The sequence below is a fragment of the Aegilops tauschii genome, chromosome 4 (genome assembly GCF_002575655.3).
Source record: "Aegilops tauschii subsp. strangulata cultivar AL8/78 chromosome 4, Aet v6.0, whole genome shotgun sequence".
NCBI classification, from domain to species: Eukaryota; Viridiplantae; Streptophyta; class Magnoliopsida; order Poales; family Poaceae; genus Aegilops; species Aegilops tauschii.
In genome coordinates, this window is record NC_053038.3 from 216,013,319 (window position 1) to 216,085,260 (window position 71,942).

Genomic DNA, 71,942 nt, shown 5'->3' on the forward strand with positions numbered 1-71,942 from the left:
GCAAGCAGAACACACTCACCCGGTTGCGGCTGTGGCTCCGTTTCCCCCTCCGGCAGCCGCGCGGACCCATGGACGATCAGCCCTGACTCGGCCATATCATCCAAGTCCTCCTGCTGAAGCGAGGAACGGATCCAATCTCCCTGGATTCCACCCCGCGGCAGCCCTGAGTGCGATGAAGATCCCCGATTCGTCTTCTTGCCTTTCGCCGCCCCCGTCGCCTTCTTCGCGCACTCCAGCGCCGCTGTTTTCTCCTTCCCCATGGCGGCAGAGCGGAGGCGTCGAGAGTGGAGAAGTCGGATGGGGTGAAAGAGCGAGAGGAAGAAGAAGGAGAATGGGCACGCACAGTGCGGACGCCTCGGCCTCGCCACTTTTAAAGGCCCACTTCCGAGTGGCTGACGCGTGGGTCCGGGCGATCCTGTCAAATCCCACAACAGCCGTACACAGGATACGTGGCGAAAAAGGTGGCGCAGAAATCGAAACTTCCTGTTTATCCACTCCGCTTACCACGGCACGCTCCGCCTGGCGCGCTTTCACCAAAATTTCGAATCCCGTGAAATCCGGGATCCTCTGCAACCGATCACGCCAAAGATTTCGCGTCAAAGACAACACTTGGCGGGTGACATTATAAAAACCAATCGGCAATTCCTAAATCGATCAAGGCGACTGAAATGAAGCCGAAGTACCAACACTAGCCTCCGTTCAGAGATGAGTTCTTGAGAAAGGCAAGAGTCAAAGCAAGATCAACTTCAACCTTCTTTTCACTCGGACCTCAATCCATTCGGGGGATAATGATGAGGACATAGACCTAGGGTAGGGCGATAGGCCTGACCTATACGTCCTACCTAAGGTCCTTGTCCTAGAAGCAAAGAAGTTCAAGAGCAAATAGAGAGGGCTCAACAAAGGTGTCGAGTGCAATCCACTCGACCTACCATTCACTCGGAGATCTCTCCTTATTTAGGTCACTCGACCACTCAACCACTCGACGTGCAGAAGACCTAAAGCCACTCTGCGCAGCAACGATCGGACGTTTACTCATAGACTTAATGATCATTTATAGCACTTTATTATTGACGTTACCTATAATGCTCTCACTTTATGTACATTGAATCCTGTGTAACGGAGGGGAGTTGGGGTCCTGGCACACTCTATATAAGCCACCCCCTCCTCTGAGACAAGGGTTCGCACCCCCTGTAACACACACACATATAATCCAGTCGACCGCCTCCGGGCTCCGAGACGTAGGGCTGTTACTTCCTCCGAGAAGGGCCTGAACTCGTAAAACTCTTGCGTACAACTTCTCCATAGCTAAGATCTTGCCTCTACATCCCTACCCCCATTCTACTGTCAGACTTAGAACCACGACACTGGGCGCGCCCCCTGCCTCGTGGGCCCCCTGTTGGCCCTTCGGTGCCCATCTTCTGCTATATGAAGTCTTTCGCCCGAAGAAAAATCATAAGCAAGCTTTCGGGACGAGACTCCGCCGCCATGAGGCGGAGCCTTGGCAGAATCGATCTAGGGCTCCGGCAGAGCTGTTCTGTTGGGGACACTTCCCTCCGGGAGGGGAAAATCATCGCCATCATCATCGCCAACGCTCCTCTCATCGGGAGAGGGCAATCTCCATCAACATCTTCACCAGCACCATCTCCTCTCAAACCCTAGTACATCTCTTGTATCCAATTCTTGTCTCTAAGTCTGGGATTGGTACCTGTAGGTTGCTAGTAGTGTTGATTACTCCTTGTAGTTGATGCTAGTTGGTTTATTTGGTGGAAGATCATATGTTCAGATCCTATATGCATATTAATACTCCTCTGATTATGAACATGAATATGCTTTGTGAGTAGTTACGTTTGTTCCTGAGAACATGGGAGAAGTCTTGGTATTAGTAGTCATGTGAATTTGGTATTCGTTCGATATTTTGATGAGATGTATGTTGTCTCTCCTCTAGTGGTGTTATGTGAACGTCGACTACATGACACTTCACCATTATTTGGGCCTAGAGGAAGGCATTGGGAAGTAATATGTAGATGATGGGTTGCTAGAGTGACAGAAGCTTAAACCCTAGTTTATGCGTTGCTTCGTAAGGGGCTGATTTGGATCCATATGTTTCATGTTATGGTTAGGTTTACCATAATACTTTTGTTGTAGTTGCGGATGCTTGCAATAGAGGTTAATCATAAGTGGGATGCTTGTCCAAGTAAGGGCAGCACCCAAGCACCGGTCCACCCACATATCAAATTATCAAAATACCGAACGCGAATCATATGAATGTGATGAAAACTAGCTTGACGATAATTCCCATGTGTCCTCGGGAGCGATTTTCTCTATATAAGAGTTTGTTCGGGCTTGTCCTTTGCTACAAAAAGGATTGGGCCACCTTGCTGCACTTTATTTACTTTTGTTACTTGTTGCTCGTTACCAATTATCTTATCACAAAACTATCTGTTACCTATTATTTCAGTGCTTGCACGGAATACCTTGCTGAAAACCGCTTATCATTTCCTTCTGCTCCTCGTTGGGTTCGACACTCTTACTTATCGAAAGGACTATGATAGATCCTCTATGCTTGTGGGTCATTAGCCGGCGTGCATGCTCGGACGCCTATGGAAGCGGCGTGCGACCGCGAGACAGTGACAGAGCCCCTTCTAACCCGGTTAGAAATCGGAGCGCGTCACGGTCAACGCAGCTCTCACCGCCGCCTACGCCAGCAGAAGCGCTAGCGCACGTGCAGCTGCTCCTCGACTTCCCGCTGCTGCGGAGAAGCTCGACGAGTGGAGGGCCACCATCCGAAGCCTTGTCAGCTTCGCCAACAAAGACGAGCCGCTCCCAACGGGACCCTCACACCGGCGTCCCGTCGAGCCGGTGCATGCCGGTGGGGGGGGACCAGAGACGCTGCGACCATGGTGCACTCCCCCCCCCCCCCCCCGCGCGACCGCGACAGCAGCCACCGGCCCGTCGGGCCGACGTCGGTGACAACGTTTCCACAATGTCATCCGACCCGCGAACCCGCCACGACCAACATCAAGTCTTGTTTTGTACGAATACCTTTCGGGATGAAGAGCGCTGTTTCAACATTTGCCCGAGCAGTCCAGATTGGTTTTGAGCCCTAGCTACATAGAAATATGGAACTTATATGGATGACATAGTGGTCAAAACCAAGGACAGGGCCACACTCGTGCAAGTCTTAGAAGAAATATTCGCAAATCTGCGCAAGATCAACCTCAAGCTCAACCTAGAGAAGTGTGTGTTCGGTGTCCCCTCCGGAAAACTTCTTGGGTTCTTTGTGTCTCAACACGGAACCAAAGCAAATCCTAACAAGATGAAGGCGATCGAGCAGATTGAGGCACCGAAACGGGTCAAGGACGTCCGTAGGCTCGCTGGCTACGTTGCTGCCCTGAGCAGGTTCATCTCCAAATCTACTGAGCGCGCCCTCCCCTTTTTCAAAGTTTTGAAAAAGTCGGGTCCAGTAAAGTGGACTCCGGAGGCAGAGGCAGCACTACAAGATTTGAAGAGGTACCTCTCCTCCACGCCAATACTAGTCGCGCCTAAACCACAAGAGCCGTTGCTGTTGTACTTAGCAGCAATGAATCAAGTGGCCAGTGTTGCTCTGGTGGCGTAGAGGGAACTTGAGAGAGAAGCAGCAGTAGCAGCAACGCCAACGGATGGCGGGCCGGGGCCCTTCCCGGCAGAGCCTGACGCCGGCAAACCAGAACCCCCGGCAAGGCCCGGTCCCGGCGAGGCAGAGTCTGAGCGGATGGGAGAAGTAGGACAGAAGAAGAAGATGGTGCAGCACCCAGTGTATTTTGTCAGTTCCCTCTTGCAGGGGGCTAGGTCAAGATATTCTGGAATGCAGAAACTGCTTTTCGGCCTCCTCATGGCCTCGAGAAAGCTGCGTCACTATCTCCAAGCGCATGAGATCACCGTCGTCACCCGCCTCCCTTTGCAACGGATTTTGCACAACCTAGATGCGGCGGGGAGGATTGTGGAGTGGGCACTGGAGCTGTCGAGCTTTGGCCTCAGGTTTGTAAGTACTTCAACGATCAAGAGCCGAGCCTTGGCAGAGTTCATAGCAGAATGGACCGCAACGCCCGACAAGGATATTCAAGAGACCACCCTTCCCGGCAAGGAGACGAGCAGTGAGTGGATTATGTACTTTGACGGAGCTTTCTCACTCCAAGGTGCTGGTGCCGGCGTACTACTCGTCGCACCCACCGGAGAGCGCCTCAAGTACGTAATCCAGATGCACTTTCCTCGAGAAAAATCAACGAACAACACGGCGGAGTACGAGGGGTTGCTTGCCGGTCTCAGGATCGCGGCTGTAGCGACCCGACCTCAAACGGTCAAGTCTTTGTGCTTCAGTGTCATCCCTGGATCGGTAATGCTGACACACACAGTACTCGAAGGATTTATAATAGAGTAGCAATCACACACTTATTACATCGAATGTCTCCAAAAGAGAACTTATTACAATAAATATGGCTTAAGGCCATCTAACACGATAACAGCGGAAGGCTTGGAAGATAAAGTGAGTCCATCAACTCCAACGGCATAGCTGAGTGCATGACAACGACCTATCGCACCTTTACTTGTCATCTGAAAAGTCTGCAACATAATACGTTGCAGCCCGAAAACGGGTCAGCACATGGAATATGCTGGCAATATAACACAGTAGAGCAATGAACAGATAATGCTATCACTATATGCATATATGGCTGGTGGAGGCTCTAAGGTTATATAATTTTTGTGAAAAGCCAATTTTTCCCTACAACAATGGAATATATTTTATTTAACTATCATGGTAGTTGAAACATCATTGAGAAGGTTCCTCCAACTCAATCCCAATTAAAGGTAATTATCAACCCAACAAATTAAATTAGAGTGATGAGATACAGTAGGATAATCCAAGTACTAGATACTCAAGATGTCCATAACCGGGAACACGGCTAACCAAGATTAGTTTGTACACTCTGCAAAGGTTTGCGCACTTTTCCCCACAAGACTCGATCGCCTTCGTTGGATTTCTCACACTACATGGTGTTTGAGAAACGGATGACCGAGACACAGTCTTTCAGAAACATTAACTCTTTACTCTGGGTGGACAGTTACACCTACTTTCCCTCTACATCTGCTAGCCCACCACTGGAAGAGGTCATGCAACATACTAAACTATGCCAGAGCCCATAATAGCTTGTGGCTGCACACGGAAGTTTCTAGCATGAATAATCTTATGATCCCTTTGAGCCTAGGTGGCGGACCGTAGGATGATCACACGGGTACTCCGGGATATCCTAGGACAACACTGGATTCTCCAGGTGCCCAAACAAGCAATCCACCCAGATGTGTATTAAGGTTGCCACCTTAAGTTGAACCATTAATTAACAATCTCACATCTGTCATGGAATACACTCAAACCTAATCCCCGTCTACGAGCATAGCATAGCAATATAAGCATAACGTAGAAGTAACTCCCAAGGGTTTGATATTAAAACAGGTAATAGGTTCTACCTCATCATCTACTTCCCAAACCCACATGTTAAGAGATCCTACTCATGCAATGTGTGAGGATTGTAGCTAATGCATAAAAACTGGGTAATAAAGGGATATGATCAAAGTGTTACTTGCCTTGCTGACGATCCGCAAAACCTAGTGACTCGTAGTAGCACGCTTCGCACTCCGGGAATTCTATCGCAAACAAACAATAACATACATAAGCAATCAAGCAAATATGCACGGGTAAAACTCAAATAAGAAGATCTAACCAGAAAGTTCAACTTAAGAACTCCGGTTTGCAAAAAGAATCAAATCAAACGGAGCAACAAAACTCACACGGCGAAAGAAACAAGATCCGATTACTAATCTGGACTAAAGTCAAATTTTACAGTATCAAAATCTTGTTCAAGTTGGTTAAGAAAAAAGAGGGCTTCGAGGCGAAGATCTAGGCGCTTGAATCGCCTGATTCCGATAAACGAGCGAAAAGATAAACTAAAACGAAAATCGGATCAGAAATCGCGATAAAAAATAATCGCGAAAAACCCGAGAAAAAGAAAAACTGACGAACAAGCTAACGAACGAACGTTCGCTGTCTGTGACTAACGGACGAAAACCGTCCGTTAAAACGAACGTACGAACGGGCGTTCGCTAAATAATTAATCAAAACAACGAAACCGATCTATTAAAAAACAGATCTAGGGTTTACCTAAAAAACCGAACGAAAAAATAACGCGGCAACTCCGGCGAACTCCGGCGAGGCGGCGGCGGCGGGGCGGCGGCGGCGCGAGGCTCGAGGCGGCGCGGGGCTTGAGGCGGCTAGGGTTTCGAGGTGGCACGGGCTGGGGTGGGCTGCGGTGGGGTGGCGGCTTATAAAGGCTGGGCGGAGCGGAGTCCGGGTCGCCCACGGCGGCCCAAGTCGGTTTGATTTTTTTTTAAATAATTCTGACGGGCAGAAAAAGAAAGAAAAAGAATACTAAACGGACTCCAAACATCCCGAAATAAATTTTCCCCGTCCTCTAGAAATATGCCGGACAAGGTGAACATTTATTTGGGCCTATAATGCAATTTTGAAAAACGCGTATTTTTCCTATGCAAATAAAATAGCAATAAAATCCCAAATAAAATCATTGATTTGATTTTAATATTTTTCCTCCAATATTTCATTTATTTCGGAGAAGTCATATTATCTCCTCTCATATATTTTAATATGAAATATTTTCGGAGAGAAAAATAATTAAAACAAATGATCCTCGCTTCGATATTTGATAAAAAATCAAATATGAAAACGGTGAAATCCCCAACTCTCTCCGAGGGTCCTTGAGTTGCTTAGAATTTCGACGATTGCGAAACAAAATGCAATAAAATATGAGATGCATGAATGACCTACGTATAACATTCCAAATTGAAAATTTGGGATGTTACAAACCTACCCCCTTAAGATGAATCTCGCCCTCGAGATTCGGGTTGGCTAGAAAATAGGTGTGGGTGGTCTTTGCGAAGATCATCCTCTCGTTCCCAGGTGGCTTCATCCTCGGTATGGTGGCTCCACTTAACTTTGCAAAACTTGATGACCTTGCTGCGAGTAACTCGGCTGGCAAACTCAAGAATGTTGACGGGTTTCTCCTCATAGGTCAGATCACTGTCCAACTGAATCGCTTCCAGGGGCACTGTATCTCTCAGAGGTATATCGGCCATCTCAGCAAGGCACTTCTTCAATTGGGATACGTGAAACACATCATGAACTCCTGACAATCCTTCAGGTAACTCCAACTTGTAGGCAACCTCTCCCATACGTTCCAAAACTCGGTATGGTCCTACAAATCTCGGGGCTAACTTTCCCTTAACTCCAAAATGTTTCACCCCTCGGAGTGGTGATACACGAAGATATGCTCTGTCTCCGATCTCATAGGCTACCTCCTTGCGTTTCGAATCTGCATAACTCTTCTGCCTGGACTGAGCTACCTTCAGCCTGTCTCGAATCAACTTAACCTTCTCTTCAGACTCTTTGATCAAATCTGGTCCAAACAACTGTCGGTCTCCCACTTCATCCCACATCAACGGTGTTCTGCACCTTCGTCCATATAGGGCTTCGAACGGTGCCATCGTCAAACTGGCCTGGTAGCTATTGTTGTACGAGAACTCCGCGTAGGGCAAATTATCATCCCAACTAGATCCATAATCTAGCACACAAGCTCTCAACATGTCCTCTAGAATCTGATTGACTCTCTCGGTCTGTCCATCTGTCTGCGGGTGAAATGTTGTACTGAACTCTAGCCTAGTTCCCAAAGTCTGGTGCAGCTGGTGCCAAAACTTTGAGGTAAACTGTGTTCCTCTATTTGATACGATGGTCCTCGGAACTCCGTGCAGACATACGATGCTGGTCATGTATATTTTGGCCAACTTCGCACTTGTATAGGTGGTTTTCACTGGGATAAAGTGAGCCACTTTGGTCAAGCGATCAACTACTACCCAGATAGAATCATATCCTGATCGAGTCCTGGGCAATCCGGTGATGAAATCCATGCCAAGCTTATCCCACTTCCATTCGGGTATCGGCATAGGCTGCAGTAATCTTGCTGGCTTCTGATGTTCTGCCTTTACTCTCTGACATACATCACATATGGCTACATACTCAGCAATATCCTTCTTCATACCAGTCCACCAGAAACGCTCCTTCAAATCCAAATACATCTTGGTGTTTCCGGGGTGTATCGAGTATGGCGAGTGGTGAGCCTCCTGAAGTATCAACTTCCTGATCTCCGCATTATTGGGCACATAAACACGGTCCTCAACCCATAAGGTGTCGTGCTCATCCTCACGAAAACCTTTGGCCTTTCCTTTGCTCATTCTCTCTTTTATCTCGGCAATCTCTTTATCATCCTTCTGCGCTTCTCGAATCTTTCCCAACAATGTTGATTGAACCTCCAATGCTGCAACAAAACCTCTAGGGACTATCTCCAAACGTAGTTCCCTAAGATCCTCGGCTAACTCCTTTGGCAATCCTCCGCTTACGAGGGTATTGGCATAACTCTTCCGGCTCAAAGCGTCTGCTACAACATTGGCCTTTCCTGGATGATAGTGCAACTTCATATCATAATCCTTTATGAGCTCCAACCATCTCCTCTGCCTGAGGTTCAATTCCTTTTGGGTAAAAATGTACTTCAAACTCTTGTGATCCGTGTACACATCACAACGGTTTTCGATAAGATAATGTCTCCAAGTCTTGAGCGCATGCACTACGGCTGCTAACTCCAAATCATGAGTGGCATAATTCAACTCATGCGGTTGAAGCTGTTGGGATGCATACGAAACAGCTCTTCCATCATGCATAAGTACACCTCCAAGTCCTGAGCGTGAAGCATCGCAATACACTTGGAAGTCCTTGCATATATCCGGCAGAATCAGCACTGGGGTTGTAGTCAAACGTTTCTTCAACTCCTGAAAACTTGCCTCACATTCTTCCTTCCATTTGAATTTGGTATCCTTCTTCAACAATGCCGTCATTGGCTTCGCAATCTTGGAAAATTTCTCAATGAATCTCCAATAGTATTCCGCGAGTCCAAGAAAACTGCGGATCTCGCTAACTGAGGTGGGTGTCAACCACTCAGTGACTGACTGAACCTTGATGGGGTCTACTGCTATACCTTCTCCTGATATAACATGTCCAAGGAATCCAACTTCCTTCAACCAAAACTCACATTTGCTAAACTTGGCATACAACTGATGTTCCCTGAGTTTCTCGAGGACTAAACGCAAATGCTCCTTGTGCTCCTCCTCATTCTTCGAGTATACCATTATATCATCAATGAACACCACCACAAATTTATCCAAGAATTCCATGAACACCTTATTCATCATACTCATGAAATAGGCAGGGGCGTTAGTCAGTCCAAATGACATGACTGTATACTCATATAATCCGTACCTTGTGGTGAATGTTGTTTTTGGTATATCCTTCTCTCCAATCTTCAGCTGGTGATATCCTGATCGCAGATCGATCTTCGAAAACACTTTAGCTCCTTGCAGCTGGTCAAACAAATCATTGATCATCGGCAATGGGTACTTGTTCTTGATCGTCACCTCATTTAGTGCGCGATAATCAACAACCATCCTTAAGGATCCATCCTTCTTCTCAACTAGAAGCATTGGGGCTCCCCACGGTGATGAACTTCTTCGGATGTAACGTTTCTCTAATAACTCCTTAATCTACTTCTTAATCTCCTCCAGATCATTTGCGGGCATCCGGTATGGTCTCTTCGATATCGGTCCAGTGCCTGGCAACAGTTCTATCAAAAACTCGATGTCCCGATCTGGGGGCATGCCGGGTAATTCCTCTGGAAATACATCTGGATAATCCTTCACAACAGGTACTTCCTCCTGAACAACTCCTGAGAGGGAATTTACTTGGGTCCTCCTTGGCGCATGCCTGGAAACATACTTGATCCTTTTTCCCTCTGGGGTGATGAGCAGAATTGACTTACTAGCACAATCAATGCTTCCTCCATACTTTGACATCCAATCCATGCCTAATATCACATCCAATCCTTGTGACTCCAAAATTATTAGGTCTGGCAGGAAAACATGGCTACCAATGGTTAAGTGTATCTGGTCACACCATCAGCTGGCCATATACTCTACTCCAGGTGAACTTACTAACATAGGTGTCCTAAGGGCTTGGGTTGGCAACTTAAACTTATCGACAAATCCCCTTGATATGTATGAATACGATGCACCAGTATCGAAAAGAACAAGAGCGGTAAAAGACCTAACCAAAAACTTACCGATAACTGCATCAGGCTGCTCCTCAACCTCCTCCACGTTCACGTGGTTCACTTGTCCCCTATTGAAAGGGTTGGGCTTCTTCCCAGCGCTTCCATTACCATTGCCGTTCTTCAATTCCGGACAATCGTTGGCGTAGTGTCCAGTCTTCCCACACTTGAAACAAGTAATGTGACTTTGGTCCTTCTTGGCGGGTGTGGCTGGGTTAGAGCGGTTCTGATTGTTGCCTGCTCCATTCCCGTTTCCATTCCTGGGGCCACTGTGATTATGGGAACTTCCTCCATTGTGAGTGTGGCCTCCATGGTTATGGATAAGTCCTCCCGAGTTCGGGGTTAAACGAGGCTTCTGCTGAGCTCCAGAATTGTACTTTCCTTGCCCGTACTTCCTCTTGCGGCTCTCAATCTGTTGCTGCTTCCCTTCCATCACAAGCGCTTTGTCTACCAACTCCTGGTAGTTAGCAAATGTTGCCACCATCAACTGCATGCTCATCTCATCATTAAGCCCTTCCATAAACTTCTCCTGCTTCGCGGCATCAGTGGACACATCATCAGGGGCATAACGGGATAGCTTGCTAAACTCATCCACGTACTGAGCTACAGTACGGTTTCCCTGGCGTAAGTTGTGAAACTCACGCTTCTTCATGCTCATAGCTCCAGTTGAGACATGGGTTGTGCGGAATGCTTGCTGAAACTGGTCCCAAGTGATATTGGCTATGGGGAAAGTGGCTGTGTAATTCTCCCACCATGAGACTGCTGGTCCATCAAACTGATGTGCGGCAAAACATACCTTCTCTGCATCTGTGCAACCAGCGGTGGTCAACTCCCTTCCAATCCTGCGTAGCCAGTCATCCGCAACTATTGGCTCGATGCTACTGGAAAACACCGGCGGCTGTAACCTCAGAAAACGGGCTAAGTTGTCAACTGGGGGCGGGTTGTTGTTGTTGTTGTTGCCTTGGTTATGGACTAATATCTGCATCAAGGCATTCTGCAGCTGGATCAACTGGGTGATCTCCGGTGGGATGCTGGCAATGTAACACAGTAGAGCAATGAACAGATAAATGCTATCACTACATGCATATATGGCTGGTGGAGGCTCTATGGTTATAATGTTTTTGCGAAAAGCCAATTTTTCCCTACAACAAAGGAATATATTTTATTTAACTATCATGGTAGTTGAAACATCATTGAGAAGGTTCCTCCAACTCAATCCCAATTAAAGTAATCATTAACCCAACAAATTAAATTAGAGTGATGAGATACAATAGGACAATCCAAGTACTAGATACTCAAGATGTCCATAACCAGGGACATGGCTAACCATGATTAGTTTGTACACTCTGCAGAGGTTTGCGCACTTTTCCCCACAAGACTCGATCGCCTCCGTTGGATTTCTCGCACTACATAGTGTTTGAGAAACGGATGACCAAGACACAGTCTTTCAGAAATATTAACTCTTTACTCTGGGTGGACAGTTACACCTACTTTCCCTCTACATCTGCTAGCCCACCACTGGAAGAGGTCATGCAACATACTCAACTATGCCAGAGGCCATAATGGCTGGTGGCTGCACACAGAAGTTTCTAGCATGAATAATCTTATGATCCCTTTGAGCCTGGGTGGCGGACCGTAGGATGATCACACGGGTACTCCGGGATATCCTAGGACAACACTTGATTCTCCAGGTGCCCAAACAAGCAATCCACCCAGATGTGTATTAAAGTTGCCACCTTAAGTTGAACCATTAATTAACAATCTCACATCTGTCATGGAATACACTCAAACCCAATCCCCGTCTACGAGCATAGCATAGCAATATAAGCATAACGCAGAAGTAACTCCCAAGGGTTTGATATTAAAACAGGTAATAGGTTCTACCTCATCATCTACTTCCCAAACCCACATGTTAAGAGATCCTACTCATGCAATGTGTCAGGATTGTAGATAATGCATAAAAACTGGGTAATAAAGGGATATGATCAAAGTGTTACTTGCCTTGCTGACGATCCACAAAACCTAGTGACTCGTAGTAGCACGCTTCGCACTCCAGGAATTCTATCGCAAACAAATAATAACATACATAAGCAATCAAGCAAAGATGCACGGGTAAAACTCAAATAAGAAGATCTAACCAGAAAGTTCAACTTAAGAACTCCGGTTTGCAAAAAGAATCAAATCAAACGGAGCAACGAAACTCGCAAAAGAAACAAGATCTGATTACTAATCTGGACTAAAGTCAAATTTTACAGTATCAAAATCTTGTTCAAGTCGGTTAAACAGAAAGAGGGCTTCGAGACGAAGATCTAGGCGCTTGAATCGCCTGATTCCGATAAACGAGCGAAAAGATAAACTAAAACGAAAATCGGATCAGAAATCGCGATCGAAAATAATCGCGAAAAAACCCGAGAAAAAAGAAAAACTAACGAACAGGTAACGAATGAATGTTCGCTGTCTCTGACTAACGAACGAAAACCGTTCGTTAAAACGAAGGTACGAACGGGCGTTCGCTAAATAATTAAACCCAAAAAACCGAACCGATCTATTAAAAAAATACAGATCTAGGGTTTACCTAAAAAACCGAATGAAAAAATAACGCGGCAACTCCGGCGAACTCCGGCGAACTTCGGCAAGGTGGCGCGGCGGCGGCGGAATGGCGCGGTGGCGGGGCGGCGGCGACGGCGCGGGGCTCGAGGCAGCTAGGGTTTCGGGGCGGCGCGGGCTGGGGTGGGCTGCGGTGGGGTGGCGGCTTATAAAGGCTGGGCGGGGCGGAGTCCGGGTCGCCCACGGCGGCCCAAGTCGGTTTTTTTAATAATTCTGACGCGCAGTAAGAGAAAGAAAAAGAATATTAAACGGACTCCAAAAATCCCGAAATAAATTTTCCCCGTCCTCTAAAAATATGCCGGATAAGGTGAACATTTATTTGGGCCTATAATGCAATTTTGAAAAACGCGTATTTTTTCTATGCAAATAAAATAACAATAAAATCCCAAATAAAATCATTGATTTGATTTTAATACTTTTCCTCCAATATTTCATTTATTTTGGAGAAGTCATATTATCTCCTCTCATATATTTTAATATGAAATATTTTCAGAGAGAAAAAAATTAAAACAATGATCCTCGTTTCGATATTTGATAAAAATTCAAATATGCAAACGGTGAAATCCCCAACTCTCTCCAAGGGTCCTTGAGTTGCTTAGAATTTCGAGGATCGCGAAACGAAATGCAATAAAATATGAGATGCATGAATGACCTACGTATAACATTCCAAATTGAAAATTTGGGATGTTACAGCGGCAGACCTCGGAATCAAGAAGCTCATCATCAGAGGTGATTTGTAGCTCGTCGTCAAGCAAGTTAACAAGGATTATCATAGCTCATTGATGGAGGCCTACGTGAATGAAGTAAGGAAGTTGGAAGAATGTTTCGACGGCCTACAGGCAGAACATGTTCCCCGAGCGGAGAACATCATTGCCGACGACCTGTCGAAACGCGCTGCCCTCAAGTTGCCTGTGGAACCAAGTACCTTTGTACTTCAGTTAACTCAGCCATCCATTGAGCCATCAGCAGGGCAGAACAAGCGAAGGAAGACAAGCCCCGACAAGTACCTTCCCGCCGAGCTCCTAGGAGCTGCCGGCAAGGAGGTTGCCGGGTACCCCAAGCATGCCGAGAGGCAACCACCTCCGAAGGGCCCCAGGCCCTGACCGTAGAGGCGGCCGCCCCTACGGCCAAAGTTGAGCCTTTAGTCCTCGCTGTCGAGCCCCAGGCCCTGGCGTGGGCACAGCACACCGTTTATTTCCTCCAAATAGGGGAACTCCCTGAGGAGCAGGAAGAAGCAGAAAGAGTAGCCCGTCGGTCCAACATGTACCAGTTTGTGGATGATACCCTATACAGAAGGAGACCAAACGGTGTCAGGCTGAAGTGCATTCCTCAAGAGGACGGACTGGAGCTATTGGCAGAGATACATGGAGGTATGTTTGGCTCCCACATAGGGTCAAGAGCAATTGCCGGCAAGGCATTCCGGAAAGGTTTCTTCTGGCCCACAGCCCTCCAGGATGCAGCTGCGCTAGTAACCAAGTGTGAAGCGTGTCAGTTCCACTCAAAGAAGCTTCATCAACCAGCTCAAGCCCTTCAAACAATCCCTCTCTCCTGGCCATTCTCGGTCTGGGGGCTCGACATACTGGGGCCCTTCCCCCGTGCTGTCGGGGGCTTTGAGTACTTGTATGTCGCAATCGACAAGTTCACAAATTGGCCCAAAGTGGAAGCAGTGAGGAAGGTGACAGCACAGTCAGCCATCAAGTTCTTCAAGGGGTTAGTCTGCCGTTTTGGTGTGCCGAACAGGGTCATCACCGACAACGGCACGCAGTTCACAAGCCGCACCTTCGTGCAATACATCCAGGACCTCGGCAGCAAGGTCTGTTTCGCTTCAGTGGCACACCCACGGAGCAACGGCCAGGCGGAGAGGGCAAATGCTGAAGTACTGCGAGGCCTGAGGACAAAGACTTTTAACAGGCTGCACAAGTGTGGGAGGCGCTGGATTGATGAGTTGCCAGTGGTTCTTTGGTCGATCAGAACGATGCCAAATCGAGCCACCGGCCAGACACCCTTTGCCCTGGTATACGGGGCAGAAGCAGTTCTCCCCACAGAACACACATACGGGTCACCTCGAGTGATCACTTATGATGAGCTTAAGCAAGAGCAGTTGCGGCAAGATGACGCAACGCTCCTTGAGGAGGATCGTCTTCGGGCGGCTATGCGAGCTGCACGCTACCAGCAAGCCTTGCGCCGCTACCATAGCTGCAAGGTTCATGCGCAAAGTTTTGAGGAAGGCGGCCTTGTTCTTCGGCGCGTTCAGTCGGCCAAGAATTCCAACAAATTGACGCCAAAGTGGGAAGGCCCTTATCGGGTAATACGAGTCACCAGGCCTGGCGCAGTCCGCCTGGAGACCGAAGATGGTATCGCCGGGCCTCCCGGCAAACCACCTTTTGTACAAGCCTTGCCGCCAAGGCATGTAACCCTTTGTACAGAGCCAGGCGCAGACCCTAAGCATAAATAAATGAAGCGCTAGCGCCCTAAGTTTTCGCATGCATGCTAGGTTGAGTCTCTCTCTTTGGTAGGGTTGATAGTGCTCAGCGGCAACTAACCCCTAGCATAGAGGTCGAGTGTGTGTCTTTCCGTCCTTTCCAGTCCTTTCTTTGGTTCGCAGGCTGCATAGGCGTTTCTGCCAAGCCATTTAAGAGCAGGGAGACGGACCGACATCCTCGACCCCGGCAAGCCATTGCTGGGGGCTGCAGATTCAAGTATCCAACCACGGCAAGCCAAGGTTGCCAGGGGCTGCAGATTCAGATAAGTCTTTTATCCCCAGTTATGCATTTCCGTATGGAACTGGGACGTATGAAACCTCGTTTATTCCTGGGCCACCGTGCTCCCCCTTTCCTATGCCCAAGAACTATTCTCTTGGCCGGAACTTGGTTGTAGTTGCAGTGACAAGGAAACAAACGAAGGGCCTAATCCTACTTCGCCCCTCCCTCCGCCAAGAGCGTGAGTATGGTCGTGCTATGAAGTGAGGGGACGGCGAGGCCTGTTGCCGAGCAACAATGTTTATCTTAGGAATAACAAGGATTCATTCCTTGGCATGGGCCTCGCTCATGCACAAAGACCCCGGCAAGCACCCTTTTTCATTAATACGTTCCAAACAAGTACAATTCGTACAGAATGTAAACATGAGCAAGGGGATTACAAGGTTTAAATCTGACAAGTGCCCGCAGGCTTAAAAACTAAAAAAGATAAGTGCCCCGTGATCCCCGTTCTTTCCCCTTTCCTCCCAGGTGCGGCAGGTGAAGGCAAAAAGGAGGCGACGGGGAACACGCCGATGGAGATCTTGACGAGGAAGACCCTCGACAGGGCACGTGGCCAAGGGAGGAGGGCAGCGAGGTCAGTCAGAGTCGGCGTCCTCCCGCTTGATGCCCTCGTCGTCGCTGTCGCTGTCCTCCTCGTCACTCCCGCTCGAGGAGGAGTCTTCATCATCGGAGGAGCTCTCCACGCAACAACTTAGGCGAGTTCCCAAGTGCCCAAACACCTTGACGGAGAGCAAGCCGTTCTCCATCAATTTGAAGTGGAGAACGAGCCCCTCCGACAGGCTGTGGGCACAAGCGAAGGTTTTAAATCCATACGAAGATACATAACGTGGGGGCGGGGAAGTCGACGCCGACATGCATGCTGCCATTCTCACAGCCTCTCATATGTAGCCTCAAAGCCTGTGGCGGGTCAAGCTCCATCTCCCGAGCGAACAGAGTAGGGAGACGAAGACGAGGGCGCACTGGCCTGTGCAGCCTGATGAAGAATTCGCGGGGCTGAACTCCGACATGGCCCTCCATTGGGGGAGGGGCCGCTGGCGGAGGCGAGGCCGGTGCGCCGCCCTGTCCTCCTCTTCCCCGAGTGCCACGGCGGCCTCGGCCTCGCCCCCTCCCCATTCCTCTCACGGCCGGCTCCGCTGCCACGAGCTCTTGGGAAGGAGGGGCACGCTGTCGAGTAGAGACCCTCGTCACCGCCATCGGAGTGCCGGCGCGCCCTCTCGCCATAGCAAAGGGAAGGAAGGACTCAAGGTGGAAGGAGATGAATGTTGAAGGATTGAGGGGTGCCATCCCCCTCCCCTTCTTATAAAGGGGCGGGGCCGGGGCTCGGCCGCCCCACTTAACCAATCCGGCCGCCAGGGACGCAGGGAACCGGGACCAACCCGCTGCTCCAATCAGCGACGACGCGGTTTCCAGCCTCGCGATTAAGGCCCGTGCCCTCCGCGTCCACCGCCTGCCATCTTCGGGGCATGGGGGACACGTGGCGAGCAAGCCAAAATCGAGACGACAAGTGAAGTGACTGTCTTCCACCCCGTGATCGTGGGGCGCGGGCGCCTTGAAGGCCATGACTCGAGTCCACTTAGTAAATGAGCCGCGCCCCTGTGTTTTCCTCTTTTTATGGGGAAGGCGCGAGCCGCCTCTTTACCATGATGTGACGCACGCGTGCAGCAACCGCCCTGTCGGATCTCGGGTTCTGGCAAAACCCTGAAGCTTTGAACTCTGGGGTGCGCGCGAAGTTCTCCCCCTACCGATCCACGTCCTAGCTTTGCTAAGATCTCAAGGACTAACACGACGAACTCGCAACAGAGAGAACACAAGATTTATACTGGTTCGGGCCACCGTTGTGGTGTAATACCCTACTCCAGTGTGGTGGTGGTGGATTGCCTCTAGGGCTGAGGATGAACAGTTACAAGGGGAAGAACAGCCTCCTGAGGTTGAGGTGTTCTTGTGCTCGGTGTGTGGCTAGAGATTGGCCCAAGATCAGATGCCTGAGGCTTAGTTGCCTCCTACTATGGTGGCTAGTCCTATTTATAGAGGCCCTGGTCCTCTTCCCAAATATTGAGCGGGAAGGGAGACAACAATGGCCAATTTGAAAGGGGACAGCTAGTACAGCTTATCCTGACAAAAGTAGTCTTCGCCTGCCAAAGGCTCTGGTGGTGACGCCGTCTTGGGCTCCATGGTGACCTCCGTCTTGCCATCCTACTGGTCTTGGTCTCGTTGCATTGATATAGAAACCTTTGCTTGACGCCTCGGTACTCCGCGCCTGCGCTTGCCTCCTTAGCACCAAAGAGGAAACAAGTACACTATGCGTGCTGGCGCCCGCCTGGCGTCCGCCTGGTCTCGGTCGTCATGGCTCACGTCACGAGAACCTCGCGAGGTTTGCCTTGCCTTGATCTCTCCGCCCTTCGCGAGCCAACCTGGTGAGGTCGCTCCTGACGAGGTCTTGTGTCGTCCGCCTCGCGAGGCTTGGCCCCTTGCGAGGGCCTTGAATGCTTGTTGGTGAAGATGGGCCGTACAGGCCCACTTGCAGAGCCACGCCGTGGGCCGTAGGCAGGCAAGTCTGGGGACCCCCGTTCCCAGAACGCCGACAGTAGCCCCTGGGCCCAAGGCACGCTCGGGCTTGGCTTCAAGGAGAAGCCAAAGGTAAAGTGCAGAGCGCCGCGGCCTTGGTCGATGCATGGCGGTTGATTAGACGTGGGCGTCTCCGCTTCCCCACGCAGCCTTGGAATCCGCCTGGCTACGCGGCCACCGCAACCTACACAGTTATTCTTCCATCCCCCGCACCATACTTCCCTGGTTCCTCTGCTTCTCCGAGACTCTGCTCCTCTTTCCAATCTGACCTGAGCTCTGCCCTCTCCATCGTCATGGCGCCGAAACAAGCAGATAAGGGGAAGAAACCTCTGCCTCTGGCTAGCGCGCCTCCGGCCGCCGAGCCCACAGTTGGCCGGTCGCTGATGCTCAACGATGAGGCCATGGGCAAGGTGCGTCCCATGCTCGCCTCTAGCTTCAATGAGTGGGGAAAGACGGTGGCTTAGCCTGCGTCTCGTGCTCGCATTGACCGGGCTGCCACCAAGGTCCCGATCTTCATCGATGCTCTTTGGGCCGGCCTGGTCCCTCCTTTCTCTGCCTTCTCCAACGCGGTGCTTGAACATTACCAGATCCACATGCTGCATCTCGACCCCCAATCCGTGACTCTTCTCGCCGTCTTCGCCTTCGTTTGCGAGGCCATGGTGGGCATTGCCCCTTCCGTGGCCCTTCTCCGCCACTTCTTCTTGTTGCATCTGGTGGATCCCCGGCAGAGCTCGGGGTGTGTGAGCTTCCATGCCGTGGCCGAGGCAGCCGGCTCGGGGATTGATTTTGACCTCTCGTCGCCCGCGGGCAGATTTCGGACGCGCTGGGTGTATGTGGACGTAGGGGTGCTCAGCCCCCTGCTCTCGCCTCCGTCGTCGCCTGCCGTCCCCAACTCCGGCTGGGGCCATGAGAAGCTCGTGAGCCCCTGTCTTGTCCCCGTCTGGCTCGGGCTGAAGAAGCTGAAAGACCTTGGTGTGACTGCGCCTATGGTGGTGAAGGAGTTCGTCAGGCGCCGGGTCGCTCCACTCCAGCGCCATTCTTGACCGATGTGGGCCTTGCTCAACAGCAAGGACCATATGAGGCTTCAGGAGTCCGACCACTCGTACTCTCTGTCGGAATCTGTAGACATAGTTTCTGGGCGTCTTTAAAAACTGCTCCCTCCTAAGACGCGGCAGACGGTGCTTGAGGTCTTGGCGGGCGTTTCGTTGCCAGACGACATGCCTGGGAAGAGTTGCTTGTTGTACCGCTGCTCGAACAAGGAGGAATTCGCGGAGCACATACCTTCTTTTGACGAGTGGGGGCTGCGCCCAGACGGCCTGGTGGGGCCCTGCGAGAACCCCATCAACGTGGTTCCCCTCTTCGCTGTGGGTGCCGAGCTCACCCCGAGTGTGGAAGCAGGGGGCGAGCACCATCCGGGGCCGGTGACCCCAACACCGAGGTGATGATGCCGCCTAGGGCTCCCGAGGCGTCGTCCTCGGGAGCCCGTGATTCTTGTCCTGGGGCGGCAGTTGCGGGGGCGACGCAACACGCGACTCCTAAGGCCGAAGCTCTTGAGACCTTGGTAGGTCGCCGCGAGGTGGCGCCCGGCAATTCTCTTCAGCTAGGCGCCCCTGAGGCTGTCCCCTTAAGAACTTCTCCTGCTGCACCTCGTGCTGGCCGCCATGTCCAACGCTTTGGTCGGCTCTGCGTGGACTTCAAGGAGCTCCGGAAGAGGAAGAGGTCCCCGAGCGGTAGCGGTGGCATCTTCGGGTCGTTGAAGCGGAGGAAGTACATCGCCATTGACGAGTAAGTGATGTATCTTTGTGGCTTCTTAAGTGCTGCCTTCCTTCCTGACGTTGGTTCTTCAGGGTCCCTTCCGTCATAGCCGTTGAGTCTTTCGAAAAGCAGTCTCCTCCCTCTTCGACTCTCCGATGTCCTTGAGCACCCTGAGCCCGCACGCCGCTCCTGGTGCGGGGTCGGTTGGGGAGGCACGCTCGCCTCCATCGCGCCTTGAGCCCGCGGCCTCGTCGCCCCTCCTTTGCGGCCTTGCTTGGAGCTTGGCGGGCATGCCCAGGACTCCTTCTCTGGTCATTGACGGTGGTTGGTTGGCTTCGGTCTTCGGCCCCTCTTCAAGCAGCGGGCCCCGTCTAGTTCGGGCCCCCCCCCCCCCCGCGAGGCCTGGCTGGCGCCTGGGGCAGTGCCAGCCCCCTGCCAAGAGGGGGCGCACCGCTTCAGGCCTCGCCCGCAGCCCCCATGGTGGAGGACGAGATGGGCCATGCGCTTGAGTTTGAGCACGAACGGAGCGTCGTTCGCCATGAGCTCTTCCAGGAGGCGATGGGCGTGATGAACCGGCTCGGCGGTGAACTCGCGAACGTCGACGCACGCCTCAAGGCTGAGTGTCTTCGGCTGGCGGAGGAATGGCATAAGCTGAAGGTGGCTATCAACCTTGGCCGCCATCAGCGCGATCTTGACAACGCGAAGGCCAAGGCGTCTCTTGAGGTCTCTCGTGAGGCTTGCTCCTGAGCTTTGGAGGAGGCTCGCGAGGCTGACCACCGTCGCGAAGCTGCGGAGAAGCGCGCGTGGGAGCTCCAGGCCTGGAGTGCATCCCTAGAGCAGCAGGCGGAGGCGCGCAAAGCCACCCTTGCGTCACTAAGGGGGACGCCCACCGAAGAAGAAGAGGTCCGGAGGCGTGAGGAGGCGTTGGCACTGGAAGCCGTGGAGCATAGCCTCGAGCTTGAGCGGTTGGAGACGAGGGAGTGTCAAGTTGCCCAAGCGGAAGATGTCGTTGGTGCATGCGAGGCCAAGGCTCAGGAGGAGGTCGATCGCCGGGTGGCCGAGGTTTGCGCGGGTCTTGAGGGTAGGCATGATCTGAAACTGCAGCTTGCAGAGACGGAGGCTGCAGGTAGGGCTGCTGCCCTTAGGCCCAGGCTAGCTGAGGTAGAGAGGCGCGAGGAGGCCACGACAGCCGCCCTGGTTACGGCGCAGGCGGATCTGGCCTCCGCCCGCGCCGACCTGCTCTCTCTTCAGAAGCGGGTTGCCGACGCCGAGGCCATCGCATGGCAGAACAGGGAGGAGGTGCTTCAGTGGTGGACATTAGAGCGCGAGCACGCCCCCATGCTTCAGAGTCTCAGGAACAGGGCCAACACCGCGCTGGGCCATATCTGCGACGAGAATGCCCCTCATCCTCATACGGACGACTACGCCAGCCACCTTCGCGTCTTCTCCGACGTGGTGACGCGCCTGGAAGCTCGATCCGATAGAGCCCGCCAGCTCGTGGAAGAGAGGAGTCGTGGCCTGCTCGGGCGCGCATTCTCCCGCGTCTTCAGCCATCTTCGGAACACCTTCCTCGACTTCGACTTCGAAGCCGCCATTGCTCCCGTACCCGCGGTCATCCGGGGCGACCTCGCACGGTGGGTGGAGGACAACGTGGATGCGCTGGTCAGGGCCTTCGCCTCTGAAGATGACGCGGTGGTAGTCGCGGCAGACGAAGGTGACGTGGTTGACGACGGCGATGTCGGGGCCGGCGAAGGTGGAGGCAACGCCAGTGACGGCGAGAGCGACGCCAGCAGCGCGTCTGAAGATGACCTAGGGGACGCGGTGAGCGACATATCCGGCTAACTCCATGTTCCCCTGCTGTTTTACCCTGTATGCAAGAACTCGGGCGTGGCCCCTAAAGATTGTAAGAGCATTTTGGGAGGGGGAGCCCCTCATGTAAACAAATCGCAGTTTTTATTCTTCTATGCCAAACTGAGTGCGCCTTTGTGGATCCATGAGTCTGGTGGCAAGTTTTGCTGTTGCGGCTTACCTTAGCCGAGGCAAGCCCCGAACCGGATCGTGAGGTCGTGAGTTCCCGCAGAGCTCCTGAAGGGTCTGCTGTCGCCCGAGAAGGCCTCGCGAGGATCAAGTGCCGATCGGCGCGCGCGGTGCGTGTGCCGCGCCCAGCCCCGCTCGCGAGGGGGAGGCAGCGAGTGCGAACTTCAGAATAAGGCAAGAACCAGAGAGCAAGAAATCGTTTGAACGAGAAAAGGCACCCCCCGCGCGCATCAATGAAAATTCAACTTCGACTTAAATCCAAATCCAGAAGGCAAGGCTACAGAAAAGGGATCCAAAGCAAATGGCCGCGTCCAGCACCTAGTCTAGTCTTCTTGTCTTCGAGTCTTCTCACCAGCGCGGAGCTAGTGCTGCCACTAGGACATGGGAGGGAGCCCCCGAGGCCCGAGGGCGGCACTCCTGAGACTCCGGGGCGTGTACAGACCCACTCATTATTACGTGAGAGTGTCACGGGCGGCGATCTTCACAGGTGTGAGCCTTACTTCATATCGCCAGATGAGGGCCCCGCCTTGCGCCTCCCTCGGCCATCGTTGGAGGCGACCGGAAACCAGGAAGCCACCAAAGGGGCAAAGGGGATGCCAGCGGCGCCCTCGGCGACCACGGGTCCTCTGCCGGGGTAGGGCTCGCCGGCGCCTCCCCGACAGAGGGCCTACCTTCGGGTAACGCCTTGCTCCACGCGATGCGGGGAGGGGCCTTGCTCCTGGCTCCTCCCACGCAGCCCCCAGTGAGCCTCTCCTGATGGGGCGGACATCGCCGTGCCGGAACCATCGCCTCGTGCTGTGACCTGGTTCACCTGTGACTCATGGTTAGCGTAAGCTTGCCCCTGAGGAATTAGTGGTACCCTGTATCTGTTGTCGATGGCGCGGTTGGTGGGGCTCTCTGGCGGCTCCTGGAAGGCTTCAGCTCCTAACGCCTCCTCCTCCCAACCTGGCCCGAGGAACGAGCCGGGGTCGTCCTCCGGCGTGTACTCCTGGTCCATCATGCGGGGCACATAGGCCTCCGAGGCCGCTGCCCCGAAGACCTCGCCGAAGTGCACCATGCTCCATGTCGCGTGGAGCCGTATGCGGCCCCATCCTGAGGATGGCTGGGCAGTGCTCTGATGGGGCCGTATGCGGCAACGCTCGTCCCCGCACCCATCTGGGGTGGTGCGGGCGCGACAGGGCGCCCTCCACCGTGGATCGTGTTGATGCCGACGAGGCCCCCGGGCGCGCCCGGGAGCACACGGGCGCGGCGAGGCCCGCCGTGGGACCCAGCCGCCGCCTAAGGCGTGAGCTGATAGCAGAAGGGCGGCGCTCCCGTGGCCGCTGCGTCTAGTAGCTCGGCGACGCGTTCCAGCAGTGCATCCCGGCTGCTCTCCATCAGTCGGCACCGCAGCAGCTCCCGTGCCATTGTGAGTGCAGCCCGCATGTTCACCTGCTCCCGCCAGGTGTGTGGCGCCGTTGCCGTGGCGTGGCTTGCGGCCCTTGCAGCGGCTCGCGCTTGTCGTGGAGTAAGGGCGGACGGCGCCGGGCCGCGCCGCCCGCGTCCAGCAGCGTTAGGTGGCGCCCGTGCCGCCTGGAGCGCGGGGTTGAGGTCTTCCTGGGCAGGCGGGGTTGAGGTCTTCCTGGGCAGGCGGCGTCGTCCGGGCGGGCCAGGCTGCCCAGCGGTCGGCGTCAGCCCTCGGGTCGCCGGACATCGGAACCGTTGTGCGTCGGTGGATCAGCTGATGGGGAAGAGGCTCCGGTGCACCCCTATCTGGCGCGCCAAATGTCGGATCTCGGGTTCTGGCAAAACCTTGAAGGTTCGAACTCTGGGTGTGCGCGAAGTTCTCCCCCTACCGATCCACATCCTAGCTTTGCTAAGATCTCAAGGACTAACTCGACGAACTCGCAACAGAGAGAACACAAGATTTATACTGGTTCGGGCCACCGTTGTGGTGTAATACCCTACTCCAGTGTGGTGGTGGTGGATTGCCTCTAGGGCTGAGGATGAACAGTTACAAGGGGAAGAACAGCGTCCTGAGGTTGAGGTGTTCTTGTGCTCGGTGTGTGGCTAGAGATTGGCTCAAGATCAGATTCCTGAGGCTTAGTTGCCTCCTACTGTGGTGGCTAGTCCTATTTATAGAGGCCCTGGTCCTCTTCCCAAATATTGAGCGGGAAGGGAGACAACAACGGCCAATTTGAAAGGGGACAGCTAGTACAGCTTATCCTGACAAAAGTAGTCTTCGCCTGCCAAAGGCTCTGGTGGTGACGCCGCCTTGGGCTTCATGGTGACCTCCGTCTTGCCATCCTACTGGTCTTGGTCTCGTTGCACTGATATAGAAACCTTTGCTTGACGCCTCGGTACTCCGCGCCTGCGCTTGCCTCCTTAGCACCAAAGAGGAAACAAGTACACTGTGCGCGCTGGCGCCCCCCTGGCGTCCGCCTGGTCTCGGTCGTCATGGCTCACGTCACGAGAACCTCGCGAGGTTTGCCTTGCCTTGATCTCTCCGTCCCTCGCGAGTCAACCTGGTGAGGCCGCTCCTGAGGAGGTCTTGTGCCGTCCGCCTCGCGAGGCTTGGCCCCTCGCGAGGGTCTTGAATGCTTGTTGGTGAAGATGGGCCGTACGGGCCCACTTGCAGAGCCACGCCATGGGCCGCAGGCAGGCAAGTCTGGGGACCCCGTTCCCAGAACGCCGACATGCCCAACGCACGACCCCCACGTCACGCATTCAACGCGGGTCATGGGGAAGCGCAATGACCGAGGGTGTTACTGCAGTAAAAACCCCGCCGCACGCGCGCCCGCGCACCGTTCTGGGCCTGGCCCAATAACGCCCCGCGCTTATATGTGGCCCAGGCCCGGGGGCTCCTGTCGGTGTACAAAAGTAGGGGCCCCTTTTTATACCCCTTTACTCGTGCGCGGGCAGTCGCGGCCCCACGCCCATGGCCACGCTTGGCGGGGCAGAAGAAGCAAAAGATTACTAGAGCCGTGCTCAAGACCAGAAGCATGAAGAGCTGAGGGGCGAGGTGAAACTCCCCCGGCAAGGCCTTGCCGGGGCAACTTGCCCAACACCAGCGAAGCCGCCACCCTTGAGCCTAAGAGTTCTGACATCCTCAACCACATTGGAACCAAGACTCGGGAGGCGCCTCCATGGTGGCATGTGGATCTTTGTGAAGACCAAGAACATACAAGACTAGATGGGCCGGGGACGCCCACGATGCCGCGGCAAGACCCTTGCCAGGGCCTGGGCAAGACTCTTGCCAAAGGCATCCGCAGGGCCGCAGCCAGGCCCGCACCTACCAAGGCTCCACCGCTGTTCCCACACGGCTGCCAGCCCACCAACTAGGCAGGCACCTGTGTGGCGACGTGCGGCTTCCAAGCCAACTCAGCAAGCACCTACGTGGTGGCATGCAGATCTTCGTGAAGACTGTGCCACCGCACCAACTCAGCAGCCAGCCAGCGTGGCGCTACATGCCTCGTCAGCTCGGACGCGTGTCAGAGCGAGGCGAGGCGGCGGGACAAGCTTCCTTGCCGTCCCCAATAAAGCAAGAAGGGCACGTCGGCAGCGCATTAAATGCATTTGTCCTACGGTGCCAGGAGATAGACTCGACCACTATACAACTTTTCACCTTCTGTGTGCCACTGTGGCAGCCTCGTTTGACTATAAAAGGAGGCCCGCGGCGTACTGAGAGAGGATTCGGACTTTTTGGACCCGTCACACTTTGTAGCTAGTCCAAGAACACCAGATAAACACAAGCTAGTAGGAGTAGGGTATTACGCATCGCTTGCGGCCCGAACCTGGATAAATCTCCCGTGTTGATCCCTCAAACCCGCTCTTTCCACAGCCCCGCGCCCGCCAACCGTAGAAGGGATTCTCCGTGATCCCATAGGTGTCGTTTCCACCAACAGTTGTTATCTTGGTTCGTGAAGTTTTGCATGAGAAAATAGCTCGAAAGAGAAAGAGACAAACAAGCTTTTAAGCAAAAAGGAAAGATAAGCAAAGAGCTTATAAGTTAGAACCATAGCATCATACTACATTAAGATTGGATCATATCATCAGAATACCATACATATAGCATACTTGGGATAGAAGTCGTTGCATTTTTGCTTAGTAGATTGTGCACAAGTTTTGTATCCGCCATTTGTGCAATCGTGCTAGCATCTCTCTAGTGTTGTGCAACAAGAGCATTTTCGTGGATTCCCCATTTTGGCTCATTCCTTGGTTGCACGACCCCATTTATCTATTTGCGTGTGTGTTTCCGTGTACCCATATCTTGCTATTGGTCTACTTGTTGCACTTGCAAATTTGTGAATCTTTTCCAACATTATTGAGGCTCACTAACAATTGCATCAAATTTAGTGCCACCATCCTAACCAAGCTCCACCATAAGCTTTTAATTGTGTAGGTGCGAGAACCGACAAGAATTGGTACCAATTGTGCTATTTCCTTGTTACACTATTGAGTGGTCGTTGATCCATCTTCAACTTCGGTCAAGGTATATTTGGTATAGTTCTTCTCTTTCTCCCACTCACATATTTGCTTGGGACGATGGATAGGCCAAGTTCTTCTACCAACCCAGTCTTCCTAGAACAAGACGACGACCCGAACAACTACGTCACCAACCTACACGTATTTGGCACACAACGAGCTTTGCATCAAGAACAACAAGCAATGAGCGACCGCATCAACAACCTCGCCACCGACTTGCGACTCTCTGAGCAACGTACAAGAGACTACTTCGACAACAAGCTCGACGAAGAAAAGCAAGAGAGCAATGCAAGAATGGACGAGATTCGCGCCTTGTTGGTCAACCACTCTTCTACCTCTTCGTCCTACTCAAGACGGAGCCGCTCGAGTCGACACTCCGACGACACCATCTCCGGCTCAAGTACTCCAACATCAAACACTCATCGACGAGCCGCGCGCCAAGACCGGTAAGCAAACCTCAATCCTCTACACGACTCCAATCATCAAGAGCAACTTCAAGCGCAAGAGCATCGACATCGTCAAAACAAAGCTACATTCGTGCAAGCACAAAAACGTCAACGTCTACGCCAACAAGAGGAAGAACGAGTGCGCCAACTCCAAGAAGAGCAAGATGCTGAAGCACTACGACAACAACAACAACGTGAAGCCCAAGCACTTGAGGCCCAACGTGCCCTCCACGACACAAGTCGCGCCATCGCCGACCGCAATGGTCAAACACGCAAGCAACAATAAGCACTTCGCGAAGAAGTTCAAGGGAGGAACTATCAAGCTCGAATTCATTGTCAAGTTCCACAAGCTCCTCGACAAGAACCACGAGTTCGCAGAGAGGAAAATGAGGTTGACAACCCTCCACACCAAGCACAACATGAGATTAACAATCCTTCATGACAAGGGTGTCATCATCCCCGACCCCAACACAACGAAGAGCAACGCTACGGCAAGCTAAAGTTCACCATGCCCAAGTTCGCCGGAAGCAATGATCCCGAAGAGTACCTTTCATGGGCATTGAAGGTTGACAAGATCTTTTGTTTGCACAACTATGAGGAAGAGAAGAAGATCACCATGGCATCCCTCGAGTTCCAAGACTATGTCCTCATATGGTGGGAACAAGTCATTGAGCGACGACAAGCAAGAGGTGAACCACCCATCACCACTTGGGATGGCATGAAGGATGTCATGAGAGCACACTTCATGCCAACCTACTACAACCGCGACCTTTTCAAGAAACTCCAACTCCTCAAGCAAGGAACCAAGAGCGTTGAAGAGTACTACAAGGAGATGGAGATTGCCATGATAAGAGCCAATGTCACGGAAGATGATGAGCAAACTATGACACGTTTCTTGAATGGACTCAATCATCCTATCAAGAAGATCGCAGACTTCCAACCATACTCGAACCTCATCGAGCTAGTGCATCAAGCTACCAAGGCGGAACGTCAAGTGCAAGATGACTTCAAGTATGCCAAGTACTCTTCCAAGAAATACGGCGTCTCCAACACCCAAGCTTCAACGACTCCAGCAACTTCTAGCTCAACCAAGCCATCTCCAAGCAACGACGACAAGTCAAGTTACAAGAAAACTTCGACAACCTCAAGTCATCCTCCTACTACAAGCAACTTCAAGCCGAGAGCTTCATCATCCTCTACCCCAACCGATGAGATCATCAAGACAAGTTCCTTCAAATGCTTCACATGCGACTGCCGAGGCCACAAGTCCTCCGAGTGTACAAAGAAGCGCACCATGATCTTTAACGACGATGGTACATATAACTCCATGAGTGAAGGAGAAATGGAAGCCCTTGAGCAAGTGGCCATGCAACGGCAAGTGAACGACGATGAAGATGATCAAGTCTTTTGTGACGAAGATCCAAGCCCCGCTCTCGTTATCTCCAAGGTCTTGACTCTTCAACATCAACAAGATGAAGACCAAAGATGCCATATCTTCCACACGAAGGCCGCATCAATGAAAGGTCCGTCAAGGTCATCGTCGATGGAGGGAGTTGCCATAACTTAGCAAGTGAAGAACTATGCTCCAAGCTCCAATTGGTCAAGATGAAGCACCCCCATCCATACATGGTTCAATGGCTAAGCGACTCCGGCACTATCCAAGTCGAGCATATGATACAAGTTTCCTTCAAGATCGGAGCATACGAAAACATTTTGGAGTGTGATGTTGTTCCTATGTCCGTCTGCCACCTCCTTGGACGACCATGGCAATTTAACCGAGGCGTCATCCACAACGGGCGAACAAACCACTATAGCTTCAAGATGAAGGAAAATGACTACGTGCTATGCCCTATGTCGCCTAGTCAAGTGATCGCCGACAAGCAAGCCACCCATCGCGAAGAGAACAGTGAGAGAGCAAACCACCAAAAAGAGAATGAGCGCCACAAGCCCAAATTGAGTGCCTCCATGATGAGCGACAAGAAAAACTTAGTACTATTTGCCACAAAAAGTGAGATGAGAGAAGTGTGTGAGAACCCATCAAGTGGTATGCACTATGTCCTTTTGTGCAAGGACGAGACACCAAAAACTAATACATCTCACCCTCTACCTTTAGCGGTGTCTTCTCTTTTGCAGGAATTCCAAGATGTTTTTCCCAATGAGCTACCTCTGGGACTATCACCACTAAGAGGCATTGAACACCGAATCGACCTCATCCCCGGAGCACCCCTTCCTAACAAGGCTCCCTACCGCATCAACCCCGAGGAAACTAAGGAGATCCAACGGCAAGTACAACAACTCATCGACAACGCCATGTACGAGAAAGTTTGAGCCCTTGTGCCGTCCTAGTAATCCTTGTTCCCAAGAAAGATGGTACATTTCGCATATGTTCCGATTGTCGTCCTATTAATGCTATTACCGTGCGTTATCGTTACCCTATTCCATAGAAAATAAATAAAACATATCATGTTTAATTAACTTAGTGTACAGTTCCTTAGAAACTTCTAAATGAACATATTGTACTTTATTGGAAAATTAAAAGACTCGCCGTATTTTTCTAAAATTGTGCTTTAGCAAGAATGTAAATAATATAAGGGGCTCATTTTTTTCGAATCTCCAAGGGGCTCAATTTCTTCCTGAATATTAATGCGATGTGCTAGCACCACGTTGGTTAGTTCTCTATTATCAGAAAAGTGCTTCCAAGCAAATCCCAGTCACATACTATTATCCCAAAAGTGCAGGGCAACATACTAAAAAGTACTGCACATGTGTTTACAAAAAGTTTGGTCTGGTTCTTCAGTTCTGATACATTTTCTTCAATAGTTGAAGACAAAAAATAAATAGTTCCTCACTGTTGAGTAACATTTGAATTAGATGACTAAAAAGTTGTTCACTTCAACTAACAGAAAGGTATACAAGGCATACAAGAATCTGGATATGCACACACGAAGAATCTGGATATGCACACACGAGAGCACGTACATGCATCAATTTCCTTTGACAGCAGCGGCCGGAGGGATGCACAGACGAGAATACAAGGGAGACCAGAAAATAAAATCTGAGGTCTCCAACCTGTAGCACAAATCCATATCATCGAACAACCGGCAAGAAAAGTCGCAAGTGATGGCATTCTACAAGATCCAAGATCCATCGTAGTAGCACAGGAGTTTTATAAAAAGAAAGACAGGAATATGCTGGTGGAGAGGAGAGCTGGAAGAAACAAACAAATTATGAAAAATTGATGACACCGACAACAAAATTGCATGGCTGGAGTTATACATGATCCAAGATCCACCACACCGGCCTGTAGGTAGTCGCACTGGAATTAAAACACAAACAAAACTACTAAGGAAAGAAAGGAGAGCAGCAAGTACAAAACAAAATAGAAATAAATTTTGCAGAAGAACGGGTGAGACCATGGGAAAGGGAACCTAAATTTGCAAGACCACAACGCTTGCTCGGAATGGATATGGGCGTCAAGCTCGTCGGAGGGGCACCAGGTGGATCTGGCCGGAGGACAGGAAGGAGAAGGTGGTGGTGGTCGGCTTGTCACCGTGGTGGGGCTCGCTCGACGGCCAGCACGCCAGCAAAGCCGGGGGCCACGCCTCCCAAGTCGTGGTTGGGAGGAAGATCTGGTCGGAGGCCTCCAAATCGCGACGGTGGCTGGCTATGGAGGGGATAGGAGGGGTGGGCCGATTGGATCTGGTCTCGGAGATAACAGAGAGGGGGTAGTAGTCACGGGCTGAAGTAGGCTCAGGTAGGAATAAAGTAGATACGATTTGACTGTGTTGCAGCCGTATAGCCGAGTGAAATAGAAAAATAGGACTGCTGGCAGTGGGCCCTGGGTGGACCAGCCGGCGTGGATCCCAGTGAGAGCAGACGGACGCGATTCGCGCTGTGAACAGAACGCAAATGAAAAAGCATTTATCCTCAACCACACTGCTATGACTCGCCGTGTTGTCGGCCCTGCGTTGCTGACCCGCAGCCACCATGGCTTGCCTCACCAATTCACTGCCGCCTTGATCCACCTCCGTTGTGACCCCAAACTGGTCTTGGCCTCCAGTATGTCGTCTTGCCGCTGCGGACGTGTCTCACACCGAGCCGCTCCTCGTTGAGCAATCTCTGTTTGTTGCAAGCCGCCCGCCTGTCGCTTGCAAGCCGCCGCTGCCTCAAGCAACCCGCCGCTGGGCTGCCTCTAAGCCGCCCACACCATCAAGCCACCATGGCCGCGCCAAGCCGCCACCATCACCTTGAGCCGCCTCGACGGCCGCTCGCCTTTGAGTTGCTGACGGAGCTCCACCCTCATTGCCGCGCCTTTAAGCCGGCGCTCTGAGTCGCCGGTCCCGCTTCCACAGCTGTCTCAAGCCGCCGTATGACGAGCTTCTGCCGCCACCGCCGTACGTCAACCCATTGCTGCTATTCGTCTCTGCCACCGGGTCAACGGCCGCGCCCCCAACCGCAAGTCATCAACTCTGCGGCTTCTTCAAGTCGCCGCTGGCTCGCCGCGCCCTGTTCTACATCACCCGCCCAAAGCTCGGCCTCCTACCACTCACCCGCGGGTTCCGGCCCTCTGCCACCAAACTGCCGTCACACTTGACCTCGTGGTCCCGCCTCCGACGGCTGGCCGACAACAAGCCACCGCCGCGGGTATACTTCAGTCGCCCCTGCTCCTCTGTGATGGCCTCTGAGCCGCCCTGCATCACCTCCACACGCGGACAACCTGCCTTGAGGTCACTAGTGTTGCCTTTGAGCTGCCATCGCCTCCGAAGCAGCTCGCCCTGCCGCGGCCGACCTCGAGCCGCCGCCCCGCAGCCACGACCGTGGCTGACTCGCCTCTCCGCCATTGCGACCACGCGGCCTCGAGCCGCCCTCGCTTGGTTCCGCCTTCAAAGCGGCCTCCGCAGCCGCGCTTTGCCTCTTCCGCGGCCTTGTCACCTCGTTGACCCGCCGCTTCCACGAGCCGTCGCGCCAGCAAATCTCCGTCGTTGCCCCATCCAAAAATGTCCTTGCCCTCGCTTCCAAGCCGTAGTCGACGACTCGCCACTTCTGACCCGCATTTCGAGCCGGCCCCGAGACACCTCTGAATCGCCACTCCCACGGCCGTGCCAAGTTGCCTGCCTCCGAGCTACCCTCGCCGGAGCGGCCTCCAGCTGCCCGCCTCCATCGCGAGTCGCGCCTCGGCCATGGCTGCAGTCTCCTCTCGCCAGCGCCCTTTTGCCGCCTCTGAGCCGCCTTGCGTTGCTGAACCTCGCCTTGGCCCAACCCGCCGTAGCTCGCAGGCCGCCTTCATCGCCACTCCACAAGCCGGCTTGCCGCTTCTATGCCGCTCCGCCTCTCTACGAGCATCGATTTTCCCCGCTGCTCGCCGCCTCCCGCCGTCTCGTGCTGACTGCGCCTTGCGCGTTTCCGCAGCCGGCTGCGCTGCACCCGTCGATGGTTGTGCCTTCTAGGCCACTCCCCTCCTGCGCGCGCAGCCGCCCGATGTCCCCATCGTAGGCCCTCTCGACTTCCTCTGCCCGGCAAGCGCACCCGTCCGCGCGCGGCCCTCAACCCGCCCGCAATGGCCCGGTCCCCCAGCTCTCTCCTCAGGTGGCCTTGCCGCGCGGATCGTCTACCCCTGCGCGCCCGCCGCGGGTCGGATCCGGGTCGTCGCCCGCGCCCTGCTTACCCGTTAAGCTCGGTATTTTTTTTTTGAATATATATATTGATTAGCTTACCAGGCTTGACGCCTCGTGAATACTAGTACTCTTCTTGAGGCGCCGTTTCCGCCTTCATCTGACGACAATACCTGGTGTTATTTGCCCTCTCCGTTTTTTCAGCATATATTAATTCATCCGAGAGCAGTCACTCTGGCTTGCGACATTTTTACGGAAACACTAATGCCCACACGTGTGGCACTTCTTCAATTCGCCCACACGTCTTGATCGTCGTCGATTCGTTTTTGCATGAATCTTGACACGAGAAGGCAGATTCCGTGTGCCATGTAGGACAAGGCCGGTGTGTGGTGTGTAGTTGGTTCGCCCGCACGCCGTTTCCCCCTCGGACGTCAGCGGTTTGCGAGTCGGGGTGTGCGCTGGAACTTCCATCGCGCCCGCATGTCACGCATGACTTCGGTTGGCGTCTCCCATGACTCGCCATTCCCTCCCCTCACTGCGGTTCCATTACTCCCATCCGCATTGACTTCTCCCCAACCCACTATCCACAGAAGTTCCATTCGATTGGAGGAGAAGACGAGAGGAGGAGGCGGCGGAAGAGTCGACGACATTCGCGACCGTTGCTGGGGTTCACTCGACCAGAGCGTCATCCCCGGAGCAGCCGCAGTGAGAAGGTAAGGCTATCAAAGTTGGTCCCATTCCTCCCTGCGAAATATGTCCCCCTCCCTCCATGGTCACATTCCCCTCGAGCATTCTCGAGATTCCGGCGAATTGGCGGCACTCCGGTGTCCCCGTCGGCGGGGGAGTCGCGTGCGTGCCATTTAGGGCGGCATTGGGCAGTTTCCTTGTCGTCGTGGTGGTAGTCATGCCGGTGAGGCTCGCCCGGTCGGCAACCACATCCGTACATACGAGAGATTAGTTCCTGGATTTGCCTGTGTGAGTGATTTCTAGTTTGTTAGTTCTGATTTTGCCTCGAAGGCTATGGCCATCACTGTTTTTAGGGCGTTCTTTGTTGTTGAATTCAGGGTATGATAGTTGTGAATGAACCCTAGATCTAGTTTGGTGCATTTCAAAGCGTAGGATAATGACAGTCATGGCAATTTCAACACCCTTGTTTTGTCGCCAACTATCGCACTGATGGCAACTAATTTCCTGAATCAACTATGTAATTTGCCATGTCATATGTAGGATAATGTCAGTTTATGAGATCAAAGTCAGGGAGTAATTTTTGTGTATGATTTCTATATCTAGGTAGTTGCATATTTAAGTGTGTGATAATGGCAGTCACGGCAACTTCATTGCATTTGTTTACCTACAACTATCCTCTAAGTGGCAACTAATTTTGTGAATCAACTATGCCAGTTGCCATGTCATATGCAGAGTAATGGCAGTTCGACTGTACAACAGAGTCACTATGTTGCCATGTTGTTTTTGTGATAGCACAACATATTTGATTGCATCACATGGAAACTCATTTTTTTACGAGGACAGGGTGTGAGTTGCCACATTATGTGTTGTAGACTGGAAGTTGTCTGTCCTATTTGAACTGCCTTAGCTGCCACATCCTTTGTTTGTTAACATGGCAACTCGAACCTAGTAGATGTGGCCCGTCCTTTTACTAAGCCAATGTGCCATTTGCCACATTACATGTTGGACAATGGTAGATGGGTGTTCCTCTTTACTGCCTTAGTTGCCACTTTTATTAGTGCCAACATGGCAACTTGATTCTGCTACATGGCAACTGCTTCCCTAAGAAGCACACACACATGCAGTTGCCATGTTTCTGCATTTGCTTCTCCATTGGTTATTTGCTGCCTATTTGTGCATGTTCAGCACATGGCAATTACCTCCTTTTCAGATGCTACAACTTTGGGGTAAACATGGCAGTTTTCATTTTTTGTTATCGATGATATCCAGTGAATCATTATTTCGTGCATTTCTGTCTGCATCTATCGGCTGTGTTTTCATTTTACACTAGTGTGTTTTTTTCTTACCGTAGCACAATGGCTCGCAGTGACCATCAAGATGATGATGATGACTTCATGGAGTTACTGCCATAGAATCGTGCGACCGGTCGTACAAAATACGGAGATGAGGTTACTCTCCCCCTATGTTTTAATTTGACACTGGGTTTTCATTCTTCTGTTAGAACTAAATTTTTACTACATTGAACATGGCAACAAACGATCCTTTTTGTGTTATGCAGAAGAAGAAACGTCAGTGCAATAGGGCTTCGCAAGAACGCCTGACTATATTGAATGGAGGATTTACTGATGAGTAGAAGGGAGCTGCCGTGAGATGGGGATGCAGGCTCTGATGAATGTTCAGTGCACGAACCTAGTAAACCCTGTATGCTACTGGCTCGGTGAGATATATGAGCCTACGTCTAGGGAATTCGTGATTCCAGGACGTGGAAGACTGCCTTTGGATGAGGAATCTGTGTTCTGCACTTTGGGTGTGCCCCGTGGAGAAATCAAAGTCCGTACGAGGTCAATAATAAGATTGAGGAAGCCTTGTTCGCCCATTTGTTTCCTGCAATGGCATCCATGCCTAATACGACTGTGCTGGCAACTTCACTGGAGGGCATGAAAACCCATGGCGAGGTATTTAAGATGAAGCTGCTCATGTACTTGATCTCAGCTGTCTTTGCGCCTACCACATCTCTTCGCCCAAGCAACAAGTGCTTCCCTATCCTGGTGAATGCTCTCTCTCTACTTCTTTTCCCCTACAATCTTTTGATTTTGATGTCATGCGGAAGATAGTCACTACCAGTTTTTGATATTTTTATTCTGAATGCTGATGCGGCATCTTTTTGTCCTGAAATTGTGTTGTGCAGGCAAAGCTGAAAGACGTTAAGAACATGAATTGGTGTAAATTCATCGCGGACTTCCTACATGATGCATTCTCAAATAAGATGTGCCAAAAGGGCTGTCGCTTGCACCTAATGGTATTTTCCCCTACTCTTTTGCAAATGCTCTTACCACGGTTCATTCTTTCCTAAATCAACATTGCAACTGTTCATAAGTGTGAACCAAATTGTTTTGCATTTTTGGTATCTCTGTTTGGCCATAATCCGACAATCCAGAGTTTTTGACTGATCTTTTAACTGAATTTTGTATTTCCTTTTTTTGATTGCAACCGTAGGAGATCGTGCATGGCAACCCTTTGTTTCATTTCTCTATGACTCTTTTACATGTGAAAGTGAATTTGGTTTGATCCATGGCATCTGTAGTTGCTGCCTACAAGGCAATAGCATTTTTCTACAACACAAATAGTGTTCATTTCCTACATTCATTCTCTTTATACAATCTGGATGGCAACTATCATGTTGAACTGGTGGCAACTGCCAGCATAATAGGATGGCAACTGCCAACATAGCATGATGGCAACTAACATAGATAGATGGCAAATCTTTCTCCCCTTCTTTTCACCTTGTCACTCAAGGAAACTGCATAAGCTTTTTTTCAACATAGCATGATGGCAACTAACATAGCTTTCTTTTTATTGTGTATACTAGCTCATGTACGTCGATCGTCTTGATTTGTCAACTGTCGACTTTACTGAGATAGGAGGCCCGCCGCATCCACATAAGTTTGTTGTCTCTGCGTGGAGGTATGATGCTGTCAAGGCTGTGCTTGCCGTAGACAGGATATCTGATACAAAATATGGGAAACTGCAGGTTAGTTCTGCTGTCTTTCTTGCACAACATTCTTGAATTTAGATGTTCGATATCATATGAAAAAATCCCCATACGGCAACCATTTATGGCTAACAAGCGATAAATACCTTGGCAACCATGGTTGTCTGCACATGGCACCCATGTTTGACCCCATACGACAACTCCGCCATTCCGTGTCGAAACTCCTTCCTTTTTCCTTTTTGCAATCCATGAATTGTAGTCACTGCTCCTTATTTCTTTTGACATCTTATTGCAATCCATGTATTGTGTGAAGTGGCGATTATAAGCCAACTCTTTATCCCATTCTTGTTCATTACATGAGATTGTGTGAAGATGACCCTTCTTGCGACAAAACCACAATGCGGTTATGCCTCTAAGTCGTGCCTCGACACGTGGGAGATATAGCCGCATCGTGGGCGTTACAATTTGTTTGCTCCTATTCTGATGCATAGCCTGCTTTTGTACCTGCTATTGTTACCTACCTGCTTCTCCTAAACTGCTTCTCCGCCACCACCTCCGCCTCCGGAGGCATGGCAAGCTATCATGGCAGCCACCAACGCCAATGCTCAGATGATTCTGCAACTCTTGCAAGAACGCACCCAAGGGCAAGGCAATCAAGGCAATCAAGGTCAAGGCAACAATCAGCCTCGCTTTGCTACTCTCAACCAGTTTCTCGCAAATCAGCCCAAGTCTTTCAGCTACTGTGCCGAGGCCACGGATGCCGATGATTGGCTCGTGGACATCAACAAGCATTTTGATTGTAGCAATGTCAGGCCTGAGGACTATGTCAAGTTCGCTTCTTTTTAGCTCAAGGATCAAGCTGCTGATTGGTATCAACAATACAAAGATTCCAGAGGAGGTCGTGTGATCACTTGGACTGACTTCTGTCGGGACTTCAAAGCGCACCACATTCCACAAAGTGTTGTTGAGAGCAAGCGTGAGGAGTTCCGCAATCTCAAGCAAGGCAACATGTCTGTGTATCAATTCAACATCCAGTTTCAGAAACTTGCTCGCTTCGCTAAACAAGACGTTCCTGATGAAAAGAGCATGATCTATCACTTCAGAGGTGGCCTTAGAGAGGATCTGCAGTTAGCTCTCGTTCTTGTTGAGCCTACTCAGTTTGATCAATTCTATAACATGGCACTGAAGCAAGAGGCTGCTCAGCTCAAGTGTGAGGCTTCTAAGAAGAGAGCCGGAGACGCAGAAGAGAGCCGGAGCCGGAGCCGGAGGCTTCTAAGCAAGAGGCTACTTTTGATCCTAAGATCATTGAAACTCTTTATACTAGCCTAAGGCAATCACAAACGATCGTGTGAACGGATTCTAAAGAATGGCATACTCGGACCAGAATGGATGATGTGGACTACCTTGTTACAGACAACACAAGGGGTGATTTGCTTATCACCGGAAATGGTCGGAACCCCTGGTGGGACCACTTTTGAAGATGGTCCTTATCAGTAATTACTAGGAAGGGTAATCCAAGGTAGGATGGCACAATGACGGTGCAAGCTGGGACAAAAATGCAAATGCTAGGAATGATTCTAGTAACTGGGGAGGAGCTCAACAGTAGAGAGTGAATCTACTGTTTGAAAGGTTTAGCATAACCGAAGGAAACTGGGAGCAATCCCAGTTAGTGCCGATGATAACACCTAGTGCTTGTGCGTGCTCTCAAGAACTTGAGCATTTCCATATTCATCAAGGTTTTACCAACATCCGTGTCGAGGATCCTGGCAACAGAACATACTACCATGATGAACGGTGATGGAGGATGCAGGTGCAAAGGAGGACAACACTTTCTCAGATTTCACCTTAGCGAAGCCAAGGGAGCAAAATCTGGATGATCGACCGAGAGACATTTAGCACTCCGCTTCTAATGTTCTCCTTGATGTTCTAGCGTAACCCATTAGATGTGGTTTGGTATCTAGAACATCAAGTAAAAGGTCGGACTTCAGGAGCACAAGAATCCATAAGGAATAACTACGGAGGTAAGTCCTACGAAATCCTTATGGGGAGGTGGCCAACTTTATCAATCAAGATACTACAATAATAGGCCTTCCGGCTGGATGTGTTGGCCACGACATCCACTTTACCGGTTATCGAGAGGGCAATATTATAATTCTTGGAGAATGTTCCAACCATCATGTCTGCCTGAGATTTAGATCTGGTTGGTGTCAGAATATTCCAGACTCGTCAAGTCTAGGAAGAAAAATGAAGGTTTGCAACACAAATCGACGAGATAACGTTGCAAGATTCTCAGGGGATGAACTACGATAGCAAGCTCCAAAACACGAGCTGGTTCTGCTACAAACATGTGAGCACGTTGTCCCAGACAAGCATGATCACATGGTAGTCTTATAATAAAACACTACCGAGTTCTGGTTGGGAACCATCAACGAGGATATCGAAGTTCTTTCATAAGTCCGGATTAGCTCTTATGAAGGAACTCCTTCTCCTTGAACAAATCAATCAGTGGCTTGGTGTGCTAGGGATACATATAGAATGAAGGTTGCAAGTCTCCAAACCGCGGTATACTTCGCACATATGCATGACTGACTTGGGATGATTCCAGAGGAGGCAAAACAAACTTTCTCGAATTCACGGCGGCAACTTGCATCTAATGCACATGAATTAGAGTAAGTCACTTCTTTCATCCAACATATGCTTCATGACGGAACACGAAGATAATGCTTATAAAGTTTCCAATACTAGCTGGATGTTCAACACGAGTCATGGAGAAGGTAGCAGTGTTGCTGATGGGCTCAACAACATTTCATCCAGGTTTCCATGGAGATGGAATTCCATAATTATGTGAACAAGTGATAGCATTGGTCAGACCCAAAAGATATAATGGTGTATGCTCGAGGGATCAACCACGAGTAAGACAACATTATGAACATCGTTGGTCCTGATTTGATTTGATGATAGCCCATACTCAAATCAAGGTAGCCCATACTCAAATCAAGGTCTTGATACGACAATAGGTCCAACAACTGATCACAGGGACCAATCGATGAAGATATCATCTATCTTCAACACACGCAAATATATCCCTTAACATGAACTAAGTTAGCCAACCTTTTATCTTCCAACTCTCCAAGTTGTTGTTTAGCTTGACCAACTAGCTCAGGGGTATCCAACACAGATTCTTGGAGAAGGGGTGGTTTATTGGAAAACCAACTTGTTCACAAACTCAACATATCGGTCAGGGACAACCTGGTGGTACTTCCAAGAAGATATTTGGAAAATCACGATCCACCGACTTGTTATTAAGATCGAGAACAATCTTGCTTTTCAGGGCAAGACGATATGATCAACTGAGCAAGGGTTTGACAAAAATCCTAACTCATTGATTGAAGAGTGCACCAAAAATAAGGACTAGGTAGCACGATCAACCTCAGAATGGTGATTCGATAACCAACACGCTAAGGATGAAATTATTGTCCTTTAACTACCAAGCAACGGAATTGCTAGGAGTATAGATTTCACACACCACGATTCACTTGTCAGTATTCCGGTTACAATAATACGGAGACCGAGGAATGAATAACGATGGCCAGAGGTATCACTGCAACAAGAATTCATGAGGGTTGGTGCAATCCTCATGAGATTCCTGACATAAAGAGGGTAATACTCGTAGGTAGAACAGAACAAAAGCTGGTTAGGCATTTGATCTGCGGAATACAACTACTTTGACCCAATCCCAGAGATGGACGAGGTACTGGAGTTTGTTTCTCCTAGTCATTCCGGATTAGAATGGCTTGACAGACCACCAGAATAATAGGCATCGATAACACAAATGCACAATTACTCCTGACTATCAATTGATAGACGAGGGCCAGAAAATAACTAAAGAGGGACAACTCAAAGGAACATATGGTTTTCTGAGTTGTGGATGCATAGATTAGTATGTCGGGCGAAGCTCAACATTTCTTCCGGATAACCCATGGAGAAAGGGTAGAACTGGCAGATTCACAATGTAGAATGGAGAACTCATTAAGAGCACTCTGGTCGTGACCTTTTGGTTCAAACGAACTCCTGCCAAGAATGGTTCATGGTATTTAGAAGAACGATATACCTCGGACCTCGAGGACTAATGCAAAGGTTACTAATAACTTAAGGGAACTAGCAAACACTATCAACAGGAGGTAAGTGGAGTGAATCTTGGGCTCAAGAACCCAGAAGTAGAATGCCTACTAACTAGATGGCATCACGGGATGCTTTCGAGAATAATAGCCAGAATCTGCACACTGGGAATACAAGCATAGCTAGCTTACTAGGTAATCTTCTAAGACACCTAGGGTCGTAATAATAACTCCAACATATATGTCAAGGCAACAGAGTACCTCAACTCAACGATTAGTGTGGTTAATCTGGCCCAAAGGAACATCGAGAACGGAAAGAAGGGATTGCAAATGCATCGGACTATTTAGAAACCTGGGATGACTTGGACAGCATAACGACTGTAAATGCTAAAAAATACTTGAGACATCCTGCAAAATAGTGGCATGACCACTCAACATCACAATATAAACTTCCGGGATCAATGGTCAACATACGGAAGTAGTAGGAACTGAACTGAGGCTTAAGTCCATTAATCCTATGAGTCTACGGATTAGTAACACGTGAACCTGATAGAGAGAAGAGAAGCCTAGTTCTTAATCCCCGTAGAAGAGAAGAGGGTGACTCAGATCAGAAGGGCATAAGGTAAAGGAGTAAAAAGAGCCTTACGTTCCCTTCCACAATCAATTCCCTTACATAACTAAAGCATTTCTAGACTCAACTTCGACCAGTTTGGCTTGGTAAACCTACAGGCAGTCAGGCTCTGATACCAACGCTGTCGGGACCCCGATTCCAAGTCACACCGATCTAGCCTGTAACACCTCATATCACTTTGCGGCCTCACGCACGGTACTCCCACGGGTGTCGCCTTACCATGGCCCGGGACCGTTTGCGCCTTTTGGCTCGCGTATATGACAATGTCGCTAGCATCCATATGACAGAGAACCCGGGCCGACATGGCTAGTCGTGAACCCAAAGCGGCACTAACGTATGGGGACAGGCATACATGAATCAACATCGAACATGTCGGTCAGCAGCGTAAGAATCCGGGCTGTAGCACTGGGCTAACAGGACTCCGGGAACCCGGGCTATAGCAGGCTAGGCAGGACTCCGGATGTCACCGCGTGACATTTCCCCGAAGGGACAGACACAGGAACGAAGTGAATCACATGCCGGCCAGTCAAGTGTTCCGGAGCAGTAGTGCTGGGCTAGCAGGACTCCGGTGAACCGGGCTGTAGCGGACTACTATGGCTCAAGGAGGCACTAGACTACATTTCCCCATAAGAGAGGCTGCTAAGGATAGACAACTAGATTGTCGGATCCCACACATACCAAGCATTTCAATCATACACACAATATGCTCGATATGTGCAAATACAACATGGCATCACAACAAGACTCTACGACTCAGAGTATTTATTCATTAGGCTCCGAAGAGCCAGATATTACAAACATGGGTCTCATGACCCAACATTCAGAGCATACAAGTCAAAGCACATGCGGAAGCTCAACATGTCTGAGTACAGACATCTACAAATGAAAAAAAAGCTGAGAAGCCTGACTATTTACTAGATCCTGCCGAGGGCACAAGATCGTAGCTGAGGTATCAAGCTAAACGTCGAAGTCCACACGGAACTACTAGCGAGACTGACGTCTCTCTGCAAAACATAAAATAAGCAAACGTGAGTACAAATGTACCCAGCAAGACTTACATCAGAACTATCTACATATGCATCGGTATCAACAAAGGGGGTGGTGGAGTTTAACTGCAGCAAGCCAGCTTTGACTCGGTGGCTATCCTAACTACGACTGCAAGCAACTCTTTTGAGGTGGCGCACACGAGTCCACATATTCACCAAATCAATACTCCACTATGGACCCGCTCCCGTCTCCCTACGAGAACGCCATCCATAGCACTCACGCTTATCTTGCGCATTTTAGAGTATCCACTTTCACTTGTCTATGAACTGTTATAGGCAACCCAGAAGTCCTTTACCGCGGACACGGCTATTCGAATAGATGATGTTAACCCTGCAGGGGTGTACTTCGTCACACACGCTCTCGCCACTTACCACCATGTACACGTCGTGTACCTCGGCAACCTTCAAGCGGAAGCCTGGCGAGGGAGTCGGCCACAGCCTACCTAAACAGTCAAGTCTCTAGTCCAGGTTTATCGCCTATTCAGGTTCCATCCGCAGGGAGTCCGGCCGAGGTTTCCACATACGGCCCCGAACGATGTGTGCAGGGTTCCCGAGACACCAAACGGGCGCCCGGTACACCATGCCACATGCCTACTGCATCACAGCCCACCCCTCGGTCAGCGCTGTCCACGGCCTCCAGCATACTACAAACACCAGAAACTACTTGCAACTCCTGGACAGAGGACAAGGGTGATTAAGAAGCCGAGAGGGTCCATTGGTTTCGGGCCCAATGCGTGGTAGTAACTGTATCATGGATCACAAACACAGAACTCAGTTCCTGAGGACGGCTTCAATGAGACAACCCACCATGTACTCCTACATGGCCTCTCACCGCTACCTTTACCAAATCGTGTTCACACACTTGGCTCACACACAGTAGGACATGTTCACAACTTTCCAATTCATCCCCGATGAATCAGACCTGACACAACTCTAAGCAATAGCAGGCATGACAAACAAGCATGAATGAGTAGGCACATCAGGGCTCAAACAACTCCTACTCATGCTAGTGGGTTTCATCTATTTACTGTGGCAATGACAGGTCATGCAGAGGATAAGGGGTTCAACTACCGCAACAAGTAACAGTTGAATCGTTGTTGTCCTAATGTAGTAAAAGAGAGCAGGAGCGAGAGAGTGGGATTGTATCGGAATGAACAAGGGGGTTATGCTTGCCTGGCACTTCTGAAGATATTATAGTTCTTCATCGGTGTCATCGATCACGTCATCGGAGCATCGGCTACTGAGAGGGGACGATTACCGGCAAACAGAGAAGGGCACGATCAATGCAATGCACAATATGATGCATGCTATGACATGGCAATATGAATGTGTTTTGGGCTAATGCAAGCTAGAGCAGAATGGTTTGAGTTGATTTGAACCAAAGATTCAAATTCACATTCAAACTATGAATTCAAATAGTGCATTATCATGTTTTCACCTATACAGCAGGTATAACTTAGTTTGACATGCATGAAAATGATACAGATGGATAGATTGCATTTTTCTGATAATTTTTCATATATAAATTATTTCATTCTGAGCTACGGTTGATTTTATATGATTTTTAGAAGTTTATACTATTTTCTGGAATTTCCTGAATAAACTTAAATCCAGATAATGCTTTACTGCGTCAGCCTGACGTCAGTGTGACGTCAGCAGGTCAACTAACCCAGTCAGGTCAAACCTGACCAGTGGGGTCCGCGTCAGTGTGACAGGGCAGGAACAGAGGCTGACCAGTGGGGCCAGGTCAACGGCCACGTCAGCGTAGTCAAACTAACACGTGGGGCCACTGGACTTAGATTAATTCAATCTATTTTTGTTAGATGGTTAATTATACAGTGGGGCCCGCATGTCAATTGCACAGGGCATCATTAGCACTAGCCTAATCGGGGTTAGGCCGGCGCTTAGCCGCCGGTGACCTCTGGCCACGGCGGAGGCACGCCGGAATCGCGGCTCCGGCATCCATTCGATGCGCAGATGGGTGCTATGGGTAGCTAGCGCTCGCGCCCATCCAATGGAACAAGCGGGAGGCCGTGGGGTGGCCGGAAGTAGCGCCGGCGTTGAGGTTAGCGGCGGCCGGGGCTACGGGACCGACGAAACGACGCTGCAGTGCACGGCAGCAGCAACGGTTGAGTGTTCCAGGCTCCTGACGGCGTGCTGAGCATGTTGCAGTGCTTGGTTGCGGTCATAGCTAGCTCTGGCCGCGGCGGCGATGTGGCCTGACGGCGGCGAGCTTCGGAGCTCATGAGGACGGCAGCTACAGGGTGAAATCGACGAGGTGGTTAGGGGGAAAAGGACCGGAGCCTCACAGTGAGTGCAGAGGTGGCCTCGGCGTGCTCGGGGAAGCACCGGAGCGAGCGGGGCGGCGAGAGGGATCTCCGGCGTTGGGAGGTTGAAGACGACGACGTGGAGGCACTCGGGGCGTCCGGCGTTGCACAGCTCGACGAGGAGGAAGAGGGATACTAGGCGGAGCTCTTGGGCATCTCAGGGCGTCGCCGGGATGGCGGTGTCCGCGGTGGTGGCGAGCGGCGGAGACGGAGGCGTTCGGGCGGGAAGAACAGAGGAGGGGGAGAGCGAGAGAGAGCCGGACGGCTCTGGGGGTCGCGTGGCATCGTCCAGACGCGTCGAGGCGGAGCCAGGCAGGCAGGGAGGGAGGAGGTGGCCGCGGCATGTAGCTGCGCGCGTCGGGCAAGCGCCCTCGCCTACTGGCGCGAGGAGGAAGGCGACAGGAGAGCGCCTGGTGGGCTGGGCCGCCAGCTGGGCCGGCCAGGTGGGCTGCACAGTAGGTAGGTCCAGGTAACTTTCTCTCCCTCTTCTGTTTTCTAATTTGTTTTTGTTTTCTAATTCTTTGCCTCTGTTTTGAGCTTAGGAAAAATACCAAGGCATTTCCTAAAATCCTGAAAATATTCATGGACACTTGCTGAATTATTTCAGTGGCCCAAAAATAGTTCCAACATTATTTGAACATTTAAATTATTTATAGCATTTAAATGCCCAAAAGTCAAATACAACAAGATTTAATTCAAAATCCAGGATGGCCTAGAAATAGGTGCATCATTTTTGGCAGGGGTTTTCACCTTTAACAAAAATCATGAACTTTTCTAAAGGGCATTTGGGTTCATTGAAAATATTTTTTACTTGAACCTAGTTGAATGCATTTGGTGCTAGGGTTTCAACATCCCCATTTCAAGTTTCTTTGAAAATTAAACATGATGACATGAGGAACAAGCAAAAGTCAAACAAGGGCTGATCTGGGGCTGTGACATTATCGATCTTGAGCCTGGCACTGAACCCGTTTGCAAGCGTCCATACAAGCTTGGACCCAACGAGCTGAAGGAATTGAAGAAACAGCTCGATGAACAAGAGCGTCTGGGTTTGATCAGACCGAGTTCATCTCCATGGGGTTGTGGTGTTCTTTTTGTAAAGAAGAAGGATGGCACGAACCGACTTTCTGTCGACTACCGTCCATTGAACAAGAAGACAATCAAGAACAAGTATCCACTTCCCAACATCAATGAGCTATTCGAGCAACTCAAAGGTGCTAAAGTATTCTCCAAGCTTGACCTTCGTATGGGTTATCATCAGATTCGCATTCGTGAAGAAGATATTCCCAAGACAGCATTCAGAACAAGCTTTGGTTCTTATGAATATACTATCGTGTCTTTCGGCCTTGTCAATGCTCCGCCAGTATTCTCTCGGATGATGAATTTCATCTTCAACCCCTATACCAATGAATTCGTCCTGGTGTATCTCGATGATATATTGGTCTTCTCCAACAATAAGAAGGATCATGCCAAACATTTGCGATTGGTGCTCGACAAGCTCAGAGAGTATCAATTCTATGCGAAGTTCTCAAAATGTGAGTTTTGGCTTGATGAAGTTCTTTTCCTTGGTCACATCATCTCTGCCAAGGGCATCACTGTTAATCCCGAGAAGGTGTCCGCAATTGTGAATTGGGAACCTCCTCAGAATGTCAAGCAGCTCCGCAGTTTTCTTGGTCTTGCAAGCTATTGCCGAAGATTCGTAGAGAATTTCTCCAAGATTGCAAAGCCTCGTTCCAACCTCCTCCAGAAGCATGTGAAGTATGTCTGGTCTCCTGAGTGTGACGTTGCTTTCAACACTCTCAAAGAGAAACTAGTCACAGCTCCTGTCTTAACTCCTCCTTATGAATCCAAGCCATTTGAAGTTTTCTGTGATGCTTCTCTCCAAGGTCTCGGTGCTGTATTAATGCAAGAGAAGAAAGTTGTGGCCTATACCTCTCGTCAGTTGAAGCCCAATGAGAAGAACTACCCCACTCACGATCTTCAGTTGGCGGCAGTTGTCCATGCATTAATAATGTGGAGACATCTCTTGTTGGGAAGACAAGTGGACATATTCACCGATCAGAAGAGTCTCAAGTACATCTTCACTCAGCCCAACCTCAACCTCAGGCAGACTCGATGGGTCGAAATGATTCAAGAGTACAATCCGAGTATTGAATATACTCCAGGCAAAGCCAATGTCATTGCAGATGCTTTGAGCAGGAAGGCTTATTGCAACAACTTAATTCTCAAGCCATTCCAACCGGATCTTTGTGAAGCTTTCCGCAAGCTGAATCTCCAAGTTGTTCCTCAAGACTTTCTTGCCAACCTCATAGTCTCTCCTACTTTGGAAGATCAAATTCGTGAGGCACAACTTCTTGATGCCATGGTGAAGAAGGTGAAACGTGGTATCGACAAGGGTCTTTCCAAATGCAAGTGCTATCGCATTGATGACAGAGACACTTTATTCTTCGAGGACCGGATTGTGGTTCCTAAAGGTGATCTAAGGAAAGTCATTATGAACGAGGCGCACAATTCTCTTCTTTCCATTCATCCTGGAAGTACGAAGATGTATCATGACCTCAAGCAGTCGTATTGGTGGACTCGAATGAAGCGAGAAATTGCTCAATTCGTGAATGAATGTGATGTCTGTCGAAGAGTGAAAGCAGAACACCAACGACCAGCTGGTCTCCTCCAACCTCTTGCTATCCCAGAATGGAAGTTTGATCATATCGAAATGGACTTCGTGACTGGATTTCCAAAGTCCAAGCGTGGAAATGATGCTATCTTCGTTGTCATTGACAAGCTTTCTAAAATGGCTCATTTCCTTCCAATCAAAGAATCCATCACAGCAGTTCAGTTCGCAGAGCTATACACCTCCAGAATTGTCTCCTTGCACGGCATTCCACAATTGATTTCTTCAGATCGTGGAAGCATCTTCACCCCTAAGTTCTGGGACTCCTTCCAGAAGGCCATGGGCACAAACATTCGCTTCAGCACAGCTTTCCATCCTCAAACTAGTGGCCAAGTCGAGCGAGTCAATCAAATTCTTGAAGATATGCTCAGGGCTTGTGTCATTTCCTTTGGCATGAAATGGGAAGATTGTCTTCCATATGCCGAATTCTCCTACAACAACAGCTTCCAAGCAAGTTCGGGCAAGGCCCCATTCAAGATTCTCTATGGCAGAAAGTGTTGTACTCCTCTTAATTGGTCAGAGACTGGTGAACGCCAACTTCTTGGCAATGACTTAATCATAGAAGCCGAAGAAATGTGTAAAGTCATCCGTGATAATCTCAAAGCCGCGCAATCGCGCCAGAAGAGTTACTATGATAGTAAGCACCGTGATGTGGCTTTCGAGATCGGAGACCATGTCTACCTCCGCGTCTCTCCAATGAAAGGCACTCGTCGCTTCAATATCAAAGGGAAGCTTGCCCCTAGATACGTGGGTCCTTTCAAGATCATTGGCAAAAGAGGCGACCTCGCCTATCAACTTGAGCTTCCTTCCAACTTCGCGAACGTGCATGATGTGTTTCACGTGTCACAGCTTCGCAAGTGCTTCAAGATGCCTGAGCGCACTATCAACTTCGAAGAGATCGACCTTCAAGAAGATTTGTCTTATCATGAGCACCCCGTTGCTATTCTTGAAGAAACTGAGCGCAAGACTCGCAACAAGTCAATCAAATTCCTGAAAGTGAAGTGGTCGCACCATTCCGACCGGGAAGCCACCTGGGAACGCGAGGGCCATCTTCGTTCTGAATATCTGGAGTTCTTTCAGTCCTAGATCTCGGGACGAGATCCTGTCATAGTGGTGGAGTGTTGTAACACCCCGCATGTAACTTTCCTTATTTGTAACTCCAACTCTTGCCATTTTCGACTATGTGTTATGATATTCACTCCGTGGTCGGGTTTTGTCTTTCGTTTTGCATTTGGTTCATGTCATGCATTTCATATCATGTCATCATGTGCATTGCATTTGCATACGTGTTCGTCTCATGCATCCGAGCATTTTCCCCGTTGTCCGTTTTGCAATCCGGCGCTCCCATCTCCTCCGGTGCACCCCTCTTGTTTTCTTTCATGAGCGGGTGTCAAACGTTCTCGGAATGGACCGAGGCTTGTCAAGTGGCCTTGGTATACCACCGGTAGACCACCGGTCAAGTTTCGTTCCATTTGGAGGTCGTTTGGTACTCCAACGGTTAACCGGGTAACCGCAGAGGCCTTCTGTGTGTTGCAGCAAAACCCCCTCTCTAAACAGCCCAAAACCCACCAAACTCTTTTCCATGCTGTAGGTCGTTCGATCACGATCGTGTGGGCGAAAACCGCACCTCATTTGGACTCTCCTAGCTCCCTCTACCTATTTATATGCATCTCTCCCAAAAACGTTCGCAGGCAAACCCTAACCCGCTCCCCTCGCGCCGCGCCGGACGTGTCCGCCGCCACTGGACACCTCCCCGCCGTCGCGCCCGACGAATCGGGGGCCGCCACGTGGCAGCCCGTACGCCGCCGCCGCCGAAGCCCGCGGGCCCAGCGCCGGCCCCCGAGCCCGGTCGCGCCCCGCCGCCCGCGCCTCCCTCCAGCGCCGCCGCCTCGCCTCCCTCCGCCACCGCACCCGTGCCTGCCATCTCGCCGCCGACGCCCGCTGGCGCCACGCCGCCGCCGCCGCGCCACCGCGTCTCCTCCGCCGTCGCCAGCGCCGCCGCGCCGTCCACCTCCTCCTCCGGCGCCCGAGCGCCTCCTCTTCCCCCCGACGCCGGCCGCCGCGGCCTCCCTCGCCTCTCCCGTCGCCGGCGAGCTCCATCGAGGCCGACCCCCGATCTGGATCCAGAAGAACTCCCGTGCGTTGACTTTTCCCGAACCCTCGAGATTTTCTCTAAGTCATTTTCTGTCACAACATGTCCACTTGTTCATAGCATCGTAACTCTCCGCATATAGTTCCGTTTCGCATGTGTAATATACTGAATTGTTCGTCTCATGATGCTCTACATTTTGTTCAATTGCACCATGTTCATTTGAGGCCATGTTGATGCCCAAATCTCTGTTGCAAGAGTGCTAGTTGCTGTTATCTACTGGTTCTTAGCAGAACTTGGAGATTTGTTATTTTTGTATCATTTAATCTGTGCATCTTATGGGCGTGAGCTCTACATGTGTTTTGTTGTATGCCATGCTATTTTTCCAGTGGTGTATTCCATGTATTTTTGTGATCTCTGTGGTGACTAGCACAAGCATGCAAACTAGGCCCCGTAATGTTTCTGATTTCAGGGACTTAGTAATTTCTCCAAGTCTGTCTGCTGTTATTTTGTTGCCATGTAAACTTGATGCTACAGAGAGATCCATGCATATTTTGGAGATGTTCAGTAAGGATGTTTTGTAGATATTGTTGTAATTTATCCATTCCTGCCCTTGTTTGCAATTATGGAGTACCATAGCATGACTCAATATTTATCTACTTTTACTATAAAATATTTCTGGCAGATTGTTTACGTGTTATTCAATTTTTTGCCAAGATTATTGTAGTTGATCCATACATGCTATGTATTTTCTCTTGCCATGGTCAGCTTCATAAACATGCCATCTTGCTGTAGGTATGCTTGTTTCGTCATGAATTGCCTTGTGGTAAGTGCATCAAGCTCACCAAGATGCCTTCATATTATTGTTTCTGCCATGCTCTGTTTTCTGCAGAGTCTGAAACCTGATAATGAAACTTGCTATGTTTACAAGGTTGCCATCATATCTTCTGGTCCTTTTTGGCTTATGGTCAGTAAGGGACTTTTGTCATATGCATTTAGTAGAATACTGCCATGCCTTGTTTTGCCATGTTAAGTTCCTGTAGCATGTTGATTTCATGCTCTGAACATTGCTACCTGATGCTGTTTTCTGCCATGTCCAGTAATTTCACCAAGTCGGTGAACCTGTTATCTTTTGCACTTTTTCCATGCTTGGTTGAGCCTGATATGTTGTGATCTAGCCGTAGCTCTGTGTTCATCTTTTGTCAAGCATCTCCTGTAGATTACTGCCATATGCTTTGTTGCTATGTTGGAGTGCTGTAGCATTGTTACTTGTTGCATTTTAAGTGCTATCATGCTGTTAATCGCAGATTCGTGTCATTCTTGTTTTGCTTGCCATTTGCAAACCGTGCATCCGTTTCCGGTGATCTTTATATCGATTTCGACCGAAATTATCTCATCTTTCCAGTGGCATGCTTGGTTTGCCAAGTTACTGCCTTGTTCATCATTTTCCTTCCGGAGCACGCATATGCATCGCATATCACGTCTCGCATATCATACATGTTTTGCATCATGTTGTTTGTGCATTCCTCGTGATTTATTGTGGTTACTTTGCGTGTGTTCTTGTCTTGGGTAGAGCCGGGAGACGAGTTCGTGAACGAGGAACCTGTTGAGTACGCTTACGAGGATCAAGCTTTCGACAACTCTGAGAACCTTGCAGGCAAGATAACCACCCCTCGAAATCACTTCTATCTTTGCTTTGCTAGTTGTTCGTTCTATTGCCATGCTGTGCTACCAACCACTTGCTATATCATGTCTCCCATATTGCCATGTCAGCCTCTAACCATCCTTTCCTAGCAAACCGTTGTTTGGCTAAGTTACCGCTTTTGCTCAGCCCTTCTTATAGCGTTGTTAGTTGCAGGTGAAGTTGAAGTTTGTTCCATGTCGGAACATGGATATGTTGGGATATCACAATATCTCTTATTATATTAATGCATCTATATATTTGGTAAAGGGTGGAAGGCTCGGCCTTATGCCTGGTGTTTTGTTCCACTCTTGCCACCCTAGTTTCTGTCATACCGGTATTATGTTCCTTGAGTTTGCGTTCCTTACGCGGTCGGGTGATTTATGGGACCCCCTTGACAGTTCGCCTTGAATAAAACTCCTCCAGCGAGGCCCAACTTTGGTTTTACCATTTGCCACCTAAGCCTTTTCCCCCGGGTTTTCGCGAGCCCGAGGGTCATCTTATTTTAACCCCCGGGCCAGTGTTCCTCTGAGTGCTGGTCCAAACTAGAGCACCGTGCGGGACCGTCCCTTGGCAACTTGGGTTATGTTGGTACCTGTACGCTTCGCTTATTCGGTGTGCTCTGAGAACGAGATATGTGCAGCTCCTATCGGGATTTGTCGGCACATTCGGGCGGCTTTGCTGGTCTTGTTTTACCATTGTCGAAATGTCTTGTAAACCGGGATTCCGAGACTGATCGGGTCTTTTCGGGAGAAGGTTTATCCTTCGTTGACCGTGAGAGCTTATGATGGGCTAAGTTGGGACACCCCTGCAGGGTATTATCTTTCGAAAGTCGTGCCCGCGGTTATGAGGCAGATGGGAATTTGTTAATGTCCGGTTGTAGAAAACTTGTCACTTGACCCAATTAAAACACATCAACTGTGTGTGTAGCCGTGATGGTCTCTTCTCGGCGGAGTCCGGGAAGTGAACACGGTTTGAGTTATGAATGACGTACGTAGGAGTTCAGGATCACTTCTTGGTCATTGCTAGATGTTGACCGTTCCGTTGCTTCTCTTCTCGCTCTCTTTTGCGTATGTTAGCCACCACATATGCTTATTGCCTGCTGCAGCTCCACCTCATTACACCATCCTTTCCTATAAGCTTAAATAGTCTTGATCTCGCGGGTGTGAGATTGCTGAGTCCTCGTGACTCACAGATTCTACCAAAATAGTTGCAGGTGCCGACGATGCCAGTGCAGATGATGGGATCGATCTCAAGTGGGAGTTCAATGAGGAACGTGGCCGTTACTATGTGTCTTTTCCTGATGATCAGTAGTGGAGCCCAGTTGGGACGATCGGGGATCTAGCATTTGGGGTTATCTTATTTTCATTCGGATCTTGACCGTAGTCGGTCTATGTGTGTATTTTGGATGATGTTTGGATTATATTTATGTATTGTGTGAAGTGGCGATTGTAAGCCAACTCTTTATCCCATTCTTGTTCATTACATGGGATTGTGTGAAGATGACCCTTCTTGCGACAAAACCACAATGCGGTTATGCCTCTAAGTCGTGCCTCGACACGTGGGAGATATAGCCGCATCGTGGGCGTTACAATTTGTTTGCTCCTATTCTGATGCATAGCCTGCTTTTGTACCTGCTATTATTACCTACCTGCTTCTCCTAAACTGCTTAGTATAGGTTTGTTAGTGATCCATCTGTGACCCCCACCTTGTCCTTGTTGCCCCTGCTTCATCATCGACGACTCGATCAACGTGATCGACGACCAGAGCCTGACACCTCACATCACATCACGCCCCTTTTGTTGCTCGACTTTGCAGAACTACTATCGAGTGCCGAGGGTGATCCCTCATAACGCACTCCTGATGATAATTCTGTAGTGTAGCTATTCGGTCGTGGTCATCGAGGGTGATTTCCTCTTTCACCATTCCCGATACGGCTCTGTCGTTCAACACCTCAAGTGTGAACCTCGAGGGTGGTCCCTCTTACGTTCACCTTGATGATTACATCGAGTGGAATCCTCCGAGGGTGATTCCTTGGGTTTTCCCCTTGATGTTTGGACACACGGTTACCTTGTCTTTACTGGAGACCTTGGTGAAAGTCGGGCGGGCCCGGAGAGCACCCGCAAGATGGTTACGAGGCACGGCCGGGAAGTCAGGCAGCCCTCGAGTGGGCTGGGCTTGCCCTTGCCGTATTTCCTCGAGACAGGGCGAGGGGGTCACATTATTGTGAGTCTCTGCTCGTCTCCGCGAGCCCCCAATGCACTAACAGGTTTGGGTATTTGTTCTGAGTTGGCCTTTGGCCTTTACGCACTAACCACCACGCGAGAATAGATATGGGCCTCGACGTCGTGGTATCAGCTGAAGCTTTGTCAAATGTCCAGTTCAGCATTGTGGCACGGTCAGATCGTGCCATCCACTACACGGGTGGTGCTGGTATCCACCCTGCACACAACGACCCGGAGTGCAACGGGCGATGGGCCCAGACCCCGGAGTGCTTAGGATGTAGACCGGCGGGGACCTCTCTGCTGAGCCTAGGTAGGGCTGTGATGTGTTGATCTTCCGAGGCCGGGCATTGACCCCAGAAAGGTGTGTCCGGCCAGGGTGATCGAGCGTGTTGGGTAACGTGGTGCACCCCTGCAGGGAAGATATATATTCGAATACCGTGTCCATGGTAATGGACGTTCAGACTTATATCTTGATCTAATACAACTAGAAATGGATACTTAAGTTATGTGGCTCCGGGATTGCTTTCTCGTAGGGAGTCGAGGAAGGATCTTTGGCCGTTGATACTGCAACATGTTTGTTAAATATAAACTCCTATTATTTACTCTTCTACATGCTGCAAGATGCTTGGAGCTGCTTGAAGATGCTAGTCTTCGATAGGCTAGGCCTTCCCCTCTATTCTGGCATTCTGCAGTTCAGTCCACAGATACAGCCCCTTCATTTGATACCAATGCATATTTAGTTTAGATCTGATGCTTGCGAGTACTTCGGATGAGTACTCACGGTTGCTTTGCTACCCCTTTTTCCCCCTTCCTTCTTCTTTCCGGTTGATGCAACCAGATGGTGGATCCCTGGAGTCAGATGCCACTGCCGACGGATACTACTACATGGAGGCCACCGAAGACCAGGAGTAGTTAGGAGGTCCCAGGCAGGAGGCCTTGCCTCTTCGATCGTTGTTGCTTTTGTGTTTGCCTTCTTAAGGCAACCTTGTTTAACTTATGTCTGTACTCAGATATTGTTGCTTCCGCTGACTCTTGTGTATCGAGCTTGTATTCGAGCCCTCGAGGCCCCTGGCTTGTAATATGAAGCTTGTATTATTTTAATTTGTGTCTAGAGTTGTGTTGTGATATCTTCCAGTGAGTCCCTGATCTTGGTCGTACACATTTGCGTGCATGATTAGTGTACGGTCAAATCGGGGGCGTCACACCAAGAGCGGCGAGAATATCCTCACCAAGAATTTCCCAGAACAACACCCCCGAGAAGACGACGACCCTAGAGTATTGACAATCTTCAAGACATTCGCCTCAAACATACCGAAGTCTGTCAAATCGCCGCGATAAACCCCTGGAATGACACGGCCATAACCTTTAATGCCGGTGACGAACGAAATACAAGACAGTCCGAGCGCCAGCTGCATTAGTCCGCAGTCCCATCGTGGACAACTTTAGACTCACCAAGGTCCTCATGGATGGCGGCAGCGGACTGAACCTCATCTATGAGGATACACTCCACAAATGGAAATAGACAGAAGCCGCATCAAGCAAAGCAGCACGACCTTCCGAGGAATCATTCCCAGTCGGGAGGCGCGGTGTGCGAGAAAAATCACACTTGATGTGGTATTCGGCACGCCGGAGAATTATCGGTCCGAAGAAATAACCTTCCAAGTGGCCCCTTTCAGCAGTGGATATCACGCCCTGTTGGGGCGAGAGGCTTTTACACGCTTCCAAGCTATACCTCATTACGGGTACATGAAGCTCAAAATACCCGGGCCCAACGGCATAATCACTCTTGTGAGTGATCCGGACATAGCACTCCGCACCGAAAACAAAACCGCATCCCTAGCCCTTGAGGCATTATGAAGCCCTCCCGGCCGAGGAATTAACTGCACTACGCTCCACAGTGGATAGGGACGATGTGATCTTAGACAAACGACCCAAATCCACCTCCTTCAAACCGGCAGAAGAAATAGTCAAATTCCAGGTCCACCCAACGGACCCCAAGAAGACAGCATCTATTGGGGCACAACTAGACCCAACGGTCGACGCCGCGTTACGAGATTTCCTTCGTGAAAACTGGGATATGTTCGCCTGGCACCCTTCTGACATGCCTGGAATCCCACGCGAACTGGCCGAACATAGCCTCAATATATTAAAGGGATACAAACCAGTCAAACAAGCACTGCGGCGCTTTTCTAAACCCAAACGCCAAGCTATGGGGGAGGAGCTGGCCAAGCTAATTGAGGCCGGATTCATTAGAGAAATAAAACATCCGGACTGGCTGGCAAACCTGGTGATGGTACCAAAGAAGGACAAATCCTGGTGTCTTTGCATCGACTTTAAAGACCTCAATAAGGCTTGCCCTAAGGATCCCTTCCCCCTCCCCCGCATCGATCAAATCATTGATGCTACCGCAGGACACGACTCACTATGTTTCCTTGATGCATATTCCGAATACCATCAAATCAATATGAAGGAATCCGATCAAGCCGCAACAGCATTTATTACCCCGTATGGGCCATTCTGCTTCAACACCATGCCCTTCGGGCTCAAGAACGCCGGCGCCACATACCAACGCGTGATTCAAACATGCCTGGAGAAACAGATCGGCAAGACAGTTGAAGCCTATGTGGACGACGTCGTCATCAAAACTAGGCACGTTGAAACCCTAATAGACAATTTATGTCTCACATTCGACAACATGCGCGCGTATGACATTAAGCTCAATCCGGAAAAGTGTGTTTTCGGCGTCCCCGCAGGAAAACTGCTGGGCTTCATCGTTTCCAATAGAGGAATTGAAGCAAATCCAGCCAAAATTCGAGCTCTGTCTCAATTGGCTACGCCAATGGACCTCAAACAAGTCCAAAAACTCGCGGGTTGCGTGGCAGCTCTAAGCCGCTTTATCTCCAGATTGGGAGAAAAGGCACTGCCACTCTATCGCCTTTTACGGCGAACCGATCACTTCGAGTGGACGGACGCGGCAACAGCCGGACTGGAGGAAATAAAAACCCTTCTAGCAAGTAACCCAATCCTGGCCGCGCCAAATGTTGGCGAACCCATGTTATTATACATATCGGCAACACACCAGGTGGTGAGCACCGTGCTCGTCGTTGAATGAGAATAGGACGGACACAAATTCCCGCTTTAGAAGCCAGTATACTACGTATCCACTGTCCTTACACCATGCAAATCCTGGTACCCCCATTATCAAAAGATAGCATACGCGGTCTTTATGGCATCTCGAAAGCTATGGAACTACTTCCAGGAGTGTTCGATCACGGTGGCTTCCGAATAATAAACAACCGCGATGCCACGGGCCGGATTGCCAAATGGGCCATTGAGCTCCTTCCATTTGATATTATATAGAAACCATGTCGAGCTATTAAATCCCAAGTACTGGCTGACTTCGTCGCCGAATGGACAGAGGCCGAACTCCCTAAAGAGTACGGCACATATTCCAATTGGGTTATGTATTTCGATGGCTCCAAAATGTTGGTAGGGCTAGGAGCGGGCGTCGTTTTAACGTCCCCTACTGGAGACGTCATTCAGTACGTAATCCAAATACTATACACAGACTCCAACAACGCAGCCGAATACGAGGCCTTATTGCATGGTCTCCGGATGGCTGTCTCCATGGGCATACAACGCCTGGAAGTGCGCGGGGACTCAAACCTTGCAATATCTCAAATAAATGGAGACTTTGATGCCAAAGATCCGAAAATGGCAGCTTATCGTAATGCCGTCATAAAAATGTCGGCTCGGTTCGAGGGGCTCGAGTTCCATCATGTGGCTCGAGAAAGTAATCAAGCGGCGGACGTTCTTGCTCGTATCGGTGCTAAGCGCGACCCCGTCCCACCTAATATCTTTCTGGAAAGGCTTTTTAAGCCATCTGTGGTGTGGCAGGGGGAAAACGGCAACACCAGTCCGGATCCGAAGATAACCCCAGATTCCGAACAGACCGATATCATCGGAGGCTCAGCCACCGAAATAACACCGTCGGCGCATCTCATCATGGCAGTCATTGCCCCATGGACCGAACCTTTCCTGGCCTACCTTAACAGGAAGGAACTTCCTGAGGATCAGAATGAGGCCCGCCGCATTGTCCGGCGTTCGAAGGCCTACAAGGTTCATGACGGAGAGCTCTATAAGAAAAGCGCCACCACAGTCCTTCAAAGATGTATCTCCGAGGAGGAGGGGCGGCAGCTTCTGGCTGAGATTCATGCCGGTCTCGGCGGGCACCACGCCGCAGCTCGGGCCCTTGTTAGCAAGGCCTTCCGTACAGGGTTCTATTGGTCGACGGCCCGAGCGGATGCATAGGACCTTGTCCAACGTTGCATTGGATGCCAACTCTTCGCCAACCAAAGCCATATGCCCCCCACCGCCCTACAAACAATCCCCATCACTTGGCCTTTTGCGGTCTGGGGACTGGATATGGTTGGACCCCTTAAAGGAGGAAGCCATAAGAAAAAAAATCTGCTGGTCATGGTGGATAAATTCACCAAGTGGATAGAGGCCAAACCAGTTAAAACAGCCGAGTCCGAGCCAGTAATAGACTTTATATCCGGCGTCGTACACCATTATGGTGTTCCACACAGTATCATCACTGATAACGGCTCCAACTTCACAGCCGACGAAGTGAAAACCTGGTGCACTAATCTGGGCATCAAGCTCGATTACGCCTCTGTCTATCATCCACAGACAAACGGTCAAGTCAAAAGAGTCGATGGTCTTATTATGAGCGGCATTAAGCCTAGACTAGTGCGGTCTTTGAAAGAATCAGACAAGCACTGGGTTGAGGAGCTCGACTCCGTACTCTGGGGGCTGCGGACCACGCCTAATCGCACTACCAGATACACACCTTTCTTCATGGTGTACGGCGCAGAGGCAGTACTGCCCTGCGACATTATTCATGACTCACCTCGAGTGCGCATGTACGAAGAGAGAGAGGCTGAGCTCGATCGGCAGGACAGCTTAGATGCCCTGGAGGAGGAGCGCGACGTCGCAAAAACCCGTTCTGCATTTTATCAACGGCAGGCTCGCAGGTATCAAAGCAGAGAGGTGCGGGCCAAAACTTACAACGTCGGTGAACTCGTTCTACGCTTGTCGGAGAAGAAAAAGGACAAACTCAAGCCCAAGTGGGAGGGTCCCTTCATCATCGACGAAGTTTTCACCGGAGGGGCGTACCGCCTGCGTGATGCGTCAGACAATCGACTAGAGCCGAACCCCTAGAACGCGGCCAGACTCCGAAGATTCTATGCTTAGCGCCGAAATCTTTGTTCGTCTCCTTCCCCCTATTGTTTCCGTTATTTTTTCTCTCTCTTTTCGTTTTTTCTCTTTAGCTCTAAAAGCTTTCGTGCGGTTAGACCGTGCACCCCCGACGCATACATCTTGAAGTATGTACATCTATTATACCTGGGGGCTTCTTGGACAGATGCTTGCTATTATTATTTTCCGAGCATCAAGCTCTTCACATATGTGTTTTCTACCATATGTACCTTTTCTTCGCCATTATATGCATGGATATGACTTAAGTTTTGGCTAAGCTGGGTTGCCTGGCTTTTGTGCTTATGCCCACGTTCCCGTTAGTTCGGCTAGGGCATAAAGGGAGCACCTCTGCGATTGTTACTGCCGGTCATCCGGATGTGTACCTCAGACTGGGTGAAGCCGAAAGCTAGCGTTCTTAAGGGAATATTCGGTCGGTGAACTAAAGATGTTTTTGCATTCATCCCATCGTGAACCCCCAGAAGCTATACACATTGTGATTTCTTCATCATAGTTCGGACATGCACATCGATGCATGCACACCCAGGGAAAGGAACTCTTAACGGAACTATTCTCTCTGGAAGATGTTTCTTACACTCTTAATGTAATATAACATAACTAGCCGGATAATTGTCTGTTCAAGCAACTATGACCCCTACGCCTGGTTTCCATGCATACCCGGTCTACTCGGCCGTTTTGGTATTCGGAAACACTCCGCACCATCGGGTCGAGAGGTTGAAGCGAAAAGGTCCGCCATGACAATCGTTTTACAATTCAGCTTGAGTTACATATGCAAAGGAAAGTACATAGTCACTTGGACTCAAAAACTTCCTCCTCTATGCCGTCCAACAGGCTATCTAACTTACAATCCTGCTGGGAATATTTGGCGGCTACTTCTACTTGGTTATATACTGAACTAACGGTAATTTCTTCCCCATTTGACCCTAGCGGTCCGACCCGGGCCATGTGATTTGGATCCAGCCTGGTGTACCGCGTTTTCACCATGGCCCAGGCCTCTCGCGCACCCTCTCAGTAGGCCGATATCTTCCATAGTCAGATACGCCGCCGTGCTCCCTTGAACAGCTCTACAAGATCCTCCATACTCCCTGGAGGGGAGGCGGACGGCCATAAGGCCTTGGCTACACTCCGCATTGCCTGCCGAGCCTGCTCGTGCAATTACGACAGCCCTTGCAGAAGATCACTTGATGATCCGGACACCTCCTCTTCGGTATGGCCTGTCAGCATACCTGCAATCATAGCTATATCAGCTACTTTTACCTCCAAACTGTTATAAGGTAAATTCGGCCACGTACTGAATATGCCGCCTCGCAGCTTTTTGTTCTCCTTCACGGAGTCGGCTAGCTGAGCTCGCGCGTCTTTCAGTTCTTCGCCCAGTTTGGTCTTTGAATCTTGGAGTTTGTTTTTCTCCTGTCTGACTCGGGCCAACAACCGTTCGCCTGCGGCATGCAGTCTTTTCGACTCTTTTTCCTCCAGTTGATCCGATGATCCTGTTATGAGATAAAGCCGCGATGTTAGCATAGTCACTATACAATAAATGTTTCTCGATGGAGGGAAATATTACCGGAGGACGCCTCCTTGGATTTTTCCAGTTTGGCGGTCACTGCGTTTAACTGCGTCTGGCACTTTTCTAGCTCTTGGGCCAGCAAGTCGTTCTTCTCCGAAAGAACCTGATTATGCAGCGATCCTCAAATCAGTTGTCCCAACTACTTTAAGTCTCGGGGGCTACTGGCATACGGTTATCATACTGAGTCACAGTAAACTTACCTGCACATCTTTTAAATGCTGCTTTGTGGCTCCGCTAAGCCCATCTCGAGCAGCTCGAATGTATGCATCAGCCGAGCTGAAGGCATTAAACGCCTCTTTCGGACAACGGGGGTTTCGTAACATGGCCCTCCAGCGCCAATGATTCATGGCGCTCTCCACTTCCGAGTTGGTGACGGACATATTTTCCGAGCCCTCGGCGGAAGGACAATCCGGCGTCACTCCCGTATCGGCCCCTGTCCCCTCGGCTGGGGCTGGATCCTGGCTGTTGGGAGTATTACTGCTCGGACCCCCGGACACAGTCCGGCAGACTCTTTTCCTGATACAGGACGAACATGAAAGTCACAGTTGGATGTGACTATTAAATAACATATTTGCAAACCCATACCTCTTTGACGAGGGCTCGCCCGTGTCTTCGTTTGCCTTCCTCTTCGAAGGCTTGCCCGGTGCGGGAGCCGCTCTCTTCGAAGTCGCTCCTGGAGTAGCACGGTATGTTGAACGCCTCCCCTTCAAAGCACGAGACAGTGCGGTGGGTGAGGCGGAAAGAGGGAACCCTTTCAGGGGAGATGTCTCCTGACTACTTACGTGTGAAATGGGGAGAAGACCAGGGTAATCGGCGATGATGGCCACTTCGGTGCCATCGTAGCTCGCCTGGTAAAACACGCCATTCTCGAGCACCACGAATATGTCCGGATCCTCTTTGAATCCGGGGTCAAGGTCCTGATTGTGGCCCTCGAGCTGCGGGGTGCGCCCTTCAGAGATCTTTCGCCAGTGTTTTTATCAAGGGGTAGGTTGTTATTCATTAAACAGGGAGCAAAATGAGTAGAGCAGAAGAGCTGGGGGCTTACCCAGCTAGGAGGATTGTACATGGAATATCCTTCTCTGTGCGTGATGCGCAGGAACTCCTCTTCCTCACCCTTGAACAGTTCGGCCAATATTTTGGCTAGGGCGGCAGGGGTGTCCGGACCTTTCCTGCCGCAGCGGGTGGCGTCATCTTCCCCATTGTAGTTCCACATAGGAAGTCCTCTGTATTGGAGTGGCTGGACCCCCCGCACTATGGAGGTCGCCATTACTTCAACTATCGTATATCCGAACTGGGCGAGCGTCCTGATCTTGCTCAGGAGTTGGCGAACTTCCGCACTATCTTCCTCCTCGAGGCTCCGAGGGCGCCAGCTGTGGCGTTTCTTTAGAGGAACACTTGTAAACTCGGGGAGACCCCTCCGGACTGGATCTGGAAGTACGACGTCATCAATGTAAAACCATTTAGAGGTCCACTCTTCGGAAGCTTTCTTCAGTGTGCCGGATAGGTATCCGGTCTCAGCAATGCGCCATATTTCGGCCCCGCCCACTTCAAATATCGATCCCTCGTGGTTGCGCGGGACAAGACAAAAAACTTTCTCCACATATCAAAATGGGCCTCACAGCCCAGGAACAGTTTGCATAAAGCGACATAACCCGCAATGTGCAGGATGGAGGCTGGGGTAAAATTGTGCAGCTGGAGGCCATAATACTCCAGAAGCCCTCGAAGGAATGGGTGAATTAGAAATCCCACGCCCCTCAGCAGATAGGGGACGAAGCACACTCGTTCCCCCGCAGATGGATTGGGGAAATCCTCCGCCTGGGTTTTTCCGTTGAAAGAAGCCAGCCCTGCTCGAACAGGGACCGGATCCGCAGGGGGGAGAAATCCCTGCATTTGCAACTTCGCCAATTGACTGTGGGACGCAGAGCACCTCTCCCACTTGCCTTTCTCTGGGTTGGAACGGGAGGAGGAGCTGGGAAGGCTAGCCATATTGGAACGGTCTTTCCTGGCAATCTCTGAGGATTTTCTCCGCGTGGTGCCGAATGGATCTGAGACCCAATCTCTTTAAATAGACGCTCTTTCTTGCATGGCCAGGGTGTTATTTGCAAAAAAAACCTTGACCGCCCGCATTTTCCCGACACGTGGAAGTGGAAGTCATCGATGCACAGAAGCCGAGGGGTGTGGCATTGAATTAAAAGCCGAATACATTACTTGGAGACCGTCGGAGGAGGAACCCGCCTTGCAATGTCAAAGACAATCTCCGCGCCGAACACCTCGTCATTGAAGCCTGGTTCGGGGGCTACTAAGGGGGTCCTGGACTAAGGGGTCCTCGGGCGTCCGGCCTGTTAGCCATGGGCCGGACTGATGGGCTGTGAAGATACGAAGACCGAAGACTGCACCCGTGTCCGGATGGGACTCTCCTTGGCGTGGAAGGCAAGCTTGGCGACCAAATATGTAGATTCATTTCCTTGTAACCGACCTTGTGTAACCCTAGATCCTCCTGGTGTCTATATAAACCAGAGGACTTGGTCCGGAGGAGGATATACTCATTACCATAGTCATACAGGCTAGACTTCTAGGGTTTAGCCATTACGATCTCGTGGTAGATCAACTCTTGTAATACTCATATTCATCAAGATCAATCAAGCAGGAAGTAGGGTATTACCTCCATAGAGAGGGCCCGAACCTGGGTAAACATCGTGCCCCCTGTCTCCTGTTACCATCGACCTTAGACGCACAGTTCGGGACCCCCTACCCGAGATCCGCCGGTTTTGACACCGACAGTGGGGGTGGGGTGGCGCTAGAGATCTGGTCTGGTTGCCATGGCAACTAGAGAAGGAAGACGATGGAGGTAGGGGAAGATTGGCCGGTCGAGAGGTAGGAGACGACGGCGACAGGTCGCACTGTGGTTCGAAGGCGGATAGGGACAACGGGCGCGTGAGGTTGTGCGAGCAGCGGGGTCGTTTGCCCGGACGTGTGGGCGATTGTGCCACACACCGGACGTGCGAGCTATGGCTGGGTGCGCCCGGACGCCGTCGTGCGGGCGGGGTTGTCTCCATGCCACACAGGGCATGCGGCACAACCCCCTAGATGCCACACGTGTGGCAGTTACCGGCATCCTATTTTTATGCATGGTAAAAGTGGCTTATACCACAGGATACGGAGCACGAGCTGGCAACATTCCGCCCGGCGTTCATCCGTGCTACATTACCCGGTGAATGGACGCGCGCAAGCCGCCGCCCTTGCGGTCTGGTCTACATCAACTTGCCAGGATCGCGCTTGCTCGTTGTTCAATGGACGTGCGCAAGTCGCCGCCTCTGCGGTTTGGTCTATATCGGCTCGCCAGGACCATCCTGCGATTGACTCGCTCATCCGCACCGGCTTACAACCCTGCGACCGACTCATCTGTCCGCGCCTACAGCCAACTCGCCTGCGTCCGTGCCGCCTCTCATGTTGCGGTCGTCTTTGCTGTCCACCCCCGCGGTCTGGTCTACATCAACACACGGGACTCGCACCCGTCTGCACGAGCTATTTCATGAGCGCGCGCAAGTCGCCGCTCCTATGGCCCGGTCTTTTCCAACAACTCTGGAACAAATCATAATATGTTATCAGCCTCTGCCTGCACGGGATGACTCAATGGACAAGCGCACAATTCACCGCCACTGCAGTTTGGTTAACTTCAACAACCAGACGGGATGAACCATTGGCCGGATTACTGACACAGTTCATACGGGATCATTTGAAACCCGCCACGATCGACATCAACCTTTCGTGGATTCACATTGGGTTATCTACGCCAAGGATATACAATGAGTTCCACGAAGATTATCAACTCCCAATGCGTATCCAACTTCAACACATTCCAGCGTTTCTGCTGTCAATTTTATGCCGGTTTATATCACGGTCAAGTATGGAGAATCTCAAGCCAATTCCTCGAGTCGTCTTAAGACTCGGGGGCTACGCAGACATGACTCAGCAAATTTTTACCGTTTTCAGCAAATTCAAGAACCCCGGGTCATTGGAGGGAAAACACCCAGGTCCTGGAGACTATTGCCACATTGGTGAAAATTTAAAGGCTGTCCGAAAATTTCCGGCTTACAAAGTGCCGAACAATTAGAAAGTTCCGGCTCAAAAGAAAGATTTCGGGTTATCAGAAAAGATTCCGGTTCAAAATCCGGCTCAAGGGAAATCTATCTCTCACAAAGTTTGGAGCTCTCAATATCCGGCTCAACGTCCGGTTCAGAAAGAATTCATCTCTTGCAAGTTCAAGTTTTCAGAAAAAATAAAGGTTGCCAAAGAGAACTTGTTGCCATGGTACGCGGTTCAAACATGGGTATCCTGCCTTATTGGCTGGTCATATTATAGGTCATTTGGGGGCTTCCTGCTCAATGAGCATAGCTTTATAACCCTCTTGATCGGCTTTCATACCATATTCTAGGTCTTTTGGGGGCTTCCTTCTCAATAAGCATAGCTTTATAACCCTCTTGATCGGCTTTCATGCCATAGGCCGCTTGGGTGCTTCCTACTCAATGAGTATAGCTTTATAACCCACTTGATCGGCTTTCATGCCATAACTGGGTTAAACCTGCCTGTTTGCAACTTGCTACTCCGCCAGGTGACCCGCCGTACTCTTGACAGTCAATCTTTTAAATAAGACCCTGAACTCGTCAAGGTTAATACGGCAGCTTATGTCATGTGAGAGCCGGCTTATAGTGAGCTAGGATAAACTCACCTGTCTGTTGTAGTCTCTCCGCTATGTGGCCCGTTCGTACTCTTAACAGTCAATATTTTCAATAAGACCCTGAACTAGTTAAGGTTTAAATGATGGATTTATGTCACGTGACAGCCGGCTTATAGGATGACAGGCTTTCATGCCAAGCTTCTTTGAAGCAAAAAATTGAGTTTTTCAATACCAGTCTTATGTCGAGCCTTGAAAGACAACATTTTTATACTATATTATCATACACATACATCATCATACATTGCATCATACATTGCATTATCATTGCATCATCATAGCATGCATCATTTCTGCATGGATAATTGTTTTATGTTGCAGGCACCGGTTTTCAAACCAGGTTATATTATTCAAATCTTTAATAGGCAACATTGCCGGATTTTTTATTATGGTTATCATAACCAGTATTGGATGATTGAGGTTTTCAAATCCCCTTTAGAATAATGGCTACTATTTCCTCATCCAAAAATACCAGCTTACAACAAGGAGCATGGTTCAACATTGATATGCAAGGCTTTCAGCAACATCATCTAGACAATGGATATGATTTATTCTACAATGGAAGGAATAGTCCCGAGTCGCTGCAGGCATACGACCCGGCACTTGGGGGCTACATTATTCAAATCAATATTACATCAAGTATGCAAGTCCCATGTCACTGCAAGCATGCACCACGACACTTGGGGGCTAATGGAAGTTGCTTTTCAAGTCATCATATTGTCAACATGCCCGGTTATCTCAAGGAGATGAGTCGGCCTTTCATCATTTTCTAAGTCCCAGCCCAGTATTATCTTACTGAGCCGGCCCTTGGGGGCTACACATTGCTCCTCAAGTTTATATAATCAAATCTGCAAAAAGTCCTTGCTCATTATTGCATAATGACCCGGCCCTTGGGGGCTACACTGGTTGAAGTTTTATGAGCATAAGGCAATTACAAGTCCCAGGTTGTTGCAGGCAAGACAACTCGGAACTTGGGGGCTACATATGTGGAACATTCAACTTATGACTGGCGACTCAGAGGAACAATCCGGATTTTTCTAGAGTTGAAATATTTATATTGAAGCAAGTCTTAAAGCCATCACTATGTCCCCCTCTTAAGACTTGGGGCTACAGGTAATATGGATATAAGGAAGGTACGCCTTCAAAATTCTCAGTTATGAGTGAACCAGATCTCATGTTTTTTGAAGAAGTTTGCAAAGGTTATCTCTCCGGGTTGTTCAAACAATTTAACATCATATGGATTTTTCATCAAAGTCTGAAGTATTGAAGGAGTCAACGTCAGTTTATTGATATGAATAGATTCAGAATTTTCAGGAGCTGGTCAACTGGTCTTTTTGAGTGAGCTGATCCCTTTACATATTCTTATTTTAAGAGTTTAGCAGGAATAAATTCAAAGCTAAGTTGGGGGCTAATGCTGGGGATATTCCCCACGACCAAGACTCGGCTCATAAGGATAAGCCGTCCTAAGGCTTAAGTCATTCTAGGTTTAAGTCGCCCTGACGTTAAGTCATCTCAGATCCTAACCCGGCATGTGAGACCCGGCAGATTGTAAGCCGGCAGATTGTGACCCGGCAGATTGTAAGCCCACAGATTGTGACCCGGCAGATTGTGACCCGACAGACAGTTATGACCCGGCAGGCAGTTATAACCCGGCAGACAGGTTGTGACCCGGCAGATGCATGGAGTCACAGAGATGAGTCACCCGGGGTTAAGAAGCCCACGAAGAGAAGCCCAACGGGTTAAGAAGCCCGCGATAAGGAGTCAAAAATAGGCTAAGTCCTAATCCTACTAGGACTCCACATGTAACCCGCCCCTTCAACTTATATAAGGAGGGGCGGGGCACCCCAAGAGGGTCAGGTTTTTACGGGTCTCAATAGACAAGTTTTTACATAGACAGACAAGTCTTAGACAAGATCAAAGTACATGCTCTCAAGATAGAGGTAGCAAAACACCGCCCCTATAACCGAGATCATCATCATCAATATCAATCAAGTAGGATGTAGGCTTTTACCTCCACCGCGAGGGGCCGAACCTGGGTAAACTCGCATCTCTCGATTCCGACCAACCCCGTTCAAGCTACTACCTAGATGTGTTGGCCTCACGACTAAGTCCTCGCGCTAGGACATCTGCCGTGACAAAACCATGACATATATAATAAAAACTTTCATGTAGATCACTGAATACGATAAGTTTGATTCCTTGCAATAGTTTTGCGATATAAAGGTGGTAATACGTGGGTTGTTCTAGTGAGTAATTGTGGTTTACTAAGATATTGGTGTTAAGGTTTGTGTTTCCGAAGCATGCACGTATGGTCTCTCGTTATGCTAAGAAGTTGGAGCACTATTTGTTATTGAATGTCTTCCTCTGCGTCAAAGTCGGGGGCACACGATGGTTACTCCTACCAACCTCCACCCTAGGAGCATGCATAGTAGTACTTTGATTCGAGGGATAATAGGTATGTGAGTTCTTTACGACTAATGTGAGTCCATGGATTATACGCACTCTCACCTTTTCGCAATTTGCTAGCCTCTTCGGTATCGTGCATTGCCCTTTCTCACCTTGAGATCTGGTGCAAACTTCACCGGTGCATCCAAACCCCGTGATATGATACGTTGTATCACACATAAGCCTCTTTATATCTCCCTCAAAACAGCCACCATACCTATCAATTATGGCATTTCCATAGCCATTCCGAGATATATTGCCATGCAACTTCTACCGTTCCGTTTTTATGACACACGTCATCATTGTCATATTGATTTGCATGATCATATAGCTGACATAGTATTTGTGGCTCAACCATCGTTCATCATTTTTTATACATGTTATGCTAGATCATTGCACATCTTGGTACACCGCCAGAGGCATTTATATAGTGTCATGTTTTGTTCTAGTATTGAGTTATAATTTTGAGTTGTAAGTAAATAGAAGTGTGATGATCATCATATTGAGCATTCTCCCATGTGAGGAAATAAAAAAAGAGGCCAAAAAGAGCCCATAACAAAGAGGCCAAAAAGAGCCCAACAAAAAAATGAGAGAAAAAGAGAGAAGGGGCAATGTTACCATCCTTTCCACACTTGTGCTTCAAAGTAGCACCATGTTTTCATATAGAGAGTCTCCTATGCTTTCATTTTTTTTATATAACAAATGGGTATTTTTCATTATAGAACTTGGCTTTTATATTCCAATGACGGGCTTCCTCAAATGCCCAAGGTCTTCATGAGCAAGCAAGTTGGATGCACACCCACTTTGTATTCTTTTTGAGATTTCATATACGTATAGCTCTTAGTGCATCTGTTGCATGGCAATCCCTACTCCTTGCATTGAATCAATTTATGGGCATCTCCATAGCCCGTTGATTAGCCTCGTCAATGTGATACTTTGTCCTTTTTTATCTTCTCCATATTATCTCTACCACCATATTCTATTCCACCCATAGTGCTATATACATGGCTTGCGCTCATGTATTGCGTGAGGGTTGAAAATGCTGAAGCGCATTAAAAAGTATGAACCAATTGCTTGGCTAACACCAGGGTAGTGCATGATTTATATTTTATGTTAAGAAGATGGAGCATGACAAGGCTATATGATTTTGTAGGGATAATGTTCTTTAGAATTGATATTTTGAAAGGCATGATTGTTTCTTGGTATGCCTTATTATTATTGTTTTTATGTCAAATTATGCACTATTGCATTGAATCATTCGGATCTTAATATTCATGCCACAAATGAGATATTACATGATGAACATGTTAGGTAGCATTCCACATCAGAAATTCTATTTCTATCATTTACCTACTTGAGGACTAGCAAGAATTAAGCTTGGGGATGCTTGATACGTCTCCAATGTATCTATAATTTTTTATTGTTCCATGCTATGATAGTATCAATCTTGGATGTTTTATATGAAATCATATGACATTATATATCATTTTTTGGAAATAACCTATTAACTTAGTGCCAAGTGTCGGTTGCTATTTTTGCCTGTTTTTGGTTTTCCAGGAAATCAGTACCAAACGAAGTTCAAATGCCACTAAACTTTTTGACAGTTTTTTCTGGACATAACAGACACTAGAAGCTTTAGGAGGAATTCATAAGACGAAGGGGGTGGCCACGAGCCACCAGGGCACGCCTAGGGGGTAGGTGCGCCCTGGTGCCTTGTGGGCCCCCCGTTGCTCCGTATTACCTAATTCCGCCTCTGTAAATTCTCTAAAATCGAGAAACAAACAGAGAGCCACATAAAGCACTTTTTCCACCGCCACAAGCTTCTGTTCTCGCGAGATCCCATCTGGAGGCCTTTTCCAGTACTCTGCCGGGTGGGGAATCAATCACGGAGGGCTTCTACGTCAACGTTGTCGCCCCTATGATGATTGTGGGTAGTTTACCATATACCTGTGAGTCTATAGCTAGTATCTAGATGGCTTCTTCTCTCTCTTTGATCTTCAATACAATGTTCTCCTGAATGTTCTTGGAGATCTATTCGATGGATCCTTTTTGCTGTGTGTTTGTTGGGATCTGATGAATTATGGGTTTATGATCAGATTATCCATGAATATTATTTGAGTCTTCTCTGAACTTTTTTATGCGTGATTCTTATAGCTTTGTATTTCTCTCCGATCTATCTGTTTGGTTTGGCCAACTAGATTGATTTACCTTGCAATGGGAGAGGTGCTTTGTGATGGGTTCGATCTTACCTTGTCAATCCCTGTGACAGAAGGGGACATGAAACGTATGTGTATCATTTCTATTAAGGATTAAATGATTGCATTATTCATATTAATTGGATTTAATTTGTCTACATCATGTCATCTTGCTTAAAGCGTTACTCCGTTCTTTATGAACTTAATACTCTAGATGCATGCTGGATAGAGGTCGATGAGTGGAGTAATAATAGTAGATGCGGGTAGGAGTCAGTCTACTTGTCTCGGACGTGATGTCTATATACATGACCGTTTCCTTGGATATCGTCATGATTATTTGCTTTTCTATAAATATTCCAACAGTAATTTGTTTACCCACCGTATGCTATGCTCAATAGAGAAGCCTCTAGTGAAAACTATGGCCCCGGGGTCTATCTTTATCATATATTAAAATCCAAAAATACCTTGCTGCAATTTTATTACTTTATTTTATTTTGTGTTTTTGTTTATCTATCTATCACTACATATTTGATCCTTGCAATTGACCGCCAAGGGATTGACAATCCCTTGTTTGCGTTGGATGCAAGTATTTGTTATTTTGTGTGTAGGTACTGCTAACGAGGTGTTGCATGGTTCTCCTACTAGATTGATAACCTTGGTTCTTAACTGAGGGGAATACTTATTTGTAATGTGCTACATCATCCTCTCCTCTTCGGGGAAATCCCAACACATCTCACAAGTAGCAAACACACATTTATTCATGATTTGTAAGAATATTCTATGTGCTTCACTTATATCTTTTGAGCTTGCCAGTTGTTCTAGTGCTTCTCTTATATCTTTTAGAGCACGGCGGTGGTTATATTTTAAGAAATAGTTGCACTCTCATGCTTCAGTTATATCTTTTTGAGTGTCTAATAAATAGTAATGGCAATATACACATGTTATGAAATTGGTCCTGATATGATTTGTATTCAAGATGTATATAAGAAAAACTTTCATGTAGATAACTGAATATGATAAGTTTGATTCCTTGCAATAGTTTTGTGATATTAAGATGGTAATATGTGGGGGTACTAGTGAATGATTGTGGTTTAGTAAGAATATTGGTGTTAAGGTTTGTAATTCCCGAAGCATGCATGTATAGTCTCTAGTTATGCGATGAAGTTGGAGCATGATTTATTATTGAGTGTGTACCTTATGAGTGGCAGTCGGGGATGAGCGATGGTATTTTCCTACCAATCTATCCCCCTAGGGGCATGCGTAGTTGTACTTTGCTTCGAGGGCTAATAAAATTTCACAATAAGTATGTGAGTCCTTTATGACTAATGTGAGTCCATGGATTATACCCACTCTCACCTTTCCGCCATTTTCTAGCCTCTCCAGTTTCGTGCATTGCCCTTTCTCACCTCAAGAGTTGGTGCAAACTTCGCCAGTGCATCCAAATCCCGTGATATGATATGCTATATCACACATTAGCCTCCTTATATCTTCCTCAAAATAGCCACCGTACCTACCTATCATGGCATTTTCATAGCCATTCCGAGATATATTGCCATGCAACTTCCACCGTTCCGTTTTTGTGATATACACATTCATTGTCATATTGCTTTGCATGATCATATAGCTGACATAGTATTTGTGGCTCAGCCATCGTTCATCATTATTTATACATGTTACACTAGCATCATTGCACATCCCAGTACACTGCCAGAGGCATTCTTATAGAGTCATATTGTTCTAGTATCGAGTTGTAAGTAAATAGAAGTGTGATGATCATCGTAATTAGAGCATCGTCCTAGTGAGGAAAGGATGATGGAGCCTATAATTCCCCCACAAGTCGGGATGAGAAACCAGACGAAAAATAAATAAATAACAAGGGCCAAAACGAGCCCAACAAAAAAGGAGAAAAAAATGAAATGAGAGAAATAGAGAGAAGAGCAATGTTACTGTCCTTTTCCACACTTGTGCTTCAAAGTAGCACCATATTTTTCATATAGAGAGTCTGCTATGTTGTCACTTTCATATACTAGTGGGAATTTAACGTTATAGAACTTGGTGTTGTGGGTGTAAGTCTGACAATAGTGTATGGGGGTACGGATTAGAGGGCAGAGCCTAGCTATGGCGCAGTTGTTACACTCTGATTTACGAGTTCAGGTCCCTCTCGGTGTTCTAGAGCTGTCTTGATAGAGTGGATGGATTACAGAAGATGTGAACCCTTGCCACGGAGCAGGGGGAGGCTTTGATGTGGACATAGCTATCTTAGAAACATCTACGAATATTACACGACAGTTTATTAACCAGGTACTATCGTTCCTTTGTACATATAATTTAACTGGCAAGGATTTGACTTTACACTCATGTTTTGATTTACTTGTACTCAGGAATAAAGAAAGTAAAGGAACAATTAAAAGGGAGCAAAAACTCCACGCATGCATGTCGTCCACTATCTTTGCATGCATGGCCTTCACCACCGAACCATCCATCATGCATGAGGTGCAAGTAGCCAACGCCACACAGGCCAACCAATTTTGTTTTGCCTACATGGGCCAAGAAAAGTATTGGGTTCAACCAGGTCGGGCCAACATGTCCTGTCAACGGAAGCAAATACCACCACAAGGCAATGTCCAGCCTTCATACGGCCAGACGTTCCGTCTCACAGAGAACTGACTCGGCCGGAGGATCGTCTTTTAATAAATAGCTAGTCTAGGTTAGGGTTTAGACCCGGGTTTTGTTTAGAGAAGTTTAGCTACTGCTATTTTTA

At 49.5% G+C, this 71,942-nt stretch overlaps 1 protein-coding gene and 1 long non-coding RNA gene across 4 annotated transcripts; one reads left to right on the forward strand and one right to left on the reverse strand.

The window, feature by feature from the left end:
* Window positions 1-29,657: 29,657 nt before the first annotated feature.
* On the reverse strand, window positions 29,658-32,714 carry LOC109733708 (uncharacterized). The gene is made up of 2 exons (XR_002225693.4): window positions 30,318-32,714; window positions 29,658-30,205 (listed from the first exon to the last, which is right to left on the reverse strand). It is a non-coding gene; the product is annotated as an uncharacterized lncRNA (long non-coding RNA).
* A 158-nt stretch (window positions 32,715-32,872) lies between these two features.
* LOC109733705 (uncharacterized) lies at window positions 32,873-54,074 on the forward strand. Of its 3 annotated transcripts, XM_073496495.1 has the most exons (7): window positions 32,873-33,214; window positions 34,555-34,636; window positions 34,747-35,236; window positions 35,377-35,487; window positions 36,058-36,219; window positions 50,633-50,716; window positions 53,804-54,074. In XM_073496495.1, the coding sequence occupies exons 3-6, from the start codon at window positions 35,078-35,080 to the stop codon at window positions 50,651-50,653; spliced, it is 453 nt and encodes a 150-aa protein (XP_073352596.1). In that variant the 5' UTR covers window positions 32,873-33,214; window positions 34,555-34,636; window positions 34,747-35,077; the 3' UTR covers window positions 50,654-50,716; window positions 53,804-54,074. The 3 variants fall into 3 exon arrangements, 2 of the variants coding, with proteins under 2 accessions (XP_073352596.1, XP_073352595.1); XR_006662513.2 differs by lacking the exons at window positions 50,633-50,716; window positions 53,804-54,074 and having other exon boundaries at window positions 34,540-34,636; window positions 36,058-37,213; XM_073496494.1 differs by lacking the exons at window positions 50,633-50,716; window positions 53,804-54,074 and having other exon boundaries at window positions 36,058-37,213.
* The last annotated feature ends 17,868 nt before the right edge of the window (window positions 54,075-71,942 follow it).

What these genes read in the sequence shown, in the direction of transcription:
- LOC109733705 (XM_073496494.1), top strand. Translation starts at nt 35,078, where the DNA reads ATGGCATCCATGCCTAATACGACTGTGCTGGCAACTTCACTGGAGGGC. An exon ending in ACAAGTGCTTCCCTATCCTG is followed by an intron (nt 35,237 to 35,376) that starts GTGAATGCTCTC and finishes TGTGTTGTGCAG; the next exon opens with GCAAAGCTGAAAGACGTTAA. An exon ending in GCTGTCGCTTGCACCTAATG is followed by an intron (nt 35,488 to 36,057) that starts GTATTTTCCCCT and finishes TGTGTATACTAG; the next exon opens with CTCATGTACGTCGATCGTCT.